The sequence below is a fragment of the Rosa chinensis genome, chromosome 1 (assembly GCF_002994745.2).
Source record: "Rosa chinensis cultivar Old Blush chromosome 1, RchiOBHm-V2, whole genome shotgun sequence".
Lineage (NCBI taxonomy): Eukaryota > Viridiplantae > Streptophyta > Magnoliopsida > Rosales > Rosaceae > Rosa > Rosa chinensis.
The window spans coordinates 38458704-38530792 of record NC_037088.1 but is presented as its reverse complement, the minus strand read 5'-3'; the positions used below and the strand labels follow the sequence as shown (position 1 = coordinate 38530792).

Sequence of the window (72089 nt, the reverse complement as noted above, 5' to 3'; positions counted from 1 at the left end):
CCGTGTCGGGAAGGATTGAGATCTGTTTCGCATCGACCTCGTGAACACGATCATAATACTATCGCGTTAATAGACTGGGCCGTTGTTTTCAGTAGTTTTCACCTTATTCAAAATTCCATCGAATGAAAGATCCGTCGAGATCTAGATCTTCTATTATTGATGACTATAATTGAATATTGGATTACCACGACCTCTGCGCTATTCTATAACCCAGATCTTTTGTTGATGGTCCAAACCCAGATATATGACCATCAACTATATTTGAATATTGTATTTTTGACTGAGGAACGTTCCGGCGATCAAGAACAAGAAATTTATAGGATTTGTAGCGAAATTATAGAAATTTGTCGAATACACAAGATCACCACCATCCCCACAATTTGGATTCTCTTTCTTCACCCAAATTCAATCACTTCCAGAAAGTTTCTAAATATTGAGTGCATGATCTTTATTGAAATTGGGGATTAGTTGCAGTTGACGAAGGCGTGGGATAACTAGGATCAGGTCAGTAAAGTGAAATGTTTTATATTAATATTCAGAGCGACTTAGAATTTAGCTTTAAGTCCACCCAAAGTGATTCAGATTCCAAGTAGGTGCTTTGGTTTCTGATTTGTGATGGGTTTTCCTGAATTTCCCTTTCAAAACTGGCCATTTCTGGAGTTATTCTGACCTGGGTTTTTGCTACACTCCGAGTGTTTTTGTGTTCGAAGTTGTGGGTGTTCATTGTTTTCTCTGCTTTTTTTTTTTTTTTTAAGCTGAGGCTTTGTTTTGGAATAGGAGTTGCGTGTGGAATTGGGTGAGCAGATTCAGAACAAGTAGAATAGTCTAATATGACGACGGGATGCGCTTTCTGCAGAAAATAACGCCTCGGTAGGTTGATGAACTCATTTGGTCGATGAGATGAGAAGAGACGTGGTGGCTGCCTGGCTGGCTTAAATAACACGACTCCCTATCTTGTCGTCTTGTGAGAATAGACAACAGTTCCTCAGAATAGTTACATTAACAGTTATCAGTTTTACCCCCTAACGTCGGTCGATGCGAAATTACCGAGTGCCCTTAATTTATATGAAATTGTGGCTCTCCTAATGCCACGTCTCCTGTTGCCAGCGGCTGTAACTTACAGCCTGCGCAGCCTCCTCCATGCATATATCTAGCTCTGTTTAGACTACAAATTAATCAAGACTGTCAAAACAATTATGGGGTTGCCTAATACTCCCATGCTTTCAAAACCAGCAGTGCTGTTGTTACTTCATCTTTTGGTTATTGCTAACTCTGTATACTCTTTGCAGCAGCCATTTAATTGCCATGATCAAGAGAGGTCTGCCTTGCTGGAATTCAAACAAAGCATTTTTATTGATAAATCTGCTTCCGGTTCTTATGGTGCTTATCCAAAGGTTTTATCATGGAAACCAGCTGAAGGAACAAACAAGGCCTGCTGCTCATGGGACGGTGTCGAGTGTGATGAGCAAACGGGTCATGTGATTGGGCTTGATCTCAATTCCAGTTTTCTCTATGGCTCTATCAACTCCAACAGCACCCTCTTCCGGCTTACTCATCTTCAGAGATTGAACTTGGCTGATAATCACTTCAATTACTCTCGTATTCCTACCAGCATTAGGAATTTTCCAAGACTCACATATCTCGACCTCTCTTATTCTGTCTTTTCTGGTAAAGTACCATCTGAACTTTCACAGTTGTCAAAGTTGTCATTCCTTGATCTATCTCACAATCTTGACACTTCTTCTGGTAAAAGATTGCTAAAACTTGATGGATTTGTGTTCAGAAGTCTAGTTCAAAATCTAACTAGTCTAGAAAAGCTCCATCTCAGTTCCATTAACATATCTTCCACTATACCAGATTCCGTGGCAAACTTATCAAATTTGACATCGCTCCTCCTAAGCGATTGTGGGCTGTTTGGCCAATTCCCTATAAGAATTTTCGAGTTACAGAACTTGAAAGTTCTTACTGTAAAATCCAACCATGATCTCTTTGGTTATCTGCCTGAATTTAATGAAAGTAGTCATCCCAAGTCATTGAACTACATATCTGTGAATGCATGCAATTTCTCAGGGATGCTTCCATCTTCTCTTGGTAATCTTAGCCAGCTCAAGCATTTGGACCTTTCGGATAACATGTTCCATGGTCTGATCCCTGCTTCGTTGGCAAATCTTACCCAGTTGACATGGTTGTCACTCTCAAATAACAATTTCACTAGCAGTTCCTTGTTGTGGGTTTGTAAGCTAACCAAACTTACTGTTCTGTACCTTGAAAGAACCAACTTGAGTGGTTATATTCCATCTTCTTTTGGTAACCTCAAACATCTCATTTTTCTGAATCTTCTTGATAATGAAGTAAAAGGTCCAATCCCGTTTTCTTTTGGCAACCTCACCCGGCTTACCCATCTCTGTCTTGCTATTAATCAACTTAGTGGTTCAATTCCTGAATCATTGTTCAACCATATGGATCTCGAGGTCCTGTATCTACAAGAAAATGACCTACACGGTACAATCGACATTCTTAAGCTACCAAGACTCACCCGCCTAGGACTGGATGGTAACAAATTGGTATTGTTGGATGAATCCAGAAGAGTGAATGCAACTGCTCTTCCAAAATTCAAATTTTTGTCGTTGCGATCTTGTAACATAAAAGAGTTCCCAAATTTCCTAAGATACCAGCGGAGCTTGGAGTTTTTGAACCTTGGCGGTAACAAGTTGGAGGGTCAAGTACCGAAATGGATGTGGAACACAAGCACAGAGAGTTTGTTGTTCTTGGACCTTTCTTATAACTTCCTTTCAGTTTTTGGCCAACTCACTGTTGTTGCTCTTCCCTGGCGTAACCTACAAGTTTTAAGGCTTCAATTTAACATGCTACAAGGTTCACTGCCAATGCCTCCACCCAACATGATATATTATTCCATTTCAGACAACAAATTAATTGGAGAAATTTCTCCATTGTTTTGTAATCTGAGTACTCTTTCCTTCCTTGACTTGTCAAACAACAAGTTGAGTGGCATGCTTCCACAATGTCTTGGAAACTTCAGTGATAATCTACTTGTTTTAGATCTTGGAAACAATTCTTTTCATGGCATTCTTCCTCAAACATACAGCAACACAAGCAGTCTGAGGACGATTGATGTTAGTTATAACCAATTGCAGGGGAAACTGCCTGAGTCATTGGAAAATTGTGTGATGCTCGAGTCTCTTGTGCTGTCAAACAATGAATTTAATGATGTTTTCCCCTTTTGGTTAGGAACTTTGCCAGAGTTACAAATTTTGGCAATGCGGTATAATGGATTCTATGGTGTGATTGGAAAGCCTCACAAGAGTTCCCGTTTCTTAAAGTTGCGCATTTTTGATCTGTCTTACAATAACTTCACTGGTGAGTTTCCCCCTGAATACATCTTTTCTGGGAATACCATGAAGGAATTTACTCCAAACGAGGCCCAATATATGGAGACAAACACAGATTCAGGTCTTCTTGTCGGTGAAACAGTGTTCAGCTACGGTTACCCTTTCTCAATCACGATAACGAATAAAGGTGTTGACAGATACTATGAGAAGATTCAACAAGACATTGGGGTCATTGATATATCATGCAACAAATTTGAAGGGAAGATTCCTGAATTCATTGGGAACTTGAAAGGACTTCGCTTTCTTAATGTTTCCAACAACATTCTCACTGGTACCATCCCATCATCCTTGGGAAAGTTGACATTACTTGAAGCATTAGACCTTTCAAATAACAGGCTTTCTGGAGAAATCCCTCAGCAACTAAAGCAGCTTACATCCCTCGCATATTTCAACATCTCTCACAACAATCTTACAGGTTCCATACCGCAAGGGCGCCAATTTAATACATTTGAAAATACTTCATTTGAGGGAAACCCAGGATTGTGTGGAGAACCATTGCCAAAGAAATGTGGAGATGCTAAGACTCCAACTCCACTGCCACCCTCAAGCATAGATGGAGTTGATTTTGATTGGAAATTTGCATTAGCGGGATTTGGAAGTGGGTTGTTGGTGGGAGTGGTACTTGCAGACATCACCATCACTAGGAAGCGTGAGTTGTTTCTTGAGATAGTTGGAGTATTAATCAGGCTAATCAAAAGGATCAAAAGGGAGAGGTCGGGATGCAGAAATTGACGAGACGGTTATGAGGTTATGGATTTGAGGTTCTTTCACTTTTTGTGTTTGTTTTGTTTTGTTTTGCTTATTGCTTTCTTTCCCCTTCAGCCTTTCTATCAATATGGTTTTGTTGATGTATGTCTCAGCAACAACCAGAGTAATTACAAATAAAAGTTTCAGAGTGTCATGTGTTTATATGGTTTTGATAATGCAAATCACAGTCTGAATGTTTCATGAATTCCATAGCATGTACTCATAAAGTAGGTTGTGTGTGGACTGATTTAAAGCATAGGATGAATTGTTGAAGTTGATGCCTCCTACTTCATCTAGGAAAACTCAGTGCACCCAATTGCTGCTACTGTTTGCAGCTCCTACTTGCAGCTACTATTTGCTCCACTAATTAGCTAGATATATTGTTGTGTAAAGCACTTTTAATCCAGTTAATTAGCTCTTTCTTTTCAGCCACTAGATGGTTTGGTAGGTGTATATCTTTGGCTGTATAAACTTAAGTTTGTTCTTGTAAAAGTAAGTGAAATAGATCTGAAAATATCAAGCTCAAACAAGTTGACTTTCATATGTTCCTTGTTGCTTCAATTGCTACTGCAATTCAATCAAACATCGATGTTATGTTCATGATTGTGGTTTGTTAATTACACATTAGAAGCTCAAATATTAAGATGGTATCAGAGCTCTAATTGATCATACATCAACTTGGCGTACCATTTGTTGAACAGAAAAAAACAAACACAAGTGTCCTTAGTTACCTTATCTGGAAAAATGGCCAGTTCAAGTAATACACCAGAAATCAGAGTTCCAATCTTCAATGGAGAGAACTTTGACTTCTAGATTATCAAAATCAGAACCATGTTCATCTCACACGAACTATCGAACTATGTGGAAGAAGGCTACACAATTCCAGTTGCTGCAGATCTTTCTGAAGCTCATAAATTAGGGCTAAACACAAATATCAAGAAAGATGCAAAGGCTTTTGGTAGTTGGCAAAACTCAATCTCATATGAGACATTTCCAAGAATCTCAAATGAAGAAACAGCCAAAACAACTTGGGATGTTCTGCTGCTTGAATTCAAAGGTGTAGAAACAATTAGAGTTGTTAAACTTCAGTCTTTAAGAAGGGACTTTGAGTATACTAGAATGAATGAAAATAAGTTTCTTGATTAATACAGTACTAGATTAACTAATATTGTCAATCAGATAAAAAAACTTATGGTAAATCCATTTCAGAGAAGAGAGTAGTACAAAATTAAGATCCTAATGAGTCTAATCCGAAATTATGATGCTATAATTTGTATTATAGAAGAAACTAGCAACAAGGAAACTCTTGATGTATGTGCAAGATTTGATGGGTAAACTTAAGGCTTTTGACAAGAGATTGATGAGTCATGATGAAAACCCAACTGAAAAAGCCTTTCAAAAATTGAGTCATAAATCAAACTAGAAAAATAGTGTTGGTGACAAAAATTCTGTAGAGGATATTGACTTACCAATGAATGCGGACTAGAGCGGGAGCTGACCAGGAACGATCGAGAAGCTTCATTTGAGCGTTGACTTGTAGTTTGACCGTCGACTTGAGGAGGAAGGGGGGTACCTGCAGAAAACTCTCCGATGCCTAAGTAAGCATGTTTCTTAGTCGAGTCCAGTAAGAAGAATCGGAACGAAATCGTTTACTTGGACGTCGAGTCTCCTTTATTGATGCAATAACTTACTTGGGGGATAAGCCACCATTATTCCCGTTTTTGTGTCCGCATTTACTTACACACTTACGATGATAATAATTGGTGTATTAACGATGGTTAATCATGGCTCATTTACGATGGATATTCATTACGCATTCATAATCATAATCATTGCGCGTAGTTAAAGCCGTAATAATCGCCGCATTCATGACTGAAATTTACCGCCATACTAACTACGGAGTGAATTGCCTTAAATTTCAGGCCCACCAAAAGTTGACCACTTCCACAATGCCGCCAAATTTTCTCCTTAGGAATTCATCCTAAGACAAATTTTCCAAAGCTTAAATTTCCTCTTTGGGCTCCATATTTCTCTTTAGGTACCCTTCTTTGAATTTCATTTAGGCCTTCCCCAAATTACTGGGAAAGTATCAGATCGAATCAGACAATGAGCCTCATATGCATGGAAAGCTACGGATGCCTACCTTCTGTAGAATTTTACTGATCTCGATTTTGATACTTCTGGACAAAGTTATGTTTGAGTGAAAATAGGACAGACAGGAAATCTGCTCAGGAATTTACAAATATTCGTGGAGAATTTAAGTTATGTGACTCAAGATCATCAATCCTAATATTTCAAGGAAATTAATTCAGATGAGGATTCAATGATAAACTTATTATGATGAATTCTTAGTCACCATTTGAATTGATGCTTTATGTTTAAGTTCTTTGATTGATCACCTTACGGCTTTGCATCTAGTAATTAGAAGATGAATGTGAGGCGTACCTGCAATATAATTCAAATTAGCTTCTTGTGATTAAGAGTTGTAAATTACATTATTGTCGTACTTGAAGTAATGGTTTGCATGATTCTCTTGTTTTCTAGAATATAATGAGTCCTATGTGTTAAATTTATACCGTACCTGGATAGACTGCATGCTAGGATATATGACCTATGATGTACCTGGAGAGAATCATACACTTAAGGAAAACTATGGTCTAAGTGCCGTACCTGGACTTAAATGTGATACTCCAGAAATTCGTAATTATTTTCCGAGGATTTTTCGGAATTAATTTTATAGTTATTGGATGGTTTCGTGGCTCGTGGACGGAGCGGAAGTGTTTCGGATGAATTTTCATTCGTAAAGTGTGGATTTAGGGGGGGTTTCAAGGTTGACTTTTGATACCTTGAGATTCTCCAAAAACTTCCTTCACGAAAGTTGTAGAGCGCGTTGATACGAGTTCGTGGATATGTGGAACGCGAAAATCGGAGTTTGTATGAAGAAGTTATGGCCATTGGAAGAAGTTTCTATTTTTGTATAAATAAGGAATTTCCGAAAATAATTTCATAATTTCATATTTCCATTTCCGGAAAGATCCTTTCTCTCCGTTCTCTCTCCTCAGCCTCCGCGCGACCCGACCCGAGTTTTCCTGCCGTTCCTGACGTCCGCCTGCGACGAGACCAACACAGACGTGGTCGCCGTTATCTCGTCGTCCTCCCTCTGGTGCTCGACGGCGACGGAAACCACGTGAAAGTGGAGATCAGAGCAGCTATAGTCGACACGATCGAGACCCGGTCGGAAGTTCACTTTTCCGGCAACGTCTCGGCCGATCCTTCGTGGTTTTGGAATCTCCTCCTCCTCTTGATCATCCCTATATCCTCCTTGAGGGACGATTTTGTGTGTGGAGTGAAAGATCAAGGTTTGAAAATCAGCGGTGCACAACGAATCTGGGGCTTGATTAGACGACAGCAATTGGCCGATCTTGCAAGCTTGATCTAGGACGATCTAGGCTGAACTAGACTTAGCTCCAGGTATCAAAGTTGCTCTACTCTTCGTGATGAACATTTCTGGATGGCTTGATTGTTGTGGTTTTGAGTTTTGGCCTGTGGTGGTTGTGGTGGTTGCACCACCAACTGTGGCGACGTTATGGTGGCCTTCCAGCCATGGAATGGTTAGTTTCTGGTATTGTATATCATCTACTCGTCGATACGAGTGATTTGATATATAATACGCAATTTTTTGGAGATCGTATAAATATATTGTGATTTTTACGGTTTCGGACCGTTTGATGCTTCGATCCGTGAGGATCCGAGCGTCCGATCGACTTGTGGTTTGGACATATCGATTGTAGAAGTATTCCGGAGATATTGGGTGGTCTCGGATGTGGTTTCGCCTCGATTGGCGTCACTTTGGGGATTTTAGTTTAAAATAGGGGTTTCGGACTTAAATCGTTTGTGGATTGTTACTAAGTAGAAACCGATTGTGATTAGGTACTTGACGAAGTATTCTTGGACGGTCGTTTTGTGGGTTGGCTTCTTTGTTCTGTATTGAAGACGCAGCAGGAGTTTCGAGGTGAGTAATCTCACAACGTTCATTTACGAACGGAGTTACCATTGTTGTTTTAAGAGTTATTTAGTTAACTGCAAACTATAGTTGGTATTAGTGGCATTCCTGAGAGAATGACCATGTATATATATATTTTTACGTGAAATATGTATATTCTTATGGGTTGATGGGTAAATTAAGCAATAGGTATTGATGGGTTTCATTCTATTGTTTTGAGGCTTGACTTTTTGGGAAACGTTATTTTAGGAATTGGAAATTCCTATTGTTTGAAAAGTGTCAAGATTTGGTGTGAGTTGTTTAATGTTTTGATCTAGCTACCAGGGAGGTCTGAAGATTGGAGGTCACGGGGTGATATCTCCTTTTGTGAGTTGAATAACTTTTGGTCCTGAGTGACCGTTTTGAAAGGTTTTGATCGGACGACCAGGGAGGTCTGAGGATTTGGGGTTGTTGGGAGTGACCGCAGGCATATATATCGGGACTCCACACCTTTAGCCGGGTGAGTGAATACGATCAGTTAGACCTCTAGTCTGTTGCCATGGTACATCATGGGGCGTAGCGGGGAGCTACTGATGCTCATGAGTACGTGTTTTTAAAAGAGAGTTTCGGGATTCTTTCTTTTAAATGTCCTGGGAGGACTTGTGTATCATATTTAATTGTCAGAGTTTCAATTATTATGATTTTGTCACGGGGTGACTTGTGTTGATTTGGGAATGTGTTTTTAAAAGGGAGTTTCAGGGATTCTTTCTTTTAAATGTCCTAGACTTGTGTATCATATTAAATTGTCAAACTTTCAATTATTATGATTTTGTCACGGGGCGACTTGTGTTGATTTGGGAATGTGTTTTTTAAAGGGAGTTTCGGGGATTCTTTCTTTTAAATGTCTTTGGAGGACTTGTGTATCATATTTAATTGTCAGAGTTTCAATTATTATGATTTTGTCACGGGGTGACTTGTGTTGATTTGAGAATGTGTTTTTAAAAAGGAGTTTCAGGAATTCTTTCTTTTAAATGTCCTGGGAGGACTTGTGTATCATATTTAATTGTCAGAGTTTCAATTAATATGATTTTGTCACGGGGTGACTTGTATTTGTTTCTTTGGGAAAAGAATGTGTTGTTTTGGGAAAACAGGGTGTGTGTCCCTTTTTACGAGTTGATGGGTTTCCTCGTTGGGCGAGTTGTGCATGTGTGGTTTTGAGTTACTCATACGGGCTTGCAAAAGCTTACCGGGTTTGTTGTGTGGCAACCCGATACACCATTCAAACCGTGTAGGGGTTAATCCTGCAGGTCAGGATAATCGTGGCTGAAGCTGAGGTAGCGTGCTTGCAGCTTTACGGTAGGAAGCCAATTTTATAACTTTACCGTTATTAAGACTTTCGCTTGTAGTGAGCTCTGACGAGTATTTACGTTTTATCTTGTTGTTGACAATTTAATTTGTAAGCTTGTGTATTATATAACTTTGTGGAGCGAGTGTATATTGATTTTGAGGGTTCAGGGCATCAGTATGTACTTGGTTTGAAGGGAAAAAGTTTCCAGGTATTTTGTATTGATGGTTGAACGATCACACATGTATAATTATGGGATTATATATCAATTTTTATTTGTGTTTAAAAATCAGGGGCGTGACATTAGATACGGGAATTGTCATAAAAAGAAACAAAAGAATCTATTAATTGCATCAAAACATAAATAGGATTGTTAATGGTTGATTCTGATACCCTAGGTTCTATCATGTTTGTTTGTTTGTTTGTTTCACATTATTTCTTTATTCGAAAATCTAAAAACAATATCTTCTTTCTCTTAACTGTTCATTTTGTTTTTGTGATTTTGTGTTTGGATTAATTGAGTTAGGATCTAAATTGATTATCAATTCTCAGTTGGAACAACCTCGTATTCGTGTGCTTGCGAGTTTTAATTAAAATTTCACAACAAGTTTTTGGCGCCGTTGCTGGGGATCAACTATTGATTTTTTATTCTAACTTGATTGCCAATTTTTTTTTATTTGTTATTTTGTTTCTCAATTTTTTGTAATTTTTAGTTTTGAATTTGCTAACGTTAAATTTATTTTTATCTTTTGAGGTTCTGTACCTTCTTTTTGAAGTAGATTCTGGACATCTTCCTATGAGTTTTAATAGCCTTATTGCATATCAACGGAAAGCTATGTAAGCTTAGTTTCCAACACACCAAGAGACCATAATTCTGAGTTGTGAGCTAAAACATATGTGAGAAAAACTGAACAGTGCAATCTGCGCAGAAATGAGATCAATTTTTTTGTTTCAAGCTGCAAGAGTAAATTTCATGGTTTTCCCCGGTTCTACTTCGAGCAAGCATACAACTCCAACACAGATTCAATGCCCGAAAATAATTCATATTCATGGGGTGCTTCTTCATGGCCACAACAAGAACCACATAATTGCAATTTGGGATGGGGAGATCATTCTAACTACTCATGGTCTGAAAATCCATATTATGAAAACGCATAATGGTCATATCCATCTAGCAATTTCCCATCATCTTATCAAGCTCCAATTTATCAACAAGAAGATCCTACTGTTAAAGAGATGGTGGTTGAACAGTTGAAGAGATCGGAAAAATTTGATCAACAAGTTGAAATTCTTAAACATGATCAATCAACACTTGAAGAAAGGCAATTACAATTTGCACAAATGCTATCTAAAATTGAACTTCAAATTTTGAGGCTTGCTAATGCCTGGGAGGAAGAAGACGTAATGCTTCCTACTAAACCAGAAGAAAGATTTGATTTTATGCCCGATGCGGAAGATGAATATTTTTGGAGCTAAATATCATTGATGATCAAGCTACAGAGAGAACTCAGTCAGAGATACAAGATTTAGAGAATGAATTTTCTGATGATTTATTACACCCATTCTGCGGTGTATATAAACAGATTACAATCGTACTACAACGTACTACACAACATATACAAGGTAAGTAATTACAACAATATATTCCCATGAAGTCTATTCCTAATAGGGAACGACGACTCACACTAACACTCCCCCTCAAGTTGGCGCATATACATCAACCATGCCCAACTTGCTAAGTGAGTCATAAAACGCCTTCCTGGAAACTCCTTTGGTAAGTACATCTGCAAGTTGCTCTTCAGTTGGAACAAAAGGAAAACTAATAATTTTGGCATCTAGCTTCTCCTTTATAAAGTGACGATCAACCTCCACATGTTTAGTACGATCATGCTGTACTGGATTCTGTGATATGTCAATAGCTGCCTTGTTATCACAATACAACTGCATGGAATTTTTGAGCTTGAAACCCAGATCACGTAACAGATTTCTCAGCCACAACAATTCACACACTCCGTGAGCCATACCTCTATACTCGGCTTCAGCACTAGAACGTGCCACAACTTTCTGTTTCTTACTCTTCCATGTAACCAGATTACCTCCCACAAAGGTAAAGTAACCTGATGTCGACCTCCTGTCTGTGATATTTCCAGCCCAATCTGCATCTGTGAAGCCACAAACTTCAAGAATGTTATTGTGTTTAGAAAACAGTACTCCCCTTCCTGGAGCTGACTTCAAGTACTTCAGAATCCGCATAACCGCATCCATGTGACTCTCACTCGGATTATGCATGAACTGACTCACCACACTCACTGCATATGCAACGTCTGGTCTAGTATGAGCCAAATAAATCAAGCGTCCAACTAACCTCTGATAGCGAGCTCGATCAGTAGGTACCTGATCTGGATACTCAGCTAAACAATGGTTCTGCTTAATAGGAGTGTCAATAGGTCTGCAATCCAACAAACCTGTCTCTGTCAGCAAGTCAAGAACATACTTCCTCTGGCACAGATAGATTCCTTCTCTCCCCCTGGCTACCTCAATTCCTAAGAAGTACTTAAGCTCACCCAAGTCCTTCATCTCAAACTCAGAGGCTAGCTGTATCTGCAGTCTATCCATCTCAATAGTATCATTACCAGTGATTACCATATCATCCACATAAATAATTAGAGCTGTTACCTTCCCTTGTTGATGCTTAAGAAACAAGGTATGGTCTGAGTTGCTCTGCCTGTAACCAACCTTCCTCATAAACTGTGAAAATCTTCCAAACCAAGCACGTGGTGACTGTTTGAGACCATACAGAGATTTTCTCAATCTACAGACAAAATCACCAGGAGAAGCAACTACATACCCAGGTGGAAGGCTCATGTACACTTCCTCGGCTAACTCACCATGAAGAAATGCATTCTTGACATCAAACTGTCGGAGTGGCCAGTCTAAACTAGCAGCAAATGAGAGCAGAACCTGAATAGTGTTCATCTTGGCAACAGGGGCAAATGTTTCATCATAGTCTATACCATATGTCTGAGTAAACCCCTTTGCTACAAGGCGTGCTTTGTACCGATTCACTGATCCATCTGCATTATGCTTCACAGTAAACACCCAACGACAACCTACAACCTTCTTGCCTTGTGGTGGAGGTACAAGTTGCCAAGTATTGTTCTTCTGCAACGCCTCCATCTCTTCCTCCATTGCCTTCCTCCACTTTGGATTCCCCAACGCATCCTGCACTTTGTTAGGTACTGATACAGCAGATATTTGATTCACAAATGATTCATATGACTTAGACAATCTCCTAGTGGACATATAATTAGCTACTGGGTATTTTGATTTGGCAGTAAGAGTAGGTTCATATCTTTTGGCTGACTGACCCCGAGTGGTCCTATTTGGTAACACATATTGCTCAATACTAGACTCACTACTACTAGTACTAGTGGGTGGACATACCTCAAATGAGTGATCTTCCGTACCAGGAAGCTGTGGGTCAGGGGTAGAATTGATGACAGGAGGGGCAGCTGTGTCTTCAATTTCATTTTCAGCCATAGAATCTGGTGCCTGGATGCTTGGAGCTACTACTTCAAGAGATGGCGAGCTGATGGTCTCAACTGGATCCGTCAAAATACCTCCTGCCTGTGTGACTTTTTCCTCTCCTCCTTCTGTTTCCTCCCCCTCTCCATGATACAGCTCTTCAAAATATGAATTCTCCCCCTGAAGAGCAGTATCTGAAGAGGAAAAATAACTCATGTCCTCAAAGAAGGTAACGTCCATAGTGACATAGTACTTCCTGGTAGGTGGATGATAGCACTTGTATCCCTTCTGATGTCCTCCATAGCCAACAAAGACACACTTAAGTGCCCGGGCATCCAACTTAGACCTCTGGTTTTTAGGAACATGAACAAAGGCAACACAACTGAAGACACGAGCTGGAAGATTATGAAAGGAAGGTAAGGAGACATGAGATGCAAGAACCTCAAATGGAATTTTTCCCTGAAGAACGCTGGATGGGAGACGATTGATAAGATGGGAGGAAGCATGTACAGCATCACCCCAAAGATACTTAGGCATATGAGCACTAAAGAGGAGGGCGCGAGCCATATCAAGTAAATGATGGTTTTTTCTTTCAGACACGCCATTTTGTTCTGGTGTTTGTGGACATGTAGTTTGGTGAACAATCCCATGGGTTTTGAAAAACTCTTGGAAAGCATGATTAACATATTCTCCCCCATTGTCAGAACGAAGGACTTTAATGGTGCTATGGTATTGTGTTTGAACAAGAGTGCGAAAGGTTTGAAAAGCTGGAAATACTTCATCTTTGGTTTTAAGAAGAGCAACCCACGACAATCTCGTACAATCATCAATAAACAACACAAAGTATCTCAAACCCGATAAAGTGGATTCTCTAGAAGGGCCCCAAACATCAGAATGAATCAACTCAAAAGGAGTAACACTTTTATTAGAAATACTAGGAGAATAACTAGCACGATGACTCTTTGCCAAAACACATGTTTCACAATGTAAAATAGACTCATCCACACCAATAAACAAAGTAGGCATGGTTTTTCTCATAATACTAAAAGAGGGATGCCCTAAACGGCGATGCCACAACCAAATTTCACTTAGCTTATCAGAACTCGAAGTCAAAGCGGCGCGGGACTGGACTCCTGGTTTCTCCCCTGCGTATGTCTGATCCAGATGAAACAACCTGCCCCTCAGATACCCCCGACCGATTATCTCCCTGGTGAGAAGATCCTGAAAAATCACATACATAGGATAAAAAGTTACGGAGCATTTAGACTCAGTATTCAACTGGGGAACAGATATCAAATGGTGAGACAAATCAGGCACATATAACACATTATGAAGTTCTAAGGTGGGAGTAATACGAACTGACCCTGACCCTAACACAGGAAAGGCCTCACCATTGGCATTGGTTACATAGGACACTGGTGGGGAAGACAATTCAGTAAAGTATGATTTGTCATAAGTCATATGATCGGAGGCACCAGAATCAATAATCCATGTATCAGAACCAACAAAGTTAGAAACCTTTAAAGCCATACCAATTTTACCTCGACCAGCTATAGAGGCTGTAGGAGTAGCTCCACCTACTGTATGATGATCTTGGCCAGTCACTCCATAGAAATCTTGTTCTTGGACCAACTGAACCGCAGCCGCTTTCCCTTTAGGACGATAACCTTGCTTCTTAGGTTTAAGGTGCGGGTTCAACTTCCAACAAGTCTCCCGAACATGCCCAAGGTCGTTGCAATAAGTACATTGAGGACGAGGGCGGTTGGTGAAGCCTTGTGGGAAACCTTGCTGATGAAGTGGGGCTGAACTCTGCTGCTGAAGGAAAGGTGCCGGTGACTTGGCCTGAATGGCTAGGCTAGATACTTCAACCTGTGCATGCTTGACACTTTCCTGCTGAGACTCATCCTTGCGGATGTATGTAAAAGCTGTGGTCAAACTAGGAGGGTCTGTCATTCTGAGCAATTCTCCCTTGGCACTGCTATGCTTCTCATCAAGCCCTCTCAGGAATACATGAACCCGTTCTAGCTCCTTCTCCTTCTGGTACCACACAAGATCTTCCTGATTCTTGATCTTGCAAGGACGCTTCTGATCAATCTCCGCCCATACATTCTTCAGCTTGGTGAAATACACAGCTACTGGTTGCCCATTCTGTTGCATACTAGCAGCTTTACACATCAATTCATGAACCTATATAAAATCAGACTCATTAGTATACAGATCCCCCAATGTCTTCCATATTGTTTCAGCAGTCTCACACTCTTCCACCAACTGTAAAACATCTTCAGTCATGGCTTTGAACAGAAGAGCCATCACAGATCCATCATCATCCTCCCACTTAGCATAGGCTTCCACATCTGCCTCACTAGGAGCTTTGGTTGTTCCATTCACATGCCCCATCCTGTGTATGCCACGAAGATGGACAGACATAATCTTCTTCCATGTTCGAAAATTGGTACCATTGAGTTTCGGACCACCAAAAGAACCACCATCTGAACTTCGAACAGAAACCTCAATCTTTTGGACCTCATTGACCTTAGAGCTCGGTCCTTCACTATCAGCACCACCCATTGCAACAATATAGTAGTAAAATCACACAATATGCAGCGGAATGAAAGAGACAGAAGTATGATTTATCAAAAAAAGAGAGAACCCTTTTTTTTTTTTTTTTTTTAAACCTGTTGCAGGTTGACCAGTTGCACGGGTTGACTTGTTGCTTGGGCGATCTGGTAATCAGTCTTGAACAGAGGAAGCTGACGTGAGTCTGGTATGAGAGGTCTGGTACGGGTCTGGGATGAGATCAAGGGAAGACCGGTCTGGTATGGATCTGATACGAGTCTGGTATGAATCTGATACGGGTCTGGACGAGAATGACGCCGGGAACAAGAACCGGGGCCGGAGACTGGAGGATCGATCGGATTGAAAGGAGGCCGGACTGGGTTGTTCTGATCGGACTGAAGGGACTGAAGGGAGGATCGATCGGACTGGAAGAACAACCGGACTCGGACGCGCGTCGGACAGAAGCAGGCACGGCGTCGATCTGGGCAGCGACGGCGTTCCGGACGCGAAGTCGATCTGGGCAGCAGGGTAGGAGGAGAGCGACGCGGCCTGGGCCCGTCCTTGGTTTGACTTGAAGATCGATCTCTAAAAAGAGACGAAGACCAGTCTCTGAAGTAAAGGTTGAGAACAACAAACAACAACCCTAACAAGGGGTTTGGTTTTGTACCAATTCCTCGGACTTGAGGGAAAAAAAATTGGACAACTAAGGAGACAAAGTCCTCTCGGATCTTTGCTCTGATACCAAGTCAGAGATACAAGATTTAGAGAATGAATTTTCTGATGATTTATTACGCCCATTCTACGGTGTATATAAACAGATTACAATCGTACTACAACGTACTACACAACATATACAAGGTAAGTAATTACAACAATATATTCCCATGAAGTCTATTCCTAATAGGGAACGACGACTCACACTAACAAACTCATCTTCCTTCTATTAAAATTTCTATGGAATTATGCGCTGAGAAGCAAGAGAATGAAGAACCAAAGGATGAAATTATTTTTGAAAAAGTTATGAGAACTCATACATCGAATGTGCTTGATGAAGTCACCACTGTGGTAGTTGATGCACCAAATTTTCAATCACCCGCGGATCACCAAATTTGCGAATCTTTCCCTTCCTTACCGTCCAAGCTTGTTCTTCACATTATTCCAGCTCCAAAACTTGAGCTCACATATGTTCCCAAGCTTCCCTCAAATTCTAAAAATGAGTTCCTCCCACAACCACTTCAACCTCCATGGTCACTTCCCTTACAATTGATGCTCTACTTAAAGTGTAATGCAAGAAAGAACATGAAGTGGTCTCGAAAGAAAAAGATAAAAAGGAGGAAGTGTTGCATACTTGAGAAAAGTGATTGGAAAATTAGAAATTCTTGTATAAGTAGGATGTTTGCTGCTGCGATCTCAAAGAAGATAATATTTTGGATATTTTGGGTATCTCGGATAAAAGTAATCAGTTTTCACTGTGCAACTCGGGTTGTGATAACTTGCAGCAGAAGTGTCTGTTTTTGACATGTAATTTTTCGATTTTATGTGATTCGACAAGAGCTACAAGACTCATTGCAAAGCAATGAGCCTCGGCAAATTTTGGCCAAATAACTCTATCTTCAATGTTCGATCCGGGAGTTAAGTTTCAACAACCATGGAGATTTCTACTTGAAGCATGTCCTGGCCTTTCTTCCTCTTTGTCTACATCCAGGGAGCTCTAAACTCACTCTTTACTTTTCTTTATTTTTTGTGCTTCTTCCTTGTTTGATGCATTACTGCTAGCTAATATTTTCAACATTGAGGATAATGTCTCACTTAAGTTTGGGGGGATATGAAAATCTGAACCTATTGCCTATTCTTGAGAGTGTTATACACTAGTTCTATAATCTTTCTTGTTAGATAGGTTGTACATGATCTCATTATTTTGTCCTAGAACTTGCATCAATGACTCTCGAGACTTTATATTGATTCACATGATTTTTGGGAAGGGATTAAGGCAATTAGGATCACCACCACCATAGCCAAATAGCCTCTATCCCTAATTATATTATCCCTTAGATAGCCCTTTGAGCCATAATAAGCCTATTCTTCCATAAAACACATATTCCCAACCCTTCACCCTTAAACACATATCCTAACTATGTTCTGAGAAATTAATGGAGCACTACAGAGATGCATATGAGGAATTTTGAAGTAGAGAATGTGTACTGAAGAAAACAAGTTTGGGGGTTGAGATGTTTATCTGCCTTATTTGCATGTCATAACATCTAAATTTCAGTTAAGGGGTTGCCATCGTCAAAGTAGTTATGAATGCACGGTGTGTCTGAATAGTGACAGCAAAAGAAAAAAAAAAGTTGGGCACACCTTGTCCTTTTGAATGGCACTGAAGTTGAGAAGGGAAGTCTACCTTGGTTATTGTTTCAATGGAAATTGATGTTGTCTAAAGCATGAACCTTTAGTAGCAGCTTGGATATGGTATGTTTTAATTCAAAACAAAGCTAATAAAAAAAATAAAAATAAAACAATTTTGATGTTACAATAGAAGAGCTCTGAAAGGAAGGTTTCTAAGCTTGGCATGTGAAAGCAAGAATGAGAAGCGGCGTTGGAAAAGTGAAAAAAAAGATGGTGTGTGTTACCAAGAAGCGAGAATTGAAACTTGGAGTTTATGGTGCAAATTATGTCTTCATTGTTCAATGGTGTGAGGAAAACCAAAAACAGACTGAAAATTCAGAGAACAGAAGTATTGAGAATCACAAACCTTATAGCTATGTCTTGCAGATTTCTTGGAATATTTTTTGGAGTATAACGAAAGTTAGAATGAAGTCAAGGCCCAACACAATGGAAATAGGGCTTCCATGCTCGTTATTTGAGAAGTGAAAGTGTAACAACTATGAGAATTCGGCGATCTTGAGTCTCGACTTATTTTTGCTCTATTGATTTCTTAGAACCTTTGAATTCCGTTATCTTTTGTTTCTTCTAACCAAACACCCTAAACCCCATTACAACCGTAACTAAAGACCTTTATGATCCTAGAAAAAGTGTGAGGCAATTTGTGGAGATGAGTCAAAGAGGTGAGCCTATGGAGCGATTCTATATTTCAGGTGATAAATATTCTTGCATGAGATCATTCCTTTATTTAATTCTTCAGAAAGAATCTTTCTATCTTTATTTTTATGTGAGCTATTTGTTGCCTTGATACATCATTCGTCTCACATAAACATGAGTGAAATTGAATTACCTAGAAAATCTAAGTGCTTTATTCTGAGTGATATCCTTGGTGAGACTTGGAGTTGAAGCTGATTTTCATGTGTCTATTTGGGTTGTGGAAATTTATATTGATTTATGGGTATCTACACAAGCATGGATGTTATAAGATTTTATTAGCACTCGATTGAAAGTTCTCATAGACTTGCTTTGATGATTGTTGTTATTTGGATGCTATAATTTTGAGATTGGTTCTCTGAGGTGATTGGAAGGATTAAGAACTTTGTTTTTTGTTCTTGTATGAACTAGTTAGTCATTGTTTTAGTTTGTTTTCTTGAGGACAAGCAAAGTCTAAGTTTGGGGGTATTTGTTGCGCTCATAGTTTCCTATATTTATATGCCTTTTAATCTTAATATTTATGCTTAGTTCTCCTTATTTCGAGTCATTTATGTTGTTATAGTGTTTTTGCAGGTTTGTCTCATAAAAAGAAGAAAAGAAGCCAATATGAGCCATAAAGGATTGAAGTGTGCTCTGCAATTCTGAGTCAGCAGAAATTGCTGTGCAGATTAGCCAACTTCCCCGAATTACTGGGCAAGTACCAGATCGAATCAGACAATGAGCCATATATGCATGGAAAGCGACGGATGCCAACATTTTGTAGAATTTTAAGATCTCGATTTTGATACTTCTGGATAAAGTTATGATTGTTTGAGTGAAGATAGGTCAGACAGGAAATCTGCTCGGAAATTTACAAATATTCGTAGAGAACTCAAGTTATGCGGCACAAGATCATCAATCCTAATATTTCAAGGAAGTTAATTCAGATGAGGATTCAATTATAAACTTATTCCTACTTTTACTAGAGATATTTCAAGTTTTTCCCATTCCAAATCAAGAAATGAATCTAACCTCAAGTCTTACAAGGAAACTTGAAGCCAAAGATGTGTAGGAATCTTCCCTATATAAGGGAGCACGAATTTTACATGAGGAGGACGTCTCGGGAGCACATTGAAGACGCCTAAGGAGCAGATACCACTCATCCATCTTCCCCTTCTTTTCCCTTCCATTCTTTTTTATGTTTTTCCTACGTTTTATTTAAATATATTTTGCTAAACCTTTTTCTAGGGTTAGGATGATGCCTTAGCATGATTGTTTATGTACTTTGATGGATTTATAGTTTCTTTATGATGAATTCTTAGTCACCATTTGAATTGATGCTTTATGTTTAAGTTCTTTGATTGATCACCTTAGGGCTTTGCATTTAGTAATTAGAAGATGAATTTGAGGCGTACTTGCAATATAATTCAAATTAGCTTCTTGTGATTAAGAGTTGTAAATTATATTATTGTCGTACCTTGATTACACGCATTTCTATGCATGTAATTGTATCTAAAACACTATAAATAAGCTAATCATTGAGCCAATTATAATGTAATTAATCCATTTTTATTTATTTTGTAGTAAATAAGTGGAGGTGCGGAAACGAGAGAAAACGAAGCAAAATAGAGTTTCCAACAAAAAGACAAATTATTAACGCGGTCAACTGTGATCAATGCCAAAGAAAAATAATAATAAAGTGAATTAATTGGTGGTAGTTTAATTAATCCATCATTGATTGATGGATTAATTAAACAAAGTTGGTAATGGCTTGGTTGATGCTGCACGTGTCATCGCCTTCTCTTTGCAATTGACCAAAGTTGATCAATCTACAGGCAAAATGGTGTTGCACGTGTTTTGCTCCCTTAATTAACCAGCCACACTAATGTACGTTTTCTCCCAGACCACGTGCCACCCACACGGACCATTTCTTTTCTTCTTCAATCTCAACCGTCCGTACCTGATCCATCTCTATCTTCAAAACCAGCCACCTCCTTTAATTGATGGGGGGAATCAGCCCTTTCCTCATTTTCCGCCGCACAGCAACTAGGGTGAGGGGCCCTCCCCTCCTCTCCTCTCCTCCTTCTCTATTTTTCATATTTTTGTTAGTTTTATTTTAGAGAATTGAAGAACTACTTACAAAAACCTTCAAGGATCCATCAAGGGGCTCAACCTCTACAAGATTCAATATTTGAGTATTTTGTGGGAATTGTAATTCAAGGCTAGTTATGCTAGCTTTTTAGCTATTTGTGACTATCTTTGTTTTCTCCTACACTTCTCTACTCTTTGCTATTTGAATTTTGTAATCTTGATGTCTATGCTTATGGGTTGTGCGTAATTTACTTGTTGGGGGCTAGGGTTGTGTGCCCTATCCCAAATTTTGTGTAAAAGATGTTTAATTTAATGTAATGATACAATTTTCATATGATGGATGCTTATATATATTTTTGTTGGGTTAAAATGCATGCCTAGGAGCCTAGTCAACTCTAGGGTGTGTATTTTGAGCATGTCTAGGACGGAGTTAGAGGCTTGACCCCCTCTAATTCCTAAGCTAGAAATCTTCAATTTCGTATTCGAAAGGTTATAAGCATGGTGATTTACACCCGTTGCGTGATTGCGCGGGCGGGTCGCTTAGTAGTCTACACTACTAGAATTATGGCCTCAGACATCGGCCAAAAACCGATGAGAAAAAGAATTCTGACCGATGTCTTAGTGGGTGATGAGAAAGGTCTAGAAAATCCAGACATCGGTTTTTAGCCGATGTCTAGTATCATTATACACATCGGTTCCTCATTATAAATCGATGTAAATACGTTTAAATGATAACAAATTTATATGTTTATATATTGTTAAACCTCATTTTATTGCCTTTAATGCTTAAAGAAATATAGATCCTATAGCACAACTATACATTTTAACATCGTTATTCGTTTAAAAACGATGACTGATACTGTTTCACACATCGGTTTTCTAGTCTTCATCGATGACAATACTTATATTGGACATCGATTTCTATCTAAAACACGATGTGCACTAGTTTGTGGCACATCAGTTCCACCATAATAATTCGATCTCCTGTGGTTAATGAGACATCGATTTTCATTTTGAGACTGATGTATTTCTCTCGATGGACATCAGTCTTTATGGTAATAACTGATTTAAACTTTATGTACAGACATCATGTTCTTTAGATGAGGATGATGTCAACAAAATATGTAGATGATGCTGCTATAAAATGCAATCCACATTTGACAAGAGTAATTTGAATATTGAGGTATTCTGTCCAAAATCATTATCCTTGACAATTCACAAAATAGGCAAAATAAAACCCCAATTAACCTACTACAAGCTAGGCTAGCCTAGCAATTACTATTGCGGTTTTGTTCACAATTGTTGCAGTCACTTCATCTACTACAAAAAGGTAAACAATCACAAGCCTTACTCAAAAACAAGAAACTAGTCGGAATCTACTGCAAAGTCGGAATCTACTGCAAAGTCTGTAAGTAGTCGACCACTTCAATAATAGTTTGTTCATTGTCTTCCCATCAGAGTTGATAAAGTCAACATCGTCTACTGGTAATCCACAATAATGAAGCAGCCTCATCATTTGGTCCATATCAAGGCTTACCTACAAACGAATATGAGCAGTTAAATTTCAGAGAGATTGCAAAGAATATATTTACCTCTAGACCACTATTTACCTACAAACTTGAAGCCAGCTTCAATTCAAACCAACTGACAGCTTGGTAAGATTGAATGACTGGACATTTCAATATTCACTAAAATAATCATGCCCACCAAAACTTGGGTACTAGACTACTACTTTACCATCTTTCACTACATTATCCACTGAACAGAAACTCTAACAGTATGGCTAATTTGAAAAATAACTGCAAATGTTTACCACAAAAACGACTGCATAAAGAAATGAGCATTTAGTTACCAAATTAATTAACTAAACAAAGTATATGTCTTTTGTTTTCCTTTTTCAAGTAGATAAAGCCAAAAAAGTAAAATAGGAGTCCACATAAGAAACAGCAGTAGGAAAATACTGCAAACAACAGGACCACAATTGTTGCTTTAAAGGATTTGGCAAATCTTACTATTTGTCGAGCAAGCGGATACAAGCAGAAACACAGACTTAAAGGGATCAAGACATGCTTGTGAAAGACCAGATCACCATGCCATGCCTTCCCAATCATATGTTGGCACCTCCAACTACAATGAGGCCAAAGAAAACCAGAAAGCGAAGACATGATGGCCAATACAACTGTGAATACAACTGCATCTGCAAATAATATTGTGAAAGCCCCTGCAAATAAAATTTAATAAAGAAAATCAAGCATTAGCAAGCAACAAATAGCTCCATATTTCTGCTTTAAATGACCAAAATGTTCAAGCTCATAACATTTTAGAAAGACAGCTATACAGGTTTAAGCTCATAACATTTTCAAAACATTTACATGTATTACTTACTTTACAGTCTTGTCCAAGCTTCCAGTGACTAAGAGGTTCAACTTGGGGATCCCAGCCATGTCTTTAATGGGGGCATCATGCAGAGCAACAGTCATTATTTGGTTAGTAGCCAAGGACCACATCTTAGCTTGCTTGTCACAGCCTCAAGAGAAGACAGTCGCCCCATCATCCTTCCAAGTTGAGCACAAAGCCTACATATTAGTACATAATGACAACAGTTGATAAGTAACCTTAAACATATTAAAGACCAATATTCCGAATACCACTAATGTTTATACATGATTTCAAATTCTTGTTTCTACTCCAAGTTTAATTGCAATATGTATGCAAATATATATGTATAAACCTCATCATTAGACACTTCCTCATTCAGCACTGCATCAAAAACAAACTCATGTTTCTCCACATATGTTGTCAACCTGCAGAACATAGAGAATGAACTCAGAAACACAAAAATCCTCTTAACCAAATATGAATTATGTGATACAGAATAATTTTAGCAATACAAATAGACAATGCATGCGGATTCATCTCTGTCTATTTCTACTGTAAAAGCAACTCTTGATAGTACATGATGAACTCCCAGACTAACATATTTAAAACATAAAGAGAAAATAATAACTATATACATGATATAAAGAAACGCAGTACTGTATTTACACTTCCTGCAAAATCCCATGACTCAGGTAGTGAAGAAGTTTGAATTATTGAGACACAACATTCATAGAAGAACACCGATGCAATTGCACAGTAAGTACTGAATTACACAGATAATCACATAGTTGATAAAGAAAAGATTTCGCCACCAGAATTACAACATCGAACTATAATGATATAGCCATGGGCACACAGACACATTTACATGTATCTCTCTTAAAAGTTTCTCAAAGTTTGATCTATGTACTGCATATATACATATAACAATTTAACTGAGATAGTTGAGCATAGATTCTTAAGAAGGGTCTGTGCATATTTGATTTGGTGCTAAACTTATATCCTTGAATCTCTTCCTTTTACAAGTACAAACTTTCAAATCAAAAGCCAAATTTAACAGGGATGGTTTGCTCTTCATCCTTTGCCATGTGTGCATGATTACCCATAAATCAATGACGCTGTCAATTCATGATAGAGTCAATGATTGAAAAAACACTGTAAAAAAACATGTGTCTTGCATGACAAATTCTAAAGGTTTGGTACTTGCATTGGGAAAAACATGGTATTACATAACCAATAACACCATAGGCCAAAACCAGTCATGTATCCTGCACCAATCCATCTCCAACCTTAGACTCGTGCAATTTCTAACCTTTGATACTGTTTTAAGTTCTAACAACTTAATCCCAATTACTGATTCATCCATTCGCGACACAAATCGCACCCTCATGCATCAAATTAAGTACCTTAACTCAATTCCACCATACAAACCATAACATCAAACTTTCAAACACTAGCATGCTTAAAAATAAGCAGTATTGAACAAAAAGAACAATCCTTTTATTCTTTGGAAAGAGCAAAATCCCAAATGAAAACTGCATATAATATCTTGTCAAAAATTCAAAATCAACATCCAAAATAACTCAAATTCCCATAGGCCACGCAATAGGCAGATAAACAGAAAGAGAAAGAGGAAGAGGCGAAACCATAGCCAAAGATAGAGTCCATGAATACACCGCCGGAGTCCCCAGCGAACCTGAGAAGGCAGACAGCAAAGCCGTTTGGGGAAACAGGGAACAATGCGTTTGAAGGATTAGGGTTAGGGTTTGGCTCTGTGTCGGCGGCTTCAGAGTCGGTCTTCGGAGAATCCAAGGGCGACGCGGTGGCCATGGCTGCTGCAATTATGCGATTTTATCTTTAAGCAGAAAAAAGATGGGTAAAGACAGAGAGGAAGCAGGAAGAACCCAGAATTTGCAAACCCCGAAACATAGAACAGAGTACCTGATGCCGGTTGCGCCGTCGTCATCGTGGTTGTGTACGGTTCCTCCGTCCCGGGCATTTGGTGCTCGAAGTCGCACCAATCGAGGACGATAGACTCCTTGGAGGCCAGTTGGACCAGTTGGGGTTCAGATCTTTGAGCAAGGACGTGGTGGCGTTAGACGAGAAGCGTCGTCAGAGGCGATGGAGCTGGTGAGTGGACAGAGGCGGTTAACGAGGGAGAGACAGTAGCTGTGGAAAGAGAGCAGGAAAAGAAGGAGGAAAGCGCTCGGGTTTCAGGGAAGAGTGAGAAACAAAGAGCTGAACCCAGATAACTAGCTCAGGCCAGAGAACGGGCTTGAGGCGTCTGTGCTGGTGTCAATCGTAGTGAAGTGAGAGTTGGGTTCAAAAGTTTCAAACAAGTGTTGGGGGAAATTAAAATTTTGAACCCCGCGTTTCTCAAACTTCTTAACTTAGTCCTTCAGCGTTTTTTCAAAATTTTTGAACGAGACTTTACACATCGGTTAATTTAACGACCGATGTTTATAATCACAATAGAAATCGATATTTCATAAACCGATGTTAGGATGTATTTTTTACATCGCGTGCAATTCCGACCGATTTAATAGTGGTGCTGTCTGATAGCATAATTCTAGTAGTGCTAATTTCTCGATCTCTAGGCCTCTTGATGTGAATTAGAGACCCTTGAACTGGCTCTAATTTATGTCAAGTGAGTTCCTACGACCCTTGAACCGGAGTAGGAATACCATGAAAGGGAATTTCGGTCCTTGAGCCTTGAACCGCCTTAGATACGACTACCGCCAAAATAGGAGATTTGCATCAACATTAGATTAGTTTCCGACACATGAGATTTGGTGAAGCAACCTCCCTAACACCCGGCATTCTCATTTTTATTGTTTACATTTCATTTTTATTTTTATTGCTTTACATTTCATTACTATTTGTTAAGTTAGAATCAACCCCCAAACATTAAACTCTTCCACTCATTTGTGCATATCCACCACTAGGCTCTTAGTTTTGATTAGGCTTTGGTGAAAATCAAAGCCGAGCATTGCTAGGCTTGGTGCCTTAGAGTAGAATTTTTGTTTATTTTGTTCTTCTTTTGCATGCTAAGTGTCTTTAGTTCCGACTACCCAAGGATTGTGGGTTAGTCACTAATCTCCGTGGTACGATAATCTTGGTCACAATACTTCCCTATTTTGACAACGATACGCACGCTTGCGTAAATGTGTATCAAGTCATACCTGAAGTAATGATTTGCATGATTCTCTTGTTTTATAGAACGTAACGAGTCCTATGTGTTAAATTTATGTCGTATCTGGATAGACTGCATGCTAGGATATACAACCTCTGCCGTACCTGGAGAGAATCATACACTTAAGGAAAACTATAGTCTAAGTGCCATACCTGGACTTAGATACGGTAATTGTCATCAAAAGAAACAAAAGAATCTATTAATTGCATTGAAACATAAATAGGATTATTAGTGGTTGCGATTCTGATACCCTAGGTTCTATCATCTTTGCTTTTCAACTGATAATTTTGTTTGTTTGTTTGTTTCATAGTATTTCTTTATTCGAAAATCTAAAAACAATATCTTCTTTGTCTTAATTGTTCATTGTGTTTTTGTGATTTTGTGTTTGGATTAATTGAGTTAGGATTTAAATTGATTATCAATCCTTAGTTGGAACGACCTCATACTTGCACATTATACTAACGACGATTCGTGCGCTTGCGAGTTTTAATTAAAATTTCACATCAAGAATTCGCCTCCTCAAGAGAAACTCACCTCCACGAGCCCTTGCTTCCTTGAGATTTCTTCTCTTTGAGAATTCTTTTACATGACATATAATTTGAAGGAATTGATGGATTTCAAAACTTTTTAATTAGTGCGGAATTAGTTTAACCATTAAACTACTAACTAAACATAAAACTCATTCCTTTAACCCATGATCTTGGCTTATTATGATATGCATATAAACATATCATGCTTAGTAAGGAAGAACAAATAGGGAGTTTATATTCTACTCACCGTTAGAGCGTGATCTCAATCCGATCCAAGTGAACCACCAAAATTCCTCTCCTTGATCTCTCCTTGTGTGTGTTTCCTCCACCTTGAAGCACCTTGGATCAAGAACTCCTTCTTGTGCTTGTAGACTCCTCCTTGATGTTATAGATAGAGCCACAAAAGGATGTGGCCTCTAAGGATCTTCACTAAGTGAATCAAGAGATGAAGAAAGATGAAAGGAAAGGACGAAGTATGCAAGTGGTCTTCCTTCCTTGTTATAACACCAACTTGTGCAATTAGACAAAGGGAGAACTCTCTCTTTTCAACTAAAAGATGATAGTGTGAAGACACACTCAAGCTTACTTACCTTTCTTTTTTTTTCTTTGTCCATGCTTTCACCTTTTATAATAGGAAGTAACTCCAACTACTAAAAGTGAAATATTGACTTTCACAAAGCCAATATGTTGGCTGGTCTATACATGCTATTGGGCACTAAAAATGTGTCTTGGGCTTTCATTCAAGTCTCACTTAGTGAACCCCAAGTCTACACCAAAACCCGATAATCGTTTAGGCCCAATAGGTTCGGTTTTACCCGAAAAACCTAATTATGTCCAAATAATAAATCCAATTAATTATTTGGTCATAATTTATTATTTGGTCATAATTAACCAACTCTTGTTTAATCTTCTTCATATACTATCTCAAGGATCCACTTATATGGTGTGCGATCTCTTAGGTTCTAATTAACAAGGCAGTGAAGTTTATACAACCATTCTATTTTATTTAAGAATCAAAACTCCTTTTTGATTCTCCCTTGTTATTAGGATCATAAATGATTATCAATCCTTGGGGACTTCACAAGTCATGAGTGACGTCTTGCAACACATCATGACTACCCTAGTTAATATAGAATAACCTATTCAATTGGAATTACAATACAATACGGTCCTTCTCTAACACGATGTTCTAAATCACATCATTAGGGTATGGAATTGATATGTCAACCCCCTAATGTGATTTCTATTCTTATGTGATTCGTAGAATGTGATTAGAAACTCCTTTTTAATCTCATTCATTGCCTTGGCCAAAGACTTTTGAATCACATCTTTGAACATACACCTTATTTACTTAAGGTTAGAGATTCCTTATTGTACACTCACATATCTCTATGACCAAATTGATTACACCAACGAATGCATCAATCATATCCATTAAGGGACATAATATTATTGCATCATCAAGAGCTAATCCACTCACTCATAAGACAACCATGGTGTCTCAGGTCAAAGGACTAATTTGTATTATTGCAATTTAGAGTTCAAGTTTAACATGTAAGTAAAACTCCATACAAGAACTCTAACGATCACGTTCAGTGTACTCTTTAAGATAAGAGCACCCACATACTTGTATTAGTGTCTCCACACGAATGACAAGAGACATATCATCCTCCATATTGAGCATACATAGTATGTGCTAGTCTTTCCGGATTATCAATGTCCAAATGATAATCCTATGACTATGAACCTTTTAAGATAAAAGTGTAAAAGAGTAAAGATCTCACACATCTAACTCTTTAGATTACTTTCTCTTTAACTCATATTCCTTAGACCTTGTTCATTCAAATATTAAATATAAGCAATGATGAACAATAAACTTGCCCTTTTGATTAGTAATAATTACAATAATCATTACATCAAAATGATTGTTTTAGGACACAACTCTTTCATAATTCACTTCCCTACATGCCCCCTTGTTTTTCTTCTCTGCGCGTGTAGTTGCCCAGGAAGAAAAACAAAACAAAAACTAAATGTAGTGGATAATTTGAAACCAAACCTGGGTTACCAGCCGACGATCTCTTATGGGATTGCCCACATGCCCTGAGGGGTCTGCATCCACTGTCAATGTCGCAAACTACATTGCTCAATCTCCACATCCCAAGAGAATAAGATATGTCACCTCTTTCCACCCTCGCCTGCAGCAAAGGTAAGCTATACCAGCCCACCCCCGTCATTGGAGAGAGTGTGGTCCTACCAGCCTACCCCGCCACCTGCAAGGCTGTGGTTCTTCATCCCACCCCGCCACTAGCGAGGGTGAGGTCCAAGAGGTTGCGCAAATTAAGCGAACAATGTTTTAATCACTCTAGCCACTGACCTCAATTTCATTTCGAGATCAATTGTGAATGAAAATCACAAGAGTAACTGCTAATTACTGATCCAAGTTACCTGGGTTAGTGCCCATTTGCTTATTTGAATGGAGACTTACCGACGTCCCTTTAGATTTCAGCTGTGAGCCCTAGAGGACTGGCTCGGTTACATTTATCGATCATTTTCCTCAGTGCATGCTTTCTTGGATTGGCATGTACTAGTTCCTCTAGTTATTCATCCAATCAGTGCGCCACTTGCCCCGTGGCGAGAGGTCTGCCGAAGCCTTCGTTGGCGGCAACGAAGGCATCCTCGTTTGTTACTCTATTGGTTTGGCAAGCACCGTTGCTGGCCTCACTGCTGAATCAACCTTTACATCTAGTTGTCCGGAGGCAAGTTTGGATCTTAAACTAGGTTTGGGGCAAGTCAGTGTGGGGTTTGGGGTTCGTCACTGCCAGTCCTCAGTGATAGAAATAGGATTCCTTAAGGTATAGCTCCCACTTTCACTTTTTAGGGAAAAGTGCTTCCCACAAACGGCGCCACTTGTTGGTGACGAAAATTTTGTAGAGGATATTGACTCACCATTGAATGCAGACTAGAGCAGGAGCTGACCGAAAACGATCAAGAAGCTTCCTTTGAGGGTTGACTTGTATTTTGACCGTCGACTCAAAGAGGAGGGGCTACCTGCAGAAAACTCTCCTATGCCTAAGTCAATATGTTTCTTAGTCGAGTTCAACAAGAAGAATTGTAACGAAATCGTTTACTTGGACGTCGAGCCTCCTTTATTTATGTGACAACTTACTTGGGGGACAAGTCGCCATTATTCCCGCTTTTATGGCCGCATTTACTTACACACTTATGATGATAATTATTGGTGCATTAACGACTGTTAATCATGACTCATTTATGACGGTCATTCATCGAGCATTCATAATTGTAATCATTTACTACGGAGTTAATCACCTTAAATTTCAGGTCCAGCAAAAGTTGACCACTCCAACAAACAGTGAACCATCTAGTTCTAATTCAAATAAAGGAAACCATTTCTTTGGTTTCTTTAATGAGTGCCGCTTGTCAATGGTTGCAATTGAGGTGCTCATAGTACAATAGCCCAAATAAGACTCATAGAAGTCCTTGAGAACTCTCTCCACCAATTTGCAGGGAAAAATAAAATAAAAAATTAATGGAAAATATGATTTATCTATGACACCAATTCCCAAAAGGTCGACCATTTAAAATACTAGCCAATAGGCTCCAAAAATCTAGGAAGCCCATACCAACACCATTTCCATCCGGGTCCCAAACCCAACAACTTGAGACAAATGAATAGCTCCATAACTATACCCAAGAGTCCTCATTAGGCCCTCAATCTCTATGGTCACACAAAGCCCACCTCTTCGCCTTTGTTTTGAACCTACGACATAAACATAGTGGTCTCCAACCAAAACCAGGAACCACCGACCTGTTGCACCGACGCTCAATGTCACCTCCATCCTCCTCAGCCAAACCTGGGCGACAACCATCGCACACTGCCTCAATCGACATCTCGCCGCAAACCTCTAAGGCTAAGCATGAACAAAATCTAGAGCCCATAGATGTAACCACATACCCTTGGCAACACCCCTAAATGACGCCGCCATCATCCACTATCCTAATAGACCAAATCCGACTATGTTCTAGATTCAATCGCGGGCAATTGATAACACCTCTAACCCAAATCGACCTGAATCCCAAAGATCTTGACGCACACCAAAGAGCGTAAGACGCCCTCTGCATGATTGGACCCGATCTAGATCCTCCTTTGATAACCAGCTCAAGAGTCTGGCAATGGGGAAACCTCCCTCTACCCCAAATTTACATCAGTGCAACGCGGTGGAGAGGAGACCCAAGTAAATTTCCTCTGCGATGGGGAACACCGGTTGAAAACTTGCTGAACAAAATCGACATTAGCTTGCCACAAGAAGCCAATAAGAGGCAGAGAGGGATGGTGTAATGCCCCGATTTGCACCTCCTCAAATCGGTCACGTTACAGTGCTGCGAACCGTTAGAAGCATAAGTCAAAAAATATTTCAGCCACACTCTTAAAGATACGCATGGCAATTGAATAAGATTTGACACTAAAACTACTTTTCAATGGAAGTTAGAATCAAGCTAGAAGCGTGGATATGAATGAGCTGAAATTGAGAAGAGTTTTGGTGTAACAACTTGTTACTTTGAATTCCAAAATAAATTAATTAGTATGCAATATAAGAGCCAATAACTTCATATTAATCCCTTAACCTGCAGAAAGTAATTGAAGAAGAAGTTCAGATCCATTATCACAAACTTACTACACAATAAGGAATTATGAAATAGGGAGTAGGATTTGAAATGCAAAACCAAAACCTGTTAAGTAGAACAAATTTTCGAGAACAACATAAATTCGAAATTGGAAGAGCATGCCGCACCCAATGTCGGTCCTAACTGTCCCGTTTTCATGCATAGTACCTGCAATCACACAATTGTTGTAGGGGTGAGCAATCGTCCTCGCTAGCCCAATAGAGGGCTCAACCCTATCTAGGTTTGAAATAATCGTAATATAGAAACATAAGTGTCGAAAAGTAAGTGAAAACTACATATATAGATAAAATCAACGTTGAAAACATTTTCTGTAAACTCAAATATTCAGATATCCAATTAACAAACCTGATGACTGATCATAAAGCTAACTACACCTTGACCATGATTACTATCATTTAAACCAGCAAGGCGTAGCGAGAGTGTCTATTTATGTCATATCATCTAGAAGTGGTGCCACACCACAGAGGATGTTAGACACCCTTCAGTACATACGGCCCCTCCAAAGGTTTAGGGGATCGAAACCTAAAGAAGATGCTATGCTCCGCTCACTCTCAAGTCACCCTTATTATCTCAAATAAGAATAATCATAGAAAACCATCTTTCAAACTATAAAACAATATAGAAAACCACTAACTAGGGTGTGTCCCCCTACCTGGAGTCCAAAGCTAAGCGATTTTAGGTGAATAATCAATGCTTCACCATCATCCATTGATCTCCTTTCGGTTATAGGAGGCCCTAATCCGGAGCGTCACTAACTATATAAAAGTGAAAGATGACAAAGCTGGATTATTTTAGAACTGTACAATCTGAACGTTTTAGCATAGTAAATGTTGACCAAATAAGCTAAAAATTTCTAGAAATAAGCTTCAAGGTGTACTAAATACATAAAAAAAGAATCAAGTACAAAGGATAAAAAATGAGAGAGTTATGCTCAAAACACTTCAGCTGGTCAGAAATTGAACGAAACTAAATTGCGTTCCAAGTTCCTTAATTAGGCTGAAAATAAGAAGCTTTGGATATTCAGCTTTAGCAACAACATCAGTGAGGTGAAGTGAAGGCTTCAAAAATACTTGCAAATCATTTAACCAGAGATAAAAACATATTGAAAACACATTTAGTTCTGATGTGTTCAGAAAGAGCAAATGGAGTCTCTTTCAAATTGAAATTGAGGAAATTGGCACTGACAAACAAGTCGATGTTAGTATATATTTCAGAACCTTTTGTCTTATCTTCAGTAATTCCAGTTGCTTTCTGGCGTTCTATGAATCTCTGTTTATTTGCTACTAATAATAGGGGTGAACAAGACCCCAATATGTGGTTTTTGTGCCATAGGAGTCTCAAGCCAAGTATTGTTTCTTCCACGGATCAACAAATTATGATCTCCTGCCAACTTGATGGTATCTCTTGTTTGATCACAATGGTATATGCAAAGACTACGATTGTGGGTCGTCGTATATTATGGAGAGATCTTCAGACCATTCACTTGTCAGCTTCAAATAAACCTTGGCTGGTACTTAGTGATTTTAATTGTGTTCTTGGAGCTCATGGAAAGCGGGGAGGTAATATTCCCAATACAGTTTCTTGCCGAGACTTCCAGCAAATGTGCAGTGATTGTGAGCTGCTTAACATTGATACGAAAGGGGTTTTTTATACATGGAAAAATCGTAGAACTGAAGTACGCTTGGATAGAGCCTTCGCCAACGAGAAGTGGTTTGATGCCTGGACAAACTATGAATGTCGCACCCTTACTCGTGCCAGTTCTAATCACTACCCCATTATGGTCACGGGTAGATGGATTCAACAGTCATATAGGGCTCCCTTCAGATTCCAGAGCATGTGGCTAAAGCATAAAGATTTCAGGCCTCTTGTGCATGATTTTTGGACAAGTTTAGCGTATTATGGATGTCCTATGTTTGTTCTTTCATCTAAACTACGAGCTCTCAAATTTATGTTGAAACATTGGAACAAATCAGTATTTGGAGATGTCCACAACAATATGTTAATTGTGAAAGCAGATCTTGACAGGGTTCAAAGTGAAATTGATATGCTGGGACTTTCTGTTAAGAGTTTCAAGCAAGAGGATGAGGCCAATGTTGCTTATCAAATGGCGTTATCAGTGCAAGAGACTTTTCTTAGAAGGAAATCAAGGTTCGTTGGTTGGCAAAGGGAGATAGAAATACTTCTTTCTTGCATAACATGGTGAAAGTTCAGCGAATTCGTAACTCATTGGCATCTCTTAGAGAGGGTACACATGTCCTTAATACTCATGACCAGATTGCCACGCATGTAGTAAATCATTTCAGTTCTCTGTTTACTAGAGATGATGATCTTATTGACACTAGTCTGGTTGAGCGGGTTATACCCGCATTGGTCACAGGGGAGGAAAATTTAGCTCTTACTTTGCTTCCCTCTACGAACAAAATTCGAGGGGCAGTTATGAGCTTGGATGGATTTAGTGCCCCAGGCCCAGATGGCTTTAGCGGTGATTTTTTCCAAGCCTGTTGGGAAACAGTGGCTACTGATGTAGTTGCGGCAGTTTGCAGCTTCTTTGAGAATAATTTTATTCTTCCCAATTTTAAGTCAAGCATGATTATTCTCATTCCAAAAAAGGAAGAGGCAGAGGTAGTTTCAGATTACAGACCAATAGCTCTAGCCAACTTTGTCTTCAAAGTGATTACTAAAATAATTGCAAACTGGCTTAGGTAGATAGCTTCAAGAATAATATCTCCAAATCAAAGCGGCTTTGTTAAAGGCCGAACTATTGTCGATCCAATAATCTCACTTCAGAGTGCATTAATCTATTGGATAGAGAAAGTCTTTGGGGTAATATAGCTATTAAATTTGATATATCCAAGGCGTTTGATACTTTGGATTGGGGATTCTTGTTAAGAGTTCTTAAAGCTTTTGGCTTCAGCTCAGTGTTTATTAACTGGATTCATGCAATTCTCAAGTCTGCAAGGCTATCTGTACAGGTGAACGGCCAAGCTTGCGGATTTTTTGAATGCTCGCGTGGTGTTAGGCAAGGTGACCCTTTATCACCATTATTATTCAGCCTTGCTAAAGAAGTGCTTAGTAGGGGTTTGAGCTGTCTTGTTTCAAAGAAGAAATTCTCTTGCATTATAGCTCCCAAAAAGTTGTCACCTCCATCTCATGTTCTATTTGCTAATGACATAATGGTTTTTATGCAGAGTACATCTCGAGGTATGAAGGCTTTAATGAATTTCATGAGTGAATATGCTTGCAATTCAGGGCAGGTAGTGAATAGGCAAAAGTCCTCCATTTTTTCTGGGGAAATATGCAATTCGAAGAAGAAATATTATCAAACGCACTTTAGGCATTAGAGAAAGTTCTCTTCCTTTCAATTACTTGGGTGTGCCAATTTTTCAAGGATGCCAAAAACCTTGCTATTTTCAGGCGCTAGCTGACAAGGTACGTTGCAAACTTTCTTCTTGGAAAGGATTACAGTTGTCTCAAGCTTCTAGACTCCAATTAATTAATTCTGTCGTGCAAAGTCTTCTCACTTATAGTTTTCAAGTCTATGAATGGCCTACCTCTCTGCTAAAGAAAGTTCATGCTTGGACTATAAATTTTTTCTAGTCTGAGGACCCCTTGAAGAGGGGTAGTCCGTTGATTGCTTGGAAGCTTTGTTTTATGCCTACTGACATCGGAGGATTGGGGTTGAAGAACTTATTTATTCTTAATAAATCTCTTATGTTCAAACGATGTTGGGACATTGTTCAAGTCTCTTCCACATCTGCAAATTTCCTCCGAACTCGATTTTTCAATTCTTCATTACAAGTCAACAAGTGCTATCAGAGATCTTCAGTGTGGCTTGGTTTGAAGAAGCTTTGGAGGTCTTTTTATTCTGGTGTGTAGTGGGTTGTGGGTAATGGCAATAGTGTTCTCTTCTGGTTTGATAATTGGCTTGGCCCTCCTATTGCAGAAACCCTAAATATAAATAATGAAGTGGTGGACTGTCTTAATGAAAAGGTGGGTGATTATATTGTTGACTGGACTTGGTCTTTACCCTCCCAAATGCAAGCTTTGTTCCCAGATGTTGCTGCGTAGGTTTTGCAAACCCATCTGCCAACTTCAGATGCAGATGATACTGCTGTTTGGGCACAGGCTTCTTCCGGGCTGTTAACGGCCGAGGAGGCTTATTCATATCTCTCTTCTTTTCCTCCTCTTTTGGATTGGTGTAAACTGATTTGGCACAAAGCCATTCAACCGCACAAGAGCATAATTACATGGAAAGTGATGCATGGGAAACTCCTTTCAGATTTTGGGTTGCAATGTAGACGGTATTCCCTATGTTCCAGGTGTGAATTTTGTCATAATGGTACAGAGAACATTGAGCACATCTTCCTCAATTGCAGATTGGTCAATGAGTTTTGGGTCTGGGTTTTTCATTTGTTTCGGATCAATATTCAAGCTCCAACATCGATCCATGCCTTATTATCTGCAACTTTAATTGAGAGTTTAACGCTGGCAGTAAGAAAGCTATGGATATTTGCCTTCTGTAATGCAATATGGCATTTATGGACAAAAAGAAACAAGTTAAGGTATGATGGTGGTTCTTTTCAACTAAACCTTTTCAAGCATTTCTTTCTACTTTCTCTAAAAGATTCTGCTTCCCTCTACTTCTCCCACTTCACAACCTCAGCTGGAGCGCTGCCAATTTTTAATTTACTTGGTCTTTCGCCTTTGAGGTTAACAGCTCCAAGGTTTATCCAAGTTAACAGGCGTCCTCCTTCAGGGGATTGGTTAAAAGTTAATACTGATGGTTCTTTTAAAGAACCTCAAGCAGCAGGTTTTGGTGGAGCATTCAGGGATTCAGAGGGCTTGTTCAGGGGTGCTTTTGCACATAGAATTATTGTTTCCAGTGCAATTGAGGCTGAACTTTCGGCGGTTATGGAAGCTATAAGGGTGGCCTCAGAAAGGGGCTGGCAGAAGCTTTGGCTAGAAACAGACTCTGCTCTAGTACTCCACTACTTCAAGGCACCTCAGTTGGTTCCTTGGAAGTTAAGGGTGGCATGGGCTAATTGCATGCAATCTGTGCAACTCATGCAATTTAAAGTAAGTCACATCTACAGGGAAGGAAATGCATTGGCTGACAAATTGGCTGACTTTGGAGCTACCAATATCGGTTCTATTTGGTACATTAAAGTCCCTTCTTTTGTTACAGGTCTCTATGGACGTGATTTGACATCAGGCACTAACTACCGTTTTAGGTAGTTGATTAGTTTTTTCTTTATCTATTGTAATTGTTTTCTTTAGTTGTTTTTCCTCTGCACTAGTAATTGTTACATTCAATTGTACTTGTTTAGCTTGTATTTTCTTATGGCAAGGTATTGGCATAGCCCCCCTTGCTATGTACCTTTTGTTTCTTTATCAATAAATTCGGGTAAGAGCGCTGAGTTAGCTCTTTTTCCACTTCTTTAAAAAAAAAAATCCACAAGAATAGGCTTTGATATGCAAGGTTACGTTCAATTCAAAAAGGATTCTGAAGGAGGTTAATATAAAACTCCGGGAGTTTGATCAAGTAGACACAATTCTCAAATACAAGCTAAGTAATACGAGAGAATATTATATGAATATAGATACAAACCCGAAACCAAACAATCATATCATTAACCATATTGAGAATAAAGTTAGAGAAAATAAGACACTCACCAGTCACCACAGAGCCAAACGAATGGATGATTCCCACATTAAACTCGATAGGAAAAGATAGAGACAAGATGAATTTGGCCATGCCCAGCCATATATCAAGGAGTGTCACTTCCAATTTAAACATGTCAAGCAAAACAAGGAGACCTCATTGAGTAGAATACTTAATAAAGAGTATTTGAGTTCTAAAATTGGTAGGGAGAGAAGGAAATATAAACTGAACAATGATCTTACCTCTTAATAGAATTAATTCCAAAGGAATTTGAGGAATCCTAATAGGGCAAGAGGATAAAGAAAAGATGAAACCCGAAATATGCTGATTTTTGAACAACCTCTGCTTAGATCGATCTACAGACTTCAGTACAGATCCAATCACACTGATTTTTGGACATGTTGTAGACGAGACGATAATGAACAACTTTGATGTAGAACATTTTTCGATCAGAGGCTTTGATCTAGGTGCATCAAAGCATGAACTTTGGCTAATGTAAACAGGGTTAAGACAAGCATCAGGAGAAAAAGAAATGTGAGATTTTGTTTTCTGGCAAAAAAAGGTTAAGCTTCTTTCTTAGAGCATCTTTAGCAATGCTAGCTATTTTTGAGTCAAATTTTAGCGAAAGTAGCTAAAAAGTTATTTTGGCTAGCCACTTCAGAAATACGTCTGTATCAATGCTCTCTATTTTTTTTTTTAATCAAATAAACAACTCAAATGCTACAACTAGTCTTCAGTGCTCTCTATTTTAACTAATTTTAAATTTATATTATTTTTAAAAAAAATATTAAATAGTTTAAATGTATTTACAAATTACATAAAATTAGGCCTCGTCAACGGGCCAAGCCGGGCCTTGCTACAGTTACAAAAAATAGCGGGCCGAGCCGGGCTTTATTATAACTTACAAGATCCAAGCCCGTCCATATAAGACGAGCCTTGTGGGTTTTTCCGAGCCGGGCCGGGTAGCCCACGTATTTTCCGGGCGGGGCCGGGCTTTATTAACAAAAGAATCTTTAAAGATACAATTTTTTTTTAAGGAACCCAACCTAGTTGGAAGGCTCATCCCCACACCCAGTTTAATGTATTGAAATAAAAAGACGGAGAATACAAAGTGTAGGGACTATATAGCAAAAGTCCAAAATCATTCCCAATTACAACTTAGAACAAAAGCAAATTATTAATACAACTTATATGCAGCAAACTTGAACTTTCAATGCTTCTCTAAATGCAATGAAAGCTTCTTTACTCTTCCTTTTTATCATATGCCTGCAGCCCTGTATAATTGGTATAGTGAGTTAAAAATTGGCCTTTGGTTATCAAACATAAATAAAGTAAGATACTCTCCCTGCTAAAAGAATACAAACAAAAACTTTCAATCAATACTTCCTATTTCCAGACATAGCTGACCGCCTCATTAGTTATCAAACATCTAATTGACTAATTTCCACCGAGAATGTATGTCAAAGCACATAAAAATTGTTAAAAAAATAATGCTTCTCCACAACCCACAAGTGAGAGTTTCTGCTTCTCTACTGGAAATAAACAAAATTAAGATATTACTTGAGTGTTTTGAATGAGCAAGCTAAGACTGATATGAGGCACAACTTCTTCGCAGAGATGCTACTGTCCATTCCTTCGTTTGCTCTTCCTCGTCCTGCAATATAAGAGATCACAATCAAAACAAGAAAAAAAAAATAGCATACAGCAACTAGATTGTTACTGTTCATTGTGAAAATAAGAACTCAAAACATGCATAAAACAACATCTAATCATTCTGACCCAACTCTAATCATTCTGACCCCAACATCTAATCATGCATAAAAAATGGGTTCTTCAAACTTGTGGCTAGTCATTCATCTTTGATTAACAGAGACAACACAAAAGAGGGAAAAGCATAGGGATTTGATTAACTATAAAAAAAAATTCACTCTTTCAACTCCTGTCCAATAAATCAAAACACGAACTCCGGGAAAAAAAAAAGGGAAAAAAAAGCCATAACCTTGATTCAAAAGCCATCGTTTCAGTCCCTGCTCGATTGCAGATATATGTACAAGTTGGTCGAGTTCTGAAGCATGAACAAACAAAGAAATAAAACTCAATCTCGTCAGATTTTCCGATCGCTCCATTTAAAATAGAAACTGAAAATGAACTAATCAAAATAAGAAGACATGATGATTGCATATCAAAAACAGAAACAGATCATATTTACCTGCCTCAAAAGGGCCATAAGAGCCTTATGCACAGCATCGCGCTCCACAAATCTAAAAAGCATCAACAAATACAAACATCATATTCATATAAAACAGCCAATATACTCCTTGGTGCAGCTTCGGTACCTATTCAAACAAACAAACCAATTAATCGCAAAACTAAAACCAAAGTAGACGTCAAGGAGTAAAAATCTAAAAGGATCAATACCTTCCTGAGCTGTCAAATCCTCAAGCAACGAGTAATCTGCAGAGGAAGAGGAAGAAAGTGAGTTGATGTGATGGAATTTATGAACAAACGAAGCCCAGATTCATAATCACCTTAGATACATTCTGTTGGCCCTTCTCTCATATATGGGTTTGCGAGGCTGCAAGAATGCCCTTCTATCAAGAGAAAGACAAAGAAAGTGAGTCGAAGGGAGAGGATCGAAAGATCGATGTGAGACTGTGAGTCGTGAATGAGGAGCGGTGTGAGAAAAGTTTAGAGTGATGGAGAGAATGGAGGCACAGCGGCTGAGAAAGAGAGAAGTTTAGGTCTTTAATGGGTTAGTCTGAATCTCAAATCTCAATCGTCCAACCTAGGTCATCTAGAAGGCTGGTAGGGCTGTCAATTCTAATACAACCCGATAACATGACTCGAAACCCGCACGAAATAAAGCGGGTTGAACCCGCATGATTAAAAAGTGGGTCAGCCATGGGTCAACCCGCCATGACCCATTTAATAAATGGGTCGGCCATGGGTCAACCCGCCAACACGAAGTGAACCCGTATAACCCGATTATGCTATACTTCATCTTGAAATTTTGGACATTGGGAGTATTTGATCATAGGATTAGACAATTTGAAATATTTTGCTTTATAATCATTGGATTTAATTATTGACGAATTATATATAATTATTTATATTATTCTTCTTATGGAGTTTTTAGTGAATTTAATCAATTTATGCATTTTTTTAGTTAAATGGGTTACATTGTTAACCCTTAAATGGGTCATTTTATCTAACACGACACGACCTATTTATGAAATGGGTTAAGCGGGTTGGAAACGGGTAACCCGTTTAATCAATAGGTTGGGTTTGGGTTTAAATTTTTGACACGATTATTAAATGGGTTGAGTTTGAGTTTGTCTCCTGCGACACGATAAATACCTTAACCCGACCCAAACCAGACCCGACACGACCCATTGACAGCCCTAGGCTGGTCTCCACTCTCTAGATCCAACGGTAGGAAACGGCTACATTTCTGAAGAAAAAATATATATATATATATATATAATTTATATAATATATATTAATTTACGCGCCGATAAATATATTGTACACTCCAAAGAGCAACTTCTATAAATTCAAAGAAAATGGAAAAACCAACCGTTGGATGAGATTATTACAATAAATTATGAGTGTGGTAAAAAAATTTAGCCAATTTCACCATATTTTCGAATCCGATCGAATTGGTCAACCGTCGTTACTTGTATGTCTTCTTGGTTGACCAATTGCACAGTGAAACGTGCTTATTTTTTCACATCACGTCTATAAATATCTCATCGATGGATGTGCGTGTACAAAAGATGAAAATTTCAATTTTAATTACAAAGACGTTGGCCTATATCAATTTGCCTCCTAAAGTTGTATGACTTGTACATTGCATTTAAATTGTTTAGGTTCATTTTAAAGCAAGCATGAAGTGGAAAATGAATCCAGAGAAACCAACCGTTCTATGGAGAGATTGTAATGTTTTATGGTGGTTGTAAAAAATTCAGCCAATTTGGTCCTCATTTCGAATTCGATCAACTATGTCAAACTTAGTTACTCTTATAAACCTATATTTATATATCATACACTCCAAAGAGCAACCCCTATCAATTCAAAGAAAATGGAAAAACGGACCGGCTCATGAGATTATTACAATAAATTATGAGTGTGGTAAAAAATTTAGCCAATTTCACCATATTTTTGAATCCTATCGAATTGGTCAACCGTCGTCACTTGTATGTCTTCTTGGTTGACCGATGGCTTGACGACGGCGAAACGTACTTATTTTTTCACATCACGTCTTTAAATATCCCATCGATGGATGTGCGTGTACATAAGATTAAAATTTCAATTTTAATTACAAAGACATTGGCCTTCACCAATTTGTCTTCTAAAGTTCTATGACTTGTACATTGCATTTAAATTGTTGAGGTTCATTCTAAAGCAACCATGAAGTGGAAAATAAACTTATAGAAACCAACCGCTCGATGGAGATATTGTAATGTTTTATGGTGGTTGTAAAAAATCCAGCAAATTTGGTTCTCGTTTCGAATTCGATCAACTAGGTCAAACTTAGTTACTCTTATAAACCTATATTTATATATCATACACTCCAAAGAGCAACCCCTATCAATTCAAAGAAAATGGAAAAACTGACCGTTTGATGAGATTATTACAATAAATTATGAGTGTGGTAAAAAATTTAGCCAATTTCACCATATTTTCGAATCCGATCGAATTGCTCAACCGTAGTCATGTTATGCAGAATATATATATATATATATATATATATATGCACATATTCTATATAGAAGTATAAGAACTTCCACACACACACACACACACACACATATATATAAACACACACGTACACATATATCTATATATGTATATCAGTATATATATATTTATTATGCGGTAATGCATATATATCTTATATATATATATATATATATATATATATATATATATATATATATTAGAAACACACACACACACATATATTTATCTACAATATGAAACTCTAAACTCACCTTGAACTGAGCCAGCTTAAATAAACACACCAATTTTGCGGTAATGCATATGTATCTTTTCTATATCACTATGCCAGAAAAGTAATCAGACGACAGAGGAGATCTGTCGTCAGATATAAAAAAAATTGTTGTCTAGTACAGTACCGTCTCTTGGGGGTATCAGATGACAGAGGAATCTGTCGTCTGAACAATCAGACGACAAAAAATTTTTTGGTCTTCTGTTGTCTGATGAAATCAAGACATGAGTTAGCTGTGTATTAGTGAATTCAGACGACAGATAAATGTGATGTGATCTGAAAACAAATAACAGTTCTTTGTAATTTTTATGATCTAATGCTTATCCAAAGACAGAAAAATGTGGTTTGCATTCTCCAAAGTAAAAGATATGAAATCCTATATGTTGTCTGAATGGACTTATAATAACAGTTTTGTGTTGTTTTATTCAAATTCCAATAACAGTTAATTGTCATTAGCATTCAGTTCAGATTATATTTATCTATCGTCTTTAGTAGCCTACAATAACATTTATCTGTTGCTTTAGTGCATAAGTAACAACATAATTTTTCTTGTATATGTTGTTCGTAGATATGTCCAACAACATATTTAGATTTCATTTTGTCGTTGGTTTTTATTTCAGAAGAGAATTTTCTGTTGTTTGAGTGCACAAGTAACAACATATTTTTTCTTGTTTCTGTTGTTCTTAGATATGTCCAACAACATATTTTAACTTTGATTTAGTGGTTGCATTTTATTTCAGATGACACATTTGTGTTCATATTGTGTGACAACTAGGATGTAATCTAGAAACTACACAAATGCCTTATATTATTTAATCTGTCATTGCAGCCAAGAATTACATCCATAATTGTCTCATACATAAACCAAAGTACAATAATGTAATTGCAACCAAACACTAGCCTACTTATTCCTAATGGGAGCTTATGTCCTCAAGCCCATGTCTTAGAGCTAACTTATGAGTCTTCTCATCCTTCTATAACCAATGTCTTGAATCTATTGTTCCATGATGATTGATTGGCAAAACTTCATTTGGCTTGTAAGGAATCAGGCTTCTTTCATGTACCTTTAACCTAAAAATAAACATAGTTGTAGAAATCAACTTCATGGCATGTAAGGAATTGATATTGACATGTGAAACATAGAAGGATGCTATGGAAAGTTATCATGCGCTTATATACATATATATAGCATCCTTCTCTAATGCACCAATATATGAGAATGTCAGTCATATACTCTTATGAGAACAGGACACAGCTTAATTTAGCAGTCTTATACTCTATGCTCTATATATCTATTTCAGATCAGATAAACAAAACAGAAAACAAAGAATTTCGTGCAGGGGGAGGTACCTCAGCAAATGTCATGAGCACACTACTACAGCAAGGTTTGAAACAGCAGTAACAATAACTACTTTTCTAGATTCCATTTGTCCACCCACCTAACAACTCACAACAACAACAACAACAACAAATTTCAGACAAGTAGAAATCTGGTGTATCAGACTCGAAGAATAATGTTATAAAAAACTGTGAAGGATACAAAGCAAAGAACAAAAAGATGTTGGGCTCAAAGGAAAAATGGAAACATATGAGCTCTAATGTTCTATAAAGTTTCAACTTCATGAGAAGAGAGTATAACAAAGGTTCACATATGTGATATAATATATTCTTGTATAAGCAGCATTCCAGAAAATATATCATTACATATAACAAAATCATTGTGTATGCTCTCAAGATTAGAGGATCTTAATAAATCACAATATATGATTAATTCGTGGACAACTTTGTGAGTAAAAATTAACCATGTATCTGAGTACAATCAGTTTATCTCTGAAACAACAATAGAGCAGAAAACAAAACAAAAAATCAAAAGAGCAAGACACTTAAGAAACCAACATCAATGAAACAAACATAAAAACAAAGATATAGTTACCTGGAAGTGTGACTAGTTCAAGGAGCTCAAAGTCCAACAGAATATGCATGATTACATTAGCTACCTCTTCTAAATAGACCTGATACGTAATTAGTAATTTAAAGTCTTTGCTGCATTAGCCAGTACCTCTTCTATATAGACCTGATACATAATTAGCACTTTAAAGTCTTTGAGAATTATAACCTACAATGAGTAAAACCTTTTCTTTTCTTTTTCTCCTGTGGTTTTTTCTTTTTCTCGTAAACCTTAAACCCTAAACCTGTATAATGACATGGTGGAATACATTATTTATTTAAGGAAAACTAATGCCATAATGTCAAGAAGTTTATTAAGAGTATGTTTCATAAATTTCAGACTAAAGAGATGGATACATATTCTATATAGGTACCTTCGATATAGAGAAACAAGCTGTAGCAAAGCTACCATTGGTTCCAAGCCGCTCTTTGCTCTCCTATAAGCAGAACAAATGTTTACAAATATAATTAGAGCACAAGTAGATATCTAGCAAGCCAAAGTCTAGAACATACCATTAAGAGCAAATGAAGTGAAAACCCGAGTTTCTTTTGAAAATTAGATGTGAAACTAACATTACATATTGGAGTGACATACATAGGTAGAACAAAAGTTATACCTGCAAAAACATACATGAGTTAGAGTTGAAACTTAAAACCACAACTATTTTAAATAAGAATTTTTTTGTATTCTAACAATATAATAATAGATTCTCATGATGATGAAAAAAAGTTATACCGGAACATTCAAACAATCATAGTAAGAAAACTATGATATCTGATCAAGAAATAACATAAGAGAATAGCAATGGTCAAACAGAGATGGGACGCCAACATAGGATTGGAATGCAAAAAGTAGACGTGAAGAAATAATTGAAAGAAATATAAATTAATTTTTAATAGAGATCATCTACACACTAACAGAGATGCACTCATCTATACATTGACATAGATCCATTTTGTTTGGGAATGAATAGAAATAAAATTTAATCGACTAAGTAATGAATGGATAAGAAGAAGAGGGCAGTAGACACTAGATTAAAGATAGCTCCCCCTAGTATTAATGTTACCTCCAATATAATAGCTTATTTAACACTTGATGATCCAGCCAAGAATTTCTCATTGTGTGAAATTGAACAAACCAGACTTCATGATTGTGGTGTTGTAATACTTGCAAAACAAAAATGTGGCAAGACAGATTTAGAATAAAGATGCAACTAATAGCTAAGAACTAAAGAGTGGGTAGTCCAAACGAGCGTGATAAGCTATCCACAACAAAACGCATAAAACTTTCGATGCATACTCTTAACCTACCTTTTGCTCTTCTATGAGCAATGAAAATGTTGTCAGACATTTGCCCACCTATACCAACTTGGTTAGAGTTCAGCAAGGAACTCATGAGAGGCCTTAACCTCCAAGTTGCTAACAATAGTAATCCTTGTATATATGTTTCATTACATCCTTGAGCTTGCCTTTTCTCTATAGCTAACTTTGCAGAACGTAGTAGCTAGCTTCCGCATTGCTAGAAAGAAAACAAAAATAATTCTTATCAAGATATGGATCAAACGTTCGCATTTCCCAAACAATTTTTTTAAAAGCAAATCAAAAACTACAATTGATCACTTCAAACAGATATAAATGGATATATATATATATATATATATATATATAATGATACATGGATAAGTAGTCATTGCTATCCATATGCAGTTCAGCTTCTGATCTGCTGACCATATCAATCAACATTACAATACCAAAATATCAAATACAGGCTTTATTTATATCTGTAATATCGATCACAAGGTAAACAAGGGAAATTGGGCTACTTTAGACTTGGAAATTCATGTTCCAATGAATCTAATGACTTCAATAGTACCTCATAATCAGTGATGACCAAGTTGTGTATCTTGCAGATACAAGATACTCTATGGAGGTTTTCCTATGAGCCTCTAGCATGGAGTTTCATGTATAGTCTCATAGTACGTGTACAAACTTACTCCACCACAAATTCAGAAACAAAATAAGAGCAACCAACAATACCGTACCTTTGGGTGAAATAGAGCAGAGAAGGAGAACACCAGCCAAAATTGTAACCTACAAAAGAGCAAAAATAAAAAGGGAAATGAACTTCACAAGGTAATACTCTTATTCCAGCTTTCCCAAAACCAATACATATATACCACTGCTCACATACTCTTGCAAATATCATTACTTTAAACCTCTAATAAATCATTCATATAGGACTTTAGTTATCAAATAAAAACTTTGAACAACAAGTTACAAAAAAATTTCCCAAAACTTTCTACACAAATGCTGAGCGTAAAATCTTTTGCACAAAGAATGAGTGTAAAATCTTTCATAAACAATTGTTATACTGACATACCCAGATTGAGAGTGCATGAAATGCCATGCTTTTCGAGGCTGACTCCACCACTGGTCAAGCTCCCTGCAATTATGTCACTGAATGTAACAATGCTAGGTGAGAAAGTCTATGTTCTTTTAAATAAATCTTAAACTATTTTCTAAGTACTTCACAATAGCCATCATATAAAAAGTAATAATCACTGCAGCAAAGTAAAGCAAACACAAACAAAAAATGACATCTCTGTCCCAATGCAAAAATGTTTCAAGTTTCCTAATGTTTTTCAGAGCACAAGATTTATATAGAACCATAAACAGAAGCAAAGAACTTACATGCTCTTAATATCAGGATTTCCTCCATTTGATTCCCCTTCACCTATTACATCCCTAGTTCCCTACCATTAGAAAAGCAAAACACATATATAACAATGCAACATGAATTACATTACACAAATAAGAAGATGATTTATAATATAGAGATAAGAAAGTTCACCTAATTTATACCCACTTGATGAGTAAAGAAGGACCATATAGATCCATGCCTACTAAACCTGAAACAAGGTTTAAAAATATGTACCGAAGTAAACACATGGTCTCTAAAGAAAAACTTAATTCAAAACCATACTACATATATGAAAGTTTCCAAAAACATTTCTGTTAAAAAAAACAATACTAAATCAAGTCCAAATTCCAAATGCTATACACAGAAACTCAAAGACATGAATCAACACTACACCAAAAACGTTAACATACAACACTTTTTGCACAACGAAAAAAAAAAAGTGTTGTGTGATGAAGAAAAGTGAATCACACAACATGTTTACAAAACTTCCGTTGTATAAGGTGGTTAAAATTCTGAAGTTTTTATTTAGAAGGTCATTGCACAACGGTTACAAGAATAATCTGTTGTGTGAATCATAAAAAAAATAGCAGCAGATTTGCCTCCTAGATCGACTCAAATTCGGCTCCAAATTGGTACTACATAGTACAACAGTATAGTTATATCTGTTGTGTGAGAGTAGCATGCAAAACATGATACAACGGTTTTTTACCTTTTGTTGTGTGATAAAGTGGGAAATATTTGGATGTGCCTTTATTTGGCCCAAAATGGCATTGAAGCCCCCCAAAAACCTCCAAGTTTTGATTGAAATATAGCACCAGATTGATGATCCCACAACCAAATGAGTTGTTTCCGTTGTGTGAATGAGCAATGCCTGGCATGTTACTTTGGTTGCATATTATAGCGGGAACTTTTCCCTCTTTGGAACCTTAGCTGAGGTTTAATTTGTTCACAATCAGACAACAAAACTTCGTCTTTATGTTGTCTGATTCATAAAGCAAAAATTAAAAGCCCGCCTTTGACAACCTAATTAGCTAGCTAGGTTCACTAGGCCAAAAATTCAATCAGACGACAGTTTTTCACTGTCGTCTGATTATAAGGTTTGCTGTTGTCTATCTCAATGCCGTCTGATACATGGATCAGACAATACCAGAAAACTGTCGTCTGATAAAATTTAGTACAACAGCAGTGACTACCCAGTCTGTTGTCTGAATACCACAAAGAACAACAAAGTTGGTACCTTCACTGTTGTGCAAAGCAATTTCAGTTGGCAGTTCGTGGAAGGATAGGACATGTGAAGAAAAGTTGGAGAACATTTATTTTTAGAAAAACTGTTGTCTGAAGGACACTTGTAGATCAACAAATTAATTGAATACTATTGACTGACTTTATATTAGACAACAGAAAAGCCGTTTAAGCCATTGTGTGTTTTTGCTTCACAATATTGCATCTTCTAATAAACTGTTGTCTGAGATTTTCTTGTACTATAGCTTGCTTGCTATATGGGTCGTTAAAGTCACTTTTCAACCATATGGCTTTCCAATATGCTGTACTAGTTGATCAAGTCATACAATTGTAGCTTTTCAATTCTCTGTGGTCTTGCTTTTCATCAGACAACAGAACATATTAATTCTCTGTGGTCTTCCTCTTCATCAGACAACAGAACATTTTAATTCTCTGTGGTCTTCCTCTTCATCAGACAACAGAACATATTACTTTTTTGTTGTGTTATAACTTGTAGGACAATTGAATATGTTTAATAACTATTGTAGATAAATGTTTCAGACAACAGTTTTTTCTTCCTTTTTTCTTCATGTTCATTTGTTAGACAATGGTTTGCTGTTGGAATTGAATTGTCTGAGATAGAAGAGAAGACATACATTTTGTACAATTGAACAACACATCCTTGATTCCAAAAACAATTTCATTCCATCAGCAATATTCATCCCAACATTCACATAGGAATTAAAATTGCCTAAGTGTATAAATACATGAAGCCAAAAAACCTGCACTTTGTCCATAAAACGTGTCCAATGCACATTAATAACTTGAGCAAAAACTAAAACCAGCTAGCAGGAGGGTGATCAAAATACCAAAAATTAGCCCTGCCTTCACCAACCCTCATAACTATGAAATATGATACTTCATCATATACTTAGCCCACTCTGACCTCACAGCATCAATATCCTTTTGGGTGTAAATCAATTCGGATCGTCGCTGCCACTGAAACAATAATAGCATAGTCCAATCTCAGCATCACAAAATCATGCAGCAATTAATAAGAACATGAAGTTATAAAGCTGTCGAACTAAAATTTAAGGCTTTACATTTGAAGCAAAACTCAGGTTCTTATCCTCAATTATTTCCTTCATGTACCGCATGATGAATATGCCACAGTCCTTCACATTTTGTTGTGCTGGAATACCCTAAAAATAGTCATTACAAAATCTCAACAGTGCACTAACCATAGCATGTACAAAGTCTAAACCTACAATTATGAATACTAGCATACCCCCATGTTTTACCACACTATTGATTTCTGGCCAGACCTATTCCTCTGAGCATTGTAAATTTTGATCCCACTTCAACAATAAAATAGATACCAGCAATAAGTTTAATCAATCAACAACAAATGAACAAACATAAAACTCATCATTCCAGCAATTTATCAAAATTAGAGACTTAGGCAGACTTACTTTTCCACAACAGTCTGCCATTCTCCACCAACTAGTCGACGCCTTGATGGATCCATGAAATAGATAGTTTCTTCATCCGGATTGACAACAGTCAACATCCAATGGTTACTTATAATGTTATAGCAAAACAGCAAGTCAGCTTCAGTTTTTGTATTATATATATTACTTATTAAAGGACATGTTTCAAGTAATTAATTAGACAAGTTCAAGATAAGTCACTCACCCTGCATTATATGGCAACAAAAAAATCTGGCCCTTCTCTGCAGTTGTGAACCTATTTGCTAGAAAACGAGATCTTTCTGTTGTATTTCCACTTACAAGTGCTCCAATTTGTGAAGGGTCCACAAAGCTAACCATGTGTGACATCTTTGCTCTCTTCAAGACTTCATGCAAGTAGCTATAAAAGCACACAGCCTTATTACATTTGAAAATAGATAAGAGTATAAATATTGAATACATTTATAAGCTAAAAACTCATTAAGAATGACTGATTTTTCCAACTTACCATATATACATATAGATTACACCACCTGATAGTTCAGTCATCATACACAATGCATGAATGTCTGACTTAAACAAATATTGCTTCCTGTCAATGCCAAACACTTTCTCTTCCAACTTGAAAGAGATTGTCTTGCCATTTGCCATATTGTCTCTCGCCCAAATCCACAAGCACTTCAAAGGCGCAGGGTAATCTTTTGGAAGCTTCTTCAAGTCAATATACTCCTCTTCAGGACTATCTACTTGCCTTTTCCTCTTTTTTAAACCCTTATTGGACTTATTTGGCTGTTTCTACATGATAACATTTTAAGTTATTAATAAATATACAATGGAAGAACATGCATGCTTCAGTTTCAGTTTCAGTCTCAGTTTCAGTTAGTTTACCTTCGTAGTTTGGGGAGGGGATTGAAGTATGAGGTCCCTCGGCCAAGCAATGTAAGTTCCAATAGCATCTTTGACAGTAACTATCTCATCGGTGACTGGGAAAGGAACTTTAGCTTCAGCATTAAGTGGACGCAGAATCGACACTCGCACATTCCCTTCTCCCAAAGCAACACCATGAAGGGTCTGGTTTGCGCAATTAGTGTCCACTTCAACAATAGTTGCAATGGCAACAACATTGTCGATTGACCCTAAAGCCAATTTTCACTCGAACTCTTTCAGTTCCTGTTTTATAAAAGAACACGTTTCAATATAAACCAATATACTATCTAGGACAACTCAACATATCAACACTGATCATTAATATACATATCAAACACATGCATCAAAATAGTTTAAATAATTTATCTACATCATAGACTAGAGCATATATATCTGCTGTGTAACTTCAACCGACCTCACAGCCTTCTCATGAACTACTGCAGCAGCTGGTTCTTCCACTGGAACCTGTACAACCTTATCTTCTTCCACTTCCTCCACAATGTCACCCACTAACTCTAACCACTTCTTTGCAGAGATAACAGCAGCTTCCTCAATCTGTTGTAATGCACACTTCTCCCGTAAATTGGAGCAACTACCTTGTCCTGAACCAAGGTCCTTCTGGCCTACCAGAGGGGACTCATTGGGAAGGGTTTTCCCATCAACTTTTGCTTCCAACCTCCTTATAGTTTCAGCCCAATATGCTCTCTCCCGTGCCACAATTTTCTCTGCCTCCTCCTCTATAAATTTCTTGCAACCTTCCTTAATTCTCTCTTCAACAGTTTTCCTTTTGTGCCAAGGTAGGTTAAAATATAGGCCAGGCTTGACATGACCCCCAACACCATGCACTCTTCCATGGTGCTCAGGGTTACCTAGAGCCTTTGTCAATACATCATCAGTGCCACAAGTTGTCACCTCACCATCACTAACTTGCATCTTCAGCTTTTCCTAAAACAATAACAGATTTTTAATTTAAGTCAGTTTTTGATTTAAAGTTGTATATCTTGTAATACGGTTGTAAGAAAATGGCTTTGATAAACCAAAACAAGTATAATACTTTACTTACTATGTCTGTGGCACACTTCTCTACCTCACCATCTTTGAAGTTACCATGTTTATCCTGCCGTGCCTTGATCCACAGTGTCGCACGGTCGATTTCCGAATCAGGATTGGTTTCAGACTACAAAATTACATAAATATAAGTAACCATTTAACCTTAATAATAACCCAGCATGCAAGATATATACGTAAATCACTTTATATACGCTCATCAATTCAGCCTCTAGATTCGCATATCCCTTACGCGACATACGATGAGGGTACTTGTTCTTAGACCTCTTTCGCTTTTGCACCTTTTGTATTTCCTATAAACCATCAAAGTAACCATCATATCTCAAGTCACTATAGATAAAACATGAGTAGTAATAATTTATCCAAGTTCTGAAAACATGAAAATACAGTAAAACTGTATCTGAAATTCCTCAGACAATCGATCAGCTACAAAGATGTCCCAATGAGACTTCTCGATGAAGTTGTAATCAGCTGGGGGATACTCTAACAGTTCAGGTTCATCCTTATGTGGGATGATGTACTGTGTAGTCAGCTTGCTCTTGAATTCTCTCCACTTCTATGAAGCTGAAGATAGGACCATTCTCCTTGCCTCCGGGGGTACCTCAAAAGCCATCTAAACAAATGATAAAATGCAAATTAAAACCAATCTATGAACATGGAGTCTTTATATTAATAAAGAAAAGAAGGATCAATATTTTAATACCTCGACACACTGCCAAATCTTATTTTTACGATCCTTTGGCACCTGCTTCCAAGAAGGTCTCCATATTGGTGCCACCCCTATATATGACTGCATTTCCTTGGCTGCAGCACCATAAGGTGACCCCTTCTGATTAAACAAGACTTTCAACTTTACTCCAAGAATTTTCCTTCTCACAATCCTGTGCATTGTAACACAACCACGCTTCAGCAACTTTAAGCCGCATTTTTCTGGGCTACATGCCTTAGATGATTTTTTCTTGTTAATCTTCATCAGTGACTTCTTGACCCTTAGCGACGTCATTGCTCTCTTTGGTGATGACTTATTTTCTGATGCATTTGACTTACTAGAAGTTGCTGGTTTTGGTGCAGACCTCGCTCGTGTCACTTTCAATGCATTGATAATATTCTGCCTTGCTCTAGTGGCAGCCTTTGTCTTTGAAGGAGCCATAATCTATAACCAAAAACACATTAGGGTTAGTTAAACATAAATAGGGTAGGCTAGATCATATAGTAAAGCAATACTAACCTTATTTTAAAGAAACCAGAATAAAGAAAAAAAGAAGGATCAGATTTGAAAACAGAAAGCATAACAGATAAGAGAACATTATCATAGATAAGCAACGAAACACGTCAACAAAACAAAGATTCACATCCGAATTCAAATAAGTACAGTACATAGCCAATAATAACAATAATAAACCCTAAACTATGAGTTGACACATTTCATTAGTCAACCCATATTCCTTCGTCACCATCCCACATATAATTGCTGGCATGGTCACCATCTAAATTTGTAGTGTCAATGGAAGGCATTGTGGCATCAAATGGCTCATTCTCAAGTTCAATGACTCCAACCTCCTCGTCATCACCACCATGGTAATCCCTATTAGGACATCGTAGGACTACTGACCAATTAGCGTTAAGAGGGTCATCTATATAGCACACTTGCTTCACATCTGTACCTAACACAAAAGGATCATTAAAATGACCTAACCTATTCAAATTTACTAATGTATATCCCATGTCATCTATCTTAATGCTTTTATCAATGTCAACCCAATCACAGTAGAATATAGGAACCCTAAAGCTATGATAGTCTAACTCCCATATATCTTTAACGATTCCATAGAAAGTCGTATCATCATTAATCGGGTTTTTATCCTTCGCACTAGAGACTAGCATTGCATTGGCGAACAATGATACACCACTGCATTGAACTGATCGAACATCATCACGATCTTTGGTGTTGAAGTTAATCCCATTTATCTTGTAACCACTGAATGTTGGTACTTCTGAACTTGGACCATCAGCAATCCACCTTAAATGTTCCGAAACATTATTATCATCGTCAATAACTTCAGCAGCAACCTTCATGTAAAGAAATCACATTATAATCAGTTTGAACTGCCATATATATATAATATCTACCCACACTACAAAAGGTGCTGGAATAAACAGATCATTGTCCTTACCTTATCTTGTATCCATTTCACAAATGTTTTATTCTGCTTCTCCTTCAACCATTTCTTATTTTTTTTGAAATGTGGAAAAACATGCTTCAACAATTCCAAATGTTCACTGCAAAAGACAAAAAAAAATGCAAAACATTTAGTAAAAAAACTACATGTAATTATTTGTACCGAAATAATACAGATTTAAAAAAAAAAAAAAAGGGAACAGAACGATTACTTTCTTAAAGTAAGGCCTTGCTTCATCTGTATTTTGCAATACACAAAGATGTGCTAGCTGCAACTGCTTTTCATTTGGGCTGATAATTGTGGCACCTGACAAAGGTCTGCATTCCTCCATATTGTCAAAAATGGTGCTAAATGGTAGTCCAACAGTAGGTTCACTAAAATTACGTTCTGCCAAAAACTCAACTGCTTCTTCAACAATGTATGACTCAGCAATGCAACCTTCTGGATGTTTACGGTTTCTAACATATCCCTTCAATGTTTTCATGTACCTTTCAAAGGGATACATCCATCTAAAGAAAATTGGGCCACACAGCTCAACTTCTCTAACAAGATGGACCGAAAGATGAATCATGATATCGAAGAAGGAAGGTGGGAAGAATTTCTCAAGCTCACAAACTGTTTCAACAAGGTCAGCTTGAATTTTTTTTAGCTTCTCTACATCTATGACTTTACTGCATATGGCTTTGAAGAAGAGACAAAACTTAATGATAGCATATCTAATTGGTTTCTCTAATACTGAATGAACTGCAATAGGGAGCAAGTGATGGAGCAAGGTATGGCAATCATGTAATTTCATAACAACAAGTCGTAGATCATCCATGGACACTAAACTCTTCACATCAGAACATAAGCGATCAGCTAGCTTCATGCCAAAAAAAGAATTGCAAACTGTTTTCTTTTTATCTAGCATCAGATTCCAACTTGCTAAAGGTAATTTTTTTTTCCCCCAGTTTTAGGCTTCAGACCAGCCCTTATACCCATTGCCACCATATCTAAATGAGTAGCCACCCCATCCTTTGTTTTCCCAGGAATGTTCAACAATGTACCGATTAGTGCATCGCAAACATTCTTCTCGATGTGCATTACATCAAGATTATGTCGAACGGGCAGAAACTCCCAATACTCAAGTTCGAAGAAAACAGATTTCTTCTTCCAACAAGGTCTACTGTCATCTTCAACACCCTTATATGGAGGATGAAGGTGCTTTTTACCAAAAGGCCGGTTTAAACCTTCTACTCTTTTCAACACCTCATGTCCACTTAATGGAATAGGAGCAAGATCATGTTCTTCAGTGTTATCGAAAGTTGCTGCCTGTTTTCGATAAGGATGGTGACGGGGTAAGAATCTTCGATGCCGCATGTACGACATCTTTTGACCATGACCCAGCCTATGAGGTTTCGTATGCTCTAAACAAACAGGACACGCATTGTATCCTTTCACAATGCTGCCTGACAAGTTCCCATATGCAGGGAAGTCGTTAATGGTCCAAAAGAGCACTGCTTTAAGTTTAAAGTACTGTTTCCTGTAACCATCATATACCCTTCAACCCCATCCCACAAAATCTTCAAATCATCAATCAATGGTTGGAGATAGATATCAATGTCATTTCCAGGTTGTTTAGGTCCAGAGATTAACAAGGTGAGCATCATGTACTTCCTCTTCATGCAGAGCCATGGGGGAAGATTGTAGGTCACTAGTATAACAGTCCAGCAAGAGTATCTACTAGAAAGGGAGCTGTGGGGATTGAAGCCATCAGAGGATAGCGCTAGCCTTAGATTCCTAGGCTCTGAACTAAAGGTAGGCCACTTATCGTCCACTAACTTCCAAGTAGGAGAATCAGCCGGATGCCTCATTTTATCATCCTTCAGTCGCTCATCAGCATGCCATGTTAAGCTTTTAGCTGTCTTTGTCGACTGAAACATCATCTTGAATCTAGGTATAGGTGGAAAATACCACAACACTTTCCCTGGAACCCCGACTTTTTCTACTTTATTCTTTCCCAACTTCCACCTAGAGATACCACAAGTAGGGCAGCTAGTGGCATCAACATACATCTCCCTATATAAGATACAATCGTTAGGACATGTATGTATCTTTTCATAAGTCATTCCCAACGCACACAAACTCTTTTTGGCCTCATAGAAAGAACCTGGTACTTCATTACCTTCTGGAAGCAACATTCCAATCAATATCAACATGTCGGAATAGCACGCATCACTCAACCCATGCTTTGTTTTCAGATTATAAGTTTTAACAAGTCCATTTAACTTGGTAAAACGAGTACAACCAGGGTAAAGAGGTTTGTCGTTATCCTCAACAAACCTTAAAAATTCATCGGAGTCTACTGAAAACTCCTCATCATCGGACCCCCCTCTACTTGTGTCATTCTGTACCATTTCTACGGTTTCAGAATTCCCTTCGAGTTTGCTCATCTCATTTGACGAGAGTTCCCCATGCCATATCCATTTTGTGTAACTTTTATCAATACCAAACTCAACCAAATGATCCTTTACTACCCTAGCCTTCCAAGATTTACCATGCCCACATCTCACACAAGGACAACAAAGTTTATTGACATCACAACCACTCTCCAATGCAAACAAAATCAATTCTTCAACGCCTAACTCAAAAGCTCACGATCTTCTATCAACATGCATCCATGATTTATCCATCTTACAATGAAAAACCAGACAACTTAGATATAATCCATGGATGCAACTACAAAACAAAACAACTTAATATATCTAACATTACATCACAACCAGAAGTGTACTATATATATATATGCAAGTCATAGAATCACAGCACATATAGGCAGCCAATGCAATCATCACAACTATACAGTCAGGAACATATACATTATAAACTGCATCATATTAATGACAAGGAAATCAGCAACCACATCAACAAACACAACAACTAAAATTATACACCTATATGCTGCACTAGTACAAAATAAGAGAGACTTAGCAATACTCACCAAAAGTGCTTATCTAAACTAGTTTGCCACAGCAACAAGCTTATCTACATCCACCAGCCTCCTTAGTTGATCCGCCTAGATTCCTTTTCAATCACCAAATTCACCTATGACAATACATACAAAAGTTATCTCCAAGTTCAAAGCCATACAAACTTGATGTACAACAAGGTAGATTGTTGTTCAAACTAGTTTACAAGTTTAACATTTTTGAATAAGGATCATTAAGATCCCATTTTTGACTCAATACCAAGATATATAAGTAATCATGTTAGAGATGTATATATAAGTAATCATGCCACAGATTATAAGTAACCATTACTATTAATGGAAATAAAACATTCTCAGCCTACATGTTTTCTATTTGAATCATTCTATGGTAGGTCTGGAATGGAATCAACCATAACTCCATCATTACTCTTTCCAACATGCAACAACAACAACAACAACAAAACTATAAGTAACTCCATCATTACTCTTTTTAACCAAAAAAAAAAAACTAAACCATTATAATATAGGAAGTGTCAAACACTCATATAATATTGTTGATAATGGAAACAAAAGAATTTGATCAGATTGTGCAGTATTACTGGAAAAAGAAAGAATTCTAGAAAATTACTTCTGCATAATATTGATCAGAATATTTATTTTACCGTCTCCTCAACCTGCAAGCTGTTGTTCTCTAGAAGGAACTGCCAGTCATCATCGACCTGAAGAGTAGAATTACAATACATTATGCAGTCACCCAATAGTGTACCAATAAGCTAACAACATATATGGGTATAATTGCTACACACACAAGCCCCTTTGGGTAACATCTCACCAAGTACCATAAATTGTTCCAACAATACACAGCACTAGCTTTGAACCACAAGTTTACTTCTAAACTCCCCATTCTCTTTCTTAGCACCTATGGCCGAACCTAATTCTTTCTCCCTTCCCTGTTTTTATGTGAACATGCAAGCATTTCAGAAAGGCTGGAAAAAGAAAAAGAAAGAAGACATGTTGTTGAAAGGTTCCGTGTGTGCAGACTTGTGAAAGTGATATAATCCCTCATGGCTTATTAATATAAGTAAGGCAAAGAGAAAACAACAATGCTGTTAAGCAGGAACTTAACAAGAAGAAATTATTAATCCAAAAAAAGAATTTCACTTATATAGTCATTGAAGGCAACAGAATATAATTCACATTCACACAAACAGCCATCAACTTCGCAATCTGGTAAGTTATAAAGTGATTAATTTCCAATGTACCTAAGATTTCTTATTTTCATATTCACATTACATACAGTCAATATATTTGTCACACAAATAAGCATAGCTAACTATAAATAAGGGTTCTGATTTTTAGATAAACAACATATTTGAGAATGCAAATAAAAAACCCTAAACAAAATAAACCCAATAATTTTCCAAATCCAGGTGTCCATGTATCAATAGCAAAAAACCTGAAGGTTCATGAACCTTAGAAACTTGTCATATGAACGGGAGCTGCGCAAAACCTACAGACTGTATTATTCATTCCAGCAACTAAGACAACAACAACAAAATAGCTTGTTCCAATTGAACCAAAATTCTTGTGAAACAATAATATCCCAAACAACCGTATTCCAAAATGGCTTCGAATCAGACACAATATCCCAAAAAATCAATTTCAGAAACATAATTGATAAGAAACAACAATTTCAAAAAACCCAGTCAAGAAACCCAAACAATTTCAACTGGCATCAATCAATTCAGAAACCCAATAAAAAAGAGAAGGAAGAACTAGATTTGATTGAGACTGTACGTTTGGAGATGGGTAAAACTACGCCGGTACCGAATCGGAGATGAATAGTATTGGAGAGGAGTCACGACTGATTCGCGACCACTGGAGGTCACTGCGGTGGTGGTCGACTGGCGGTCACTGCGGTGGTGGTCGACTGGCGGTCACTGCAATGGTGGTCGACTGGCTGTCACTGCGGTGGGAGAGAGAGATGAGAGTACGATCTATTTAAGAGAGAGAGAGAGAGAGAGAGAGAGAGAGGTTCTCAGAGCTAGAGGAGGTCTTGGGGCTGAGGGCCGATGAGATTGAAAGTGATTTTGACAAAGAGAGGCGGGAGCTCGGGTGTTTTAGTCGAATGGAGAGGGAAAGATTTTTGTCCAAGTGTGGGAAGTCGTATATATCTAACCCTAGGTAGCTAAAACTTAGCTTGTATCGGGAGAGCTAGAGGAAAAGAAAAGAAAAAAAAACTAAATTCAGACAACATCATTTAAGGTGCATTGTCTGAAGACAATGTGACAACAGATGAATAAAAACAGTTGTATGAAACAAACAAATCAGACAACATCTTTTCTCAAGCATTGACTTAAAGGTTATTCCACGACAGACAACTAATAACAGTTGTGTGATTGAAAACAATCAGACAACATCAAAAATCAACCATTGTCTGAATAAACCTTGGACAACATCGAAATAATAACTGTTGTCTGAATTGATCCATTCAGACAACATCATAATATCAACCATTGTCTGAAAAGTAATTACACAACAGCCAAATAATAACTGTCGTTGGATCCAAAAATTCAGACGACAGATATTTTTTTGCTGTCGTCTGATTATTTCAGATGACAGTTAAAATGTTTGATGTCGTCTGATAACTGTTGTCTGATTGAATTTTTAGCCTAGTGGTTTATTGGATTTGCTGTCTCTCCGTCAACACTTTGTCAAAATAGCCGTTTCCTCTCATCGAGCAGCTCTCTTCTCAACTTCATCAAAAACTATCACTCTCTCATCAAAACACCATGGGTCTCTCATGAAAACACCATCTGTCATGAGATTAGGTCTATCTCTCAGAAGCCATGCCAACCCATTCCCTCTCTCATCTCCCCTCACCTGCAAACCAAAAAGGAAGAAGCTCGGAGTTTTGATTCTAAGCAAAATCACCACGAAGGTAATTCGCACCTCAACCAAAACTGTGCGGTTTAAGTTTAATTAACATGCAGAAGCCCTGACCTTGTTGTTCTTGCGCAGCCGACTTGAAGCTATTGAGCAGATCTCTCTCTCTTTCTCTTTTCTCTTCGTCACTCTCTATTAATGGTGCTCCGGCAACGAACCTGTCTGTAGTGAGCAATTTGATGGTGGGTCTCTCATCAAAACACCATCTGTCATCAAAATATATCTCGATTAGGGCTCACTGTATTCATCCATCACTGCAATCATCGATTAAGATTATACCCATCTGTACAATCGCTTAAGATTTCGATCTATTCATGGGTTCTTCGTATTGGGGAAAAGATAGAAGAAAAATGGGTTTCAATCTAGACATCGAAATACCGGAGTTGAAACTAGGGTTCCATTTGTGGGTTCTTCGATTTGGGGATTTGGGGGGTTTCTCAGCGATTCTTGGTGAGTTTAATTTTGATTTGTTTTGGTGAAAAACTGTGATTTGTTTGGTTTTTAATCTCAATTATAACCACATTTTGTTGGTTATTCATCAGCTTAGTAGCTTCAAAATCTCATCTCGCTTTGCTTATTTGCTTTCTTTGATAGAAAGAATCTTACATTGTTCTATGCCCAGCTAGTTTGCCTTATTTGCAGAGAATCTGCAGCAGACCATCTTCTCCAATTATTCCAAGGCCTCTGCATCACTACTTTCAACAATTGGTAATTGCAATTCAAATCCTCTTAGTATTGTCGTTGCTATTCTCCCCCGCAGTTCCCGCCAAGTCCCGTCGCTCAATCTCTGTATGTATTCCAAATGCCTCCATCTCTTTTCGGAAAGAAATTGCAGGTTATTTAGGCTTTCTCAATAGTTAGGCTTTCTCAGTTAAATTTTGTATGATTTTGTGTCTACTTTCTTTAGAAATTGTTCACTTCAATGGTAATATGTTGGTGATCTAGTGATGGCTACTGTTGATTAGGTTGAGTAATGAGATGCAGGTTCAATCAGAAATAGCTACTGTTTATGTTTTTGAAGTTCAGTAGCTTTGTTGAATTATTGCTAGGTTTGTGCCCGTACAATATTGTAGAAACGATTGCATGATATTGAATATCTTGAAAGCAAAATCTAACTTCAATATTTTGGGGGATCCTCTTTAAAGAACAACGAATGCGCCCCTCCAACTGATATGGCAACATGTGTTTTTTTAATTCTATCTCTTTGTAAAAAAAAAGTGAATTTATTAAATTGGATAATTAAGTACAAAAGTTGTATAGGATTTCTCGCAAAAAGATTCTGGAGGACGATTGTTTTCTGAATGATTGATGCTTGATTACCATGAGTGCTCTGTCTTTCATCTCTCTAATTTCCTCTAAATCTCTCTCTCTCCCTCTACCTTATCTCCTTATCTTTGTTCATTTCTTCCTGTGCATTGCAATTATTAAACCATCTGATGGTTTTTGGTACTTAGCTGTTGCTTAGGTGATATTATTACGCCCCTGAGTTGTTAATCTTGGGTGTTCACTAATAAAAAAGGCTGGTTTGGAAATTGACTACATGATCTATTAGTTACTTTCAATTCATCTTTATGTTGGCTGTATAAATATGAGTACTTGAGAAATTTTATTTATATGGAATTGAAGTTCACAGGCCAGGAATGAGAATATATAAAGAGAGCTTTCTTGGTCGTGATATCTGAGAACCTTATCTGTGAAATGATGGGATGTTACTCAACTTTGCAGGAAATAGGGTTAGGTTAGCAACTCATGCAAATTTCAAAGATTTTGTCCTTACTGCTGGGTTGGAGTTCTTTCCTTTAGGTGGAGATCCAAAAGTTCTTGCCGAATGTAAGTAAATATTTTTGAACTTTTTTCTTTTTGGATATCCTGCTTACATGATGAGTCTTTTTTTTTTTTCTGTTCTGTTAATTTTGGTGATTGATAGGTTCTTATTTTCTTTTTAATGAAGGACAAGGTATTTACCAACTATCTCGTTTGATCTATCAGACTTATTCATAGCGTGTAAAGTATTAACTTTCGCCTTGTTATGCTTTATTGAGTAATTCTGGATGTATTTTGGTGCCAGAAATAAACTTGGATATGTTAGAATTGAAGATTCATGCCTTTTTGCCTGTATGTTCCTTCAAGAACACACAAATGTGCACCTAACTGTCTCAAAAGGCTTCAATCAATAGAGTCAGCGATGGGGGTGTTTATGCTAGAATTGGTTGTGAGATTGAACCAAATTATATGTATAGGAGAATTTCAGTTTGCACCTTCTGTAAGTTTCTCATTGAAGTTATTTTTTTACCAAGCACCTTCCATACAGCTCACCTCTGAAATGGATATCTACTTCACCGTCCAAATTCCAAGTGCTATCTTGGTAGTCTCTAACATAATTCTGGAAATTGCTGAGGATCACAAGCTTCACACATATGAATCTGTTAATGAAATATCCAATGATGGCTTTCCTGGGATTTTGAATTCTACAGTGAGCCACATGATATGAATTCTTGATAAATAAAACTCAATGTTACAAATCTACTGGGATTTTGGGAATATGCCATTCTTTATTGGATGCTTAAAGTTTTTGTACTTAAAAAATTGCATTGGCTTGATGCTTGTCCTTCTGTATCAATATTGAAAGGTTCTTTGTTCGGCTCCATACACTTGTTTTTGGTTTGTCCATAAATGTAAGCTTTAATAATAGCTTTATATTATATATTTATAGATATGGTCAAGAATAAAGGTTTCTTGCCATCGGGACCTTCGGAAGTATCTATTTAGCGACAGCAAATAAAAGAAATAATATTTTCTTTACTTCCTGCGTGCTGATTCCAAAGTCCAAAGTCCCGTTTCTTGCCATCGGAACCTGATCCTGATTCCAAAGTCCCGTTTAAAGCAGATGCAATAATTCCCAACCCACCAGCTTATGGTTAGATTTCGTCATCTTATTTATTTATTTATTTAATTACTTGTGTTTTCAAGAAAACTAAGAGCTAATGGTATTTGTGGTTACTATAACCACTGAAATAATTGACTTTTTCTTCACATATTGATATTTTGCAAGTCAATTTGACATATTGGTTCCGTGGAAATGAACTAAAACTCTATTTTGTGTGAAATCTGAGTAATATACAGTGGATCAAGAGAAAAAAATGGTAACAAACTGGAATTTAAATCAAAATTTGTACATATATCTATGAACTAAACTCTGCCAGAAATTATAGTGCTTTTATTCTCTTCAAATTACAACCTTTCCTTTGGAACCAAACTCCCTTCTTGGCTAATTAGCTCAATGTCTTGAACTTCTTTAAAAGGCTTCATGCTTATGTTCTATTGGAAAATAATAAAAACCAAAAGATCTTTTATTTTTATTTTTATGTGGTTTGAAATTATTTTGTGGTCTCTTAATCTTTGCAAATCGTGGTCCAGGGCACTCTCATGTTGCTTAGGCACAAAAATACCGATTCATATATTTTTCACAATGCCATGGACGTAAGTATTTCTAATTAACTATTATCTTGTTATTGGTTTAGACTTTCTGTGTCCATTGTTTGTTTTGGTGCTATGTGTTTCTTAAAGACACATAATGGATACCAGTATAGGGAATGTTCATCACATATATATAGCTTTTCTAAAGTTTGGTAAATTTTATTAATTTTATTCTTTATCCCTTCTCATTTTCAATGGGGACGTTTTTGGATTAAATACTCAAATAAGTGCCTCATCCTAACAAAGGATAATTTTCCTCATTCTTTCATGACTCTATGTTCGTATGTAGCTTCCTATCTTCATATCAGATTTGTATATTATATTTCTTGATAATATGCTTACTTTTTCTTAGGCCTACCAGTGAATTCCCTCATCCTCTATCCCGTGTCAAGCAACATATTGGATATAGAGTGAGTCTCATATCAAACTTAAATATCTTACTGATTTTGATTTGCATTGGTGCTTTTGTTGGCCAATTCTTTATTTTGCTGTTGAACAATTTTTTCTTTTCTTTCCAGCTATCATATCAAATAGTTGATGCATTAATTTGGCTAGGAATTTGAGACATGATAAATGAGTTTAGGAAGAAAATGTTGAAGCTGAGACATACCACATATTTAAGTGGATACTATAGTACTCCTGCTGACGTTCCCTATGGGTATATATGGAGTCCTCATCTTGTTCCCAAACCTAAAGGTCATATTTAAATCTCTTTCATTCAGATGAAAACTTTATATATATGAATTGACATGATATTAGGTCATGGGGTTACTGGTACAATAAGTTGACTGATAAATGGTATACAGAGATTAAATTTGAGGTTTTGTTTTCATATAGCGTCACAGTTTTCTTCAATGCACTGTGCACTAGGTACTGAGGGACTAACAATTTCTAATATCTATTGAGTTGTCAATCTTCTGTTCCTCATCATTCCATGAGTTAAAGATCAGCCCGACTGTTCATATGTTCTGTTTTCCTGTTGGTAACCTAATTTGGCCATTATGAGTAGACTCCATAATCAGTGTCTACTAGGTCTCTCCTCTAGCTAGCTTCTGAATGTAAGAGCTAACGTCATTATATTGAATATCAAAGAGAGTCATAATTTGATGTCATATTGAGAAAGAGTGCAATAGTGTGTCTTCTGCCATTGCTCAGATTCTTGGTTATACTTTAAATCTGAAGATACATGATTTTCTAATAAACTGATTTCAGTGGGAGAGGAGAGACAGCAGCCAATACACCCAAGCGGATATTGATCAAGTGCGAAATGAGTGGGGGAAGTTTGTTGTCAACACATATGTGCACGAGTCATGAAGTAGCGCACTTGCTGCTGGTACATTTTAGATAAGGAAAGCATCTTTTTTGTGCTTCTCTGCTGGTACATTGTCATGCACCATGTGTGGCATGTTTTGGAACAATATATGTGTGGATCAGCTTTTGATGTCCCAAGTAGATGGGCATGCACTAGAATGCTCTTCTTATGTAAAATGTTGGTTTCAATGATTGGGAAATGCACCCCTTTTGCTTTTGAAGTTTAAAGTATTGGTTATATGAATCATTTGATGGTTTGCAATGTTTGTATTTGATAGAGTACTGTTCATTTGGTAAATGGACCAAATGGATGCAGAATCTAATTCAGGAATTGGATGTTCAAATGATCACACAACAGATTAGATATAATGATCACTGCCTGTTGTCTAAATGGTCAAAAATGAGACATTGTAATCAATCATATCACACATCGGTTTTTAACGAATCAGTGTCTTCTGATTTACACTCAGACAGCAGAATTAATTGAACTCTGTTGTCCTACAAGTTAATCACACAATAGAACCAATTGAACTCTGTTGTCCTAAATTTAATCACACAACAGATATAGTCCAAGAACTGAAGTTGGAAGAGCAATCAGACAACAGACAAAATAAAAAAATGTTGTCTGATATGCTTAACCTACAACAACTTAAAACTGGCACTGTTGTCTGAAGACAGAGCCTCAACTGCTGCGCAGCTGCACTTGGCATCTGCCGAGCTATCACACAACAGTTATAATACATACCTGTTGTCTGTGTGTTTATCACACAACTGTGTTCCACCATTGTCTGATTTTTCATCAGACAACGGCTCACTCTACAACGATGGGACTCCAAATCCCACAACGGTTTTCTACCGTTGTCTGATAACATTTTTGGTGTAGTGCAAGCAATTCATTACCAACAAAACCGATGTTCATGAATTAAATCTCTACTGCCTTCTCTTTCCAACAAGGAGGAAGCTTCTCACATGCATTAAACCAATATACCATGACAACAATCAAAACCCAAATAAGATTCTATTGTCAAAGTAAAAAATAATACCTGCAAATAGAGCATTACCAGCCATCCAAACAATAGCATTATGAAGAGGACATCCCCATGCTGCAATTAAAATACATAAAACTCATTTACAACTCCGAACTCTGCAAGTCGATGATAGTTAGATTCAAGAAGATGCACAACTTACAATGAATGTATCATTGAACGAGGCAAAGATGTGAGCGACACCAAAAACGTACATACTCTCCATCACGGACAGCAGGTCCAAGAGTGACATTCTCCCCCTTGGGCTCTATGAGCTTCCTCTTGAACTATAAACACAATCCAATAGACAAATTGCAATAATCAGCAATCATGAAGAACCCACAATTAAAATAGGGAAAATGGCCCGTACGGTACCCCGCCTTTGGCTCTTTATAACTTTTGGTACCTGACAAAAAAAAAATATCAATACGGTACCTAAAGTTCTCTGCCCGACCGAGGATTGGTACATATGGCTGTTAGCTCCGTTACATCGTCTGCCAGCTGGCAATTTTGATCATAAAATGACCAATTTACCCTTTATTCTTTTTTTATTTTGTTTTTTTCCTCAATTTTTTTTTGAACCTTTTTTTCCTCAGTTCTCCTCCTTTTTTGTGCATGGAATTACAAACCAAAATTGATGCGAATCCTTCTGGGTTTTTACTACTTTTTGCATCCAATAACTAGGTAACAATGCAGCTATGCTCCTTGGATCTGGAGGCAATGCAAAAGAAATAGAGGCAATGAATTTATGCTCCTTGGATCTCAATTTCGCTACAAGCTCAGAAGCATCTTAGTTTCCCCATCTATCTCTCCCCCAATTTCATCCAATAACTTCCCATTCTCCTCAACCTCGTTATTTTCAGAAGCTAAAATTAAAAAATAAAATTTGGGTTTTTGAGAGAGACGAATCTTGTAGGAGTCAAGATCCTTCTCGTCAGGTTTGGTCTTGCCCATGAAAGTTGTGGAGCTGGCACTTGTGGGATTTCAAATTAAATGATTTTAGAAGAAAATGTGAGAAAGAGTGGCTTTAAGTCGAAGGAGGAGTTGGATGTGATTGAGGAGACCATTACAGAGAAGCTACTGGAGTTTGAAGAAGGTAAGACCCAATTGGTGGTGGTGGTGGCCATAGATGATCTAATGGTGGCTGTGGTGGTGGATGAGGAGGGGGGAGTGATTGGGTGCCCCATATTTTTTAGCTTGAAAATCTTGCTCTTGAGCTCAGCTACCGGCGAGGAGGAAGAGTTGAGTGATGAAATCTGCCTCCACGCGTCCAGATGTGGGAGCCACCGTTTCAGACCTGCGACGGACCAATGGCTCGCCATTGAAGCTAGTGAAGTGTGAGGACTGAGAAAAGTGAAAGGAAGGTGCAGAGCGCCGTTTCTTTAGGTGGCTTTCCATCCACCATCGCCGTTTCTTTTGGTGGTGGATGAGGAGCTTCGTTGTTTTCGTGTTTGTGTTTACTAATTGGGAATTTGATTGTGAAATGTTGTATTTGAAGCAACCAAACTCCCCACTTTGGGGTTCATTTGGTGAATGATTTTGAAGACGAGTCGGAATTGGATTTTCGGTTCTGGGGGTTTGATTCGGCTGTGCATAATATTCTGATAGGGCCTTGAGCTTGTGCTCGGGGATCTGAGTTTCGGGAATATTTATAATGGCCTCGTCGGAAAATGCGCCGGAGCCGCCGCCGTCCTCCCACGTGGGAGGAGACGAGGAAGTTATTACTCCTCCTCAGCACATAGATATGCAGAAACAGAGAGAGAGAGAGAGAGAGAGAGAGAGAGAGAGAGAGAGAGAGAGAGAGAGAGAGAGAGATGCTTAGAAAAAAAAAAAAATTAAGGCATGAAAGGACGAAAATACCCTTCAAAAATTGTCAGCTGGTAGACAATGTAACGGAGCTAACGGCCATATGTACCAATCCTCGCTCGGGCAGAGAACTTCAGGTACCGTATTGATATATTTTTTTTGTCAGGTACCAAAAGTTATAAGGAGCCAAAGGCGAGGTACCGTACGGACCATTTTCCCATTAAAATACTACATATATAAGCAGTAGATTCCTTTTAAATTCAGTAACAGAACATACAAACTAACAAAACTTATTGCACTACCAGTTTGCAGAGAAACTAAGAGTGTATAAATCCAATTACCACATGGTAAACAAAATCTAAAAATTTTAACAGTTAACAGTATACTTCAATTCCATTCCAATCTGACTACTAAAGATGAAAACAATGTATAACGCGAGAGTTGATTGAATTGTTATTTGGTTGGCGATAAACTAGTGGGAATTTTCGATTGGCATATTTTGTAATCAACTTCTTGCCAACAATCACAGATGGTATTCAGATGGAAAAACTAAGAAATCACGTCTAGAAATGAATTAAGCAGACGAACTCAAAGCAGAGAGATAAGCTTACCATAGCGGCGACGACGAAGTGCAGCATGCGACCAAAAGCGAGCGGCTTCGACAACCTCTCTTTGGCCTGAATCGGAGTAAGAAGAGTTCGACGAGTAGGAGAGGCGGTCTGACAAGGGTTTGGTTTGAAGACAGATCTGGGTTTTTGAGCAGAGAAGGCGTGAGAAAATGAGTGGATGATAGGGAGAGAGAAAGTGGATCAGGTGGACTCTCTCCCCTCCAAAACCAAAAGAACCCCAAAACTAGAAGAACCCTAAACGCCTAAATTGAAAAACCACCGTCTCCTTCCGAGGACTGGATCTGAATGGAGGGTTGAGCAAGAAGAGGAAAAGGCGGAGGCATCGTACAGATGAGGCTGATTGCAGTGGTCTGTTGGGGAAGTTGTTGGTTTTTGAAGTTTGGGAAAGCAAAAGAAAGAGATGGAGAGAGAGAGAGAGAGAGAGAGAGAGAGTGGGACTACAATCGTTGGGAGAGAAAGAGAAAGGGAGAGTTAACATAAAAAAGTCAAACATAGCTTACTCAGACAACACAATTAAGAAATTGTGTTGTCTGAATATCACCCCTAATGACTAGTCAACTTGGGTTTTGAAACTTTGAGAGGGAAAGTACTTCAACTTCTTGGAGGGAATTACTTTGGGTTTGATATGAAAATTTTCAATCTTTTACAACAACATATATATGTTGTCTGAATATGATCATATATTGAAAATGAAACAAGTATTGTTTTTCAGTGTATTCAGACAACAGATTTAATTTATCTGTCGTCTGAAAAACTCAGACAATAGAAAACCAGCTTTTAGTTGTCTGATGTCTATCGTCTGATGACATTTTTGGCATAGTGTGTGTGTGTGTGTGTGTGTGTGTGTGTGTGTGTGTATTTATAAACACACACATATTTATCTACAATATGAAACCCTAAACTCACCTTGAACTGAGCATTTGGAAGCTTCACATATTGCAAAGAAGAATAGCAAGCTCAAGGAGAAGAAGAAGATAGTAACAGAAGGCCCAGCTAGACATTTTTTCTCACTGATTCTACAAGCTTCCATATGTTTATAAACACACACACACACACACACACACACATATATATATATATATATATATCTATATGTGTGTGTGTGTGTATTTATAAACACACACACACACACATCTACATATATATATATATATATATATATGTAGATGTGTGTGTGTGTGTGTTTATAAATACACACACACACACACACATATACATATATATATATAATATTTTATGGGCTTTTACCGGCCAGGCCGGGTTTTTGCGGGCTTTTTGTAGGGCCGGCGGGCCTCCATCGGCCCACTTGATCCGCTGGCTTTTTGATGAGGCCTACATAAAATAACTTAAAAAGAATGTTTTAAATTATAGAGAGTTTCATATTGCTCTCTCTATTTAGGAGCAAGATAGTTAAAAGTTATAATGGAGAGCCACTTAGGATTCTGGTGCAGCTGGTAAAATAGATAAAAATGCAAACATGCTCTCTAAAATAGCTAAAGAGCCAAAATTGAGAGTTTATTAAAGATGCTCTTAAAAAATTACTTTTAAGAATTGGGCTTAATGATAATATTAGCAGTGGATTTCTCTAAAATGGTTAATGATATTGTATGATATTAATAAACTTAAGAAAATTATATGTTTTTATGATTCGGTCTTGGGTGTGATTGATGGAAAGCTTTGTTCAACTAGGGCTCAGGTAATGGGTGTGATTGATGGAGAGATTTTTCTTTGATCTGAAAAAGAGGGAGAAAGAAGAATCGAATGGGTCGGCCATTTTGCTCCAGCGTCGATCTCACCATTGCTGACGTTTGCAAAGGCGACGTCAAGGACATCGAGACAGACCGGGGGCCCAAATGGGGCTGTGCAAAAATGTCACGCCCTGGACCCGGTGTCGGTGGATTTTAAGCACCTGACCCCGAATCTGAGGTGTGAGTGTTACAAAGCAGAATGTAAATAAAATCTTCCTTCTAGGCTCGACCAACCCACTTCGGCTGGTCAAAACCTAAGTACTTCTCTGCAAAAGGTATTAGAGATGGGTGGGTGAGTAAAACCACGCGCTCAGTGAGTAGATCATGTAATCTGCCAGTAAAGCCATGTCATTTTACACACGCTAGAAAGTAGTATATCTTATACATATCAATTCACAGCGATTTATCACATCGCATCATCCATTCTTATTGATTATCCTTCAATTTAGTGTACCCCACGGGAACCCTATTGGCCTTCTCTAGCCCTATACTACTATGTGACACATCCTTACCTCGGAAAAATCAATCAAGAAGTTCTCATGTTCCATGACTGGTCAAACAATGGATCAAACACATAATATATATAAACTCCGCATATTTCGCAAATAGACATGCTTCACTTGAAATAGGCCTCATCAAAAAGCCCGCGGATCAAGTGGGCTGATGGAGGCCCGCTGGCCCTGAGCGCTAAAAGCCCAGCCCAGGCCGTTAAAAAGCCCGCCTCTATGGGTAGTGGGCCGGCCCGCCAAAAGCCCTCAAAAACTCGGCCCAGCCAGCCAAAGGCCCGCCAAGCCCGACCTGTAAAGGCCCATAAAATATTTTATATATATATATATATCTGTGTGTGTGTGTACACACACATATAGATTTATATTTGTGTGTGTGTGTGTTTATATATATATATATATATATATATATATATGTATATGTGTGTGTGTGTTTATATATAGGGTTAAATACTATTTATTCCCTGAACTTTCAGGGAAAAAACAGTTCAGTCCCTGACTTTTCAATTTCACACGTTTACTCCCTCATCTCTCAATTTTGAACCAATAGGTCCATTCCGTAAAAAAAACTCTATTAAAATGTCTATTATAACCTCAGTTCATCTTTTTCTTTTTCTTAATTTATTTTTTATCTTATTTTTTCCTTTTTTGTTTATCTCTTCTTCTTCCACCTCTCTTCTCCTTCAACACCAAAATTTCTAAAGCGACCAAATCAATCTGAAACACAAAACCTCTCTTCATCTGCTCAATCAAAAAAAGGAAAAAAAAAATAAAAAAAAGAGAAAAAAATATTTTCAAAAAAAAAAATTAATTAAAAAATTTAAGGGTAGAATAGACATTTTGGTCGGAGAATAACAAATTGGACATATTGGTCCAAAATTGAGAGATGAGGGAGTAAACGTGTGAAATTGAAAAGGCAGGGACTGAACTGTTTTTTTCCTGAAAGTTCAGGGAGTAAATAGTATTTAACCCTTATATATATGTGTGTATGTGTTTGTCTGTGTGTGTGTGTGTGTGTGTGTGTGTGTGTGGAAGTTCTTATACTTCTATATAGAATATGTGCATTAGTGCATATATATATTCTACATATCGGTTGACCAATTCGATCGATTCGAAAATATGGTGAAATTAACTAAATTTTTTACCACACTCATAATTTATTGTAATAAACTCATCCAATGGTCGGTTTTTCCATTTTCTTTGAATTGATAGGGGTTGCTCTTTAGAGTGTATGATATATAAATATAAGTTTATAAGAGTAACTAAGTTTGACCTAGTGGATCGAATTCGAAACGAGAACCAAATTGGCTAAATTTTCTACAACCACCATAAAACATTACAATCTCTCCATCGAGCGGTTGGTTTCTCCGAATTTATTTTCCACTTCATGGTTGCTTTAGAATGAACCTCAACAATGTAAATGTAATGTATAAGTCATACAACTTTAGAAGGAAAATTAGTATAGGCCAATGTGTTTGAAATTAAAATTAATTTTTTTTATCTCATGTCCACACACATCCATCGATGGAATATTTACAAACGTGATGTGAAAAAATAAGCACGTTTCGCGGTCGTCATGCCATCGGTCAACCAAGAAAACATACAAGTGACGACGGTTGACCAACTCAATCGGATTCGAAAATATGGTGAAATTGGCTAAATTTTTTACCACACTCATAATTTATTGTAATAATGTCATCCAACGGTCCATTTTTCCATTTTCTTTGAATTGATAGGGGTTGCTCTTTGGAGTGTATAATATATAGATATAGGTTTACAAGAGTAACTAAATCTGACCTAGTTGATCGAATTCGAAACGAGAATCAAATTAGCTGAATTTTTTACAATCACCATAAAACACTACAATCTCTCAATCGAGCAGTTGATTTCTCTAAATTCATTTTCCACTTCATGGTTGCTTTAGAATGAATCTCAACAATTTAAATGCAA

The 72089-nt window shown here is 37.6% G+C and overlaps 1 protein-coding gene and 2 long non-coding RNA genes across 3 annotated transcripts; 2 read left to right on the top strand and 1 right to left on the bottom strand.

Moving 5' to 3' along the window:
• The first annotated feature begins 1197 nt into the window (after positions 1 to 1197).
• Positions 1198 to 4317, top strand: LOC112186570 (receptor-like protein 6). The gene has a single exon (XM_024325034.2). It carries the CDS (start codon positions 1218 to 1220, stop codon positions 4140 to 4142), a length of 2925 nt encoding a protein of 974 aa, XP_024180802.2. The 5' UTR covers positions 1198 to 1217; the 3' UTR covers positions 4143 to 4317.
• Positions 4318 to 43650: 39333 nt separating this feature from the next.
• LOC112171610 lies at positions 43651 to 45307 on the bottom strand. The gene is made up of 3 exons (XR_002925131.2): positions 45225 to 45307; positions 44532 to 44594; positions 43651 to 44222 (listed from the first exon to the last, which is right to left on the bottom strand). It is a non-coding gene; the product is annotated as an uncharacterized LOC112171610 (long non-coding RNA).
• Positions 45308 to 60071: 14764 nt separating this feature from the next.
• On the top strand, positions 60072 to 62451 carry LOC112179500. Its single transcript, XR_002927781.2, has 3 exons — positions 60072 to 60426; positions 61363 to 61467; positions 62351 to 62451. It is a non-coding gene; the product is annotated as an uncharacterized LOC112179500 (long non-coding RNA).
• The last annotated feature ends 9638 nt before the right edge of the window (positions 62452 to 72089 follow it).

What these genes read in the sequence shown, in the direction of transcription:
- LOC112186570 (XM_024325034.2), top strand. Translation starts at nt 1,218, where the DNA reads ATGCTTTCAAAACCAGCAGTGCTGTTGTTACTTCATCTTTTGGTTATT.